The sequence below is a fragment of the Apteryx mantelli genome, chromosome 24 (assembly GCF_036417845.1).
Source record: "Apteryx mantelli isolate bAptMan1 chromosome 24, bAptMan1.hap1, whole genome shotgun sequence".
NCBI lineage: Eukaryota > Metazoa > Chordata > Aves > Apterygiformes > Apterygidae > Apteryx > Apteryx mantelli.
In genome coordinates this window covers 2,494,119-2,565,031 of record NC_090001.1, presented here as the reverse complement: position 1 = coordinate 2,565,031, position 70,913 = coordinate 2,494,119, and the positions used below count along the sequence as shown (strand labels likewise).

The window sequence follows — 70,913 nt, the reverse complement described above, 5'->3', positions numbered from 1 at the left end:
CTGCTGGGTCCCCACTGCTTCTCCTGAGATTTCTGAGCTCTCATTCAGTGCATTCTTCCGTTTAGCCCTTTACCTTTGGGGGACTCCACTTGGTTTTGGGAGTCTCCACTCACTGCCCATCCCAGGCACATGCTGTCCCAGGAGATCCCCTGTGCTCTCGGGGTGGCTCCATATTCCCTTCCAGAAGCATGGACATCTCTCACCAGCCCTGTAATATGGCAGACAGTCCCCAGCAGACACCACTTGACCACTCACCTGCTCCAGGGACACTGGGCACCCACAAGTTACAGCTGACTCCAGCCCTCCTGCCCAAACACATCACCCTAGGAGCTCATGCCCCTTAGCCCATGGAAAACCCAAGCACAGCAAAGGGCCTTTTCGGGTGCAACTCCCTGAGCACATTCTTGGCTCCAGCTTGGGAAGAAGAGCCCAACCTTCAGGCACTGTCCTCAGGAAATCCCCGTTTATTACAGACATGCTGGCAGGGAGGCCTGCCCGGACACAGTGCTGTGCAGATTTATGGAAGGCTTCCAGGCCAGACTGATGGGCTCTGTGCTGCTGGAGAAGTGGGATGAATTTGAGTATTTGTGTACAAATGACTATCACAGGCAGAATGCCCAAAGCACAAGAGTTGCCCAAGGTAAGTTGGAAATCCCTTGTGAGGAGAGATGGGCAGCTTATTGCTGCTGAAGTAGTAGCAGTTGAACCAGTTTCTTCAGTGCGTCCTTGAGCTCCTTGTTCCCCATGCTGCAGATGAGAGGGTTCACTGCTGGAGGAACCACTGCATAGAGAAAAGCCATCACCAGATCCAGAAGTGGGGAGGAGAGGGAGGGGGGCTTCAGGTAGGCAAAAAAGCCAGTGCTGATAAACAGCGAGACCACAGCCAGGTGAGGGAGGCACATGGAGAAGGCTTTGTGCCGGCCCTGCTCAGAGGGGATCCTCAGCACAGCAGTGAAGATCTGCACATAGGACAGCACAATGAAAACAAAACATCCAAAAGCTAAACAAATAGTAACCACAACAAGCCCAAGTTCCCTGAGGTAGGTGTCTGAGCAGGAGAGCTTGAGGATGTGGGGAATTTCACAGAAGAACTGCTCCACAACATTGCCTTGGCACAGTGGTATGGAAAATGTGTTCCCAGTGTGCAGAGAAGCATAGATTAAACCACTGGCCCATGCAGCTGCTGCCATGTTGACACAAGCTCTGCTGCTCATGATGGTGCCGTAGTGCAGGGGTCTGCAGATGGCCACGTAGCGGTCATAGGCCATGACAGTGAGAACAGAATACTCAGCTGCGATGAGAAAGTAAAAATGAAAAACCTGTGCAGCACATCCCCGGTAGGAAATGGCCCTGGTGTTGCTCAGGGAATTGGCCATGGATTTGGGGACAGTGGTGGAGATGGTGCCAAGGTCGAGGAGGGAGAGGTTGAGGAGGAAGAAGTACATGGGGGTGTGGAGGCGGTGGTCGCAGGCTATGGCTGTGATGATGAGGCCGTTGCCCAGGAGGGCAGCCAGGTAGATGCCCAGGAAGAGCCAGAAGTGCAAGAGCTGCAGCTGCCGCGTATCTGCAAAGGCCTGGAGGAGGAACTCATTGAAGGAGCTGCTGTTGGACATTTGCTGATGCTGGTCATGGGGGCCTGTCCAAGGAGGAAAAGACAGGGACAAATTAGAGCAGTCTTCTGCGAGACAAACCCTTTGCCTTTCTCATTGAACCTCCCACTTTGCCTCTCTCCTTTGCCTTCGCTCAGCTCCCTGGCTGAAGCTCCGGTTTGTGCTGGCTGAGTGTGCCGTGCAGAGCAGGGGCCTCTGCTAACGATTTCCAGAGGAGTCAGTGCTGCTCTGCTGGGGGGTGTAAATGGAGGAAGGTGACAACCATTTCCAGTTCTTTGGTGGGGATAGGAGGGGGTTTGGGCTCCATGAGCTGAGCTAAGGAGACTCAGTCCGGTGACCCAGTGTGAACAGTCTCTGTTTACCAGAAGGAGAGAGGAATATAGCACTTGGACCAACCAATAAACCCCTACAATGGAAGAAGGCTCAGGGGAGATGTGCAAGGGGCATGTGCCCATGAAGCTCAGGGGATAAGGTAGGGTGTGACTGACCACAGCTGTTGCACAGGAAGCTGACTTTATCTCAACACAAAGGGGACCATGACTGGAGGGTAACCTTGGTTTTAGATAAACAGCTATGTCAGTTGAGTGGATCAAGTGACTGCAGCCCAACTGAGTGGATCAGCTGGTGTCAATGTTTTCCCCTGAGTTCATCAAAAGAGTGTGAATGTCTCCCTCAGTTAGCCAGACCAGCATGGGGGGGAGTGTATTCGTGGCTCAGCCCAACACGGAGTATAAAAACTGAACAACTAGCAAAAGAACCTGGAAGAGAGCAATGGGATTGAGCCGGTTTCATCCCATGTATTACTTTCCGTTGACTGGGGATGCCCAGAGTTGTGCCAGTGATCACAGTATAGAGACCAGTAATGGGGATCACACTGGTATTGTGATTGAAATGATACTGCAATTGCTCTATTTTGCTATGTGTAACTCACACTTGTATTGTGATTTCAGTCTATTGCTGTGTCACTCTGCCAAATCAAAAATCCTGTGTAATGTCCAATATCCTCAAAGAAGTAAATGTTGATATTCAACATTACACCGTCCATGTGTGGAATAGCTAAAAGAACCAGGTCAGAGAGGATTGGACTCTGAGAAGCTCTCCTGCCAGCTGTCTTGGAAAGGGAAGATCCATGTGAGGCATTCATCTCCCCCAGCCTTGCCCTCCTGAACACAGGTGTTTGTATCTGAAGCAGCCACACCAGCTCCCATTCTAGCAAGGCAGGGAAACTCTCATGTGAAGGCAGCAGGTGCTCAACCCTTTCTGGATATCTCCGTTCCAATGTGATAGACCCTCTCCTCACACCAATTTACCATCTGCTCTTCCTCTGTAGTGCGAGTGGGGAGTGACTAGCTGATGTACGCATCCTGCAGCAGATTATATCTACCCCTTATGTGGAAAGACTGTCCAATATTTTGGCACCTATTTTCTCCGGAATATAATCTTCAGCAGAGGTGTCTCATTAGATATTGATTTAGCTTTTAGATACCTCCATCTCACCGTGGGAGCATTCTTTGACAGGGCAGAAATCTTTGGCATTTCAGCTGCTCTGAGGATGAGCATTTGTGCATCCCAAGAGTAAAAAAGGGCTCACCGTGACTTTCTACAGAGTCACGGGATGTGGTCTGTCCATGAGTCTTGCCCCTCATGGCCTTGCACTTGCACCTCACTCAGCTAAGGGTCACTCACAGTCACAAGTTTCTCTCAGAAAGAAACATGACTTAGCTGAGAGCCGAGGACTTCAGGTTTTATGGGAAGATCTCCACATTCTTTTCTCTCAGGTCAGATAGGGAGAGAGTGATGAAGAGCATGACAAGGTCAACTAATTCGCCAACTCCTTGCATTGCATCTCCTGGAGCCGCACAGGGTTCAGGGGTCTGGGGACAGCTTACTCCTACCTACACCCCTCTGTTGCACAACTTGCAGGGCAGCTGTCTAAACTGCAGCTGAAACTCCCCAACCCCAGGCAGCCCAAGAGAAGGCCAGGAGCAGCAAGGCCAGGAGGGCAAAGAAGGAGCAACACAGTGATGCTGCTGCAAAGGGAGGCAAAGAGAGAGAGACAGATGCGCATGCAGGAAAGCTTTCATCTTCCCCAGCTGGACATGCCACCTCAAAGACAGGAACACTGCAGGGCAGTCACTCTCAGCCACTTTGTCGGGCAGCACGAAATGGGCCCGTGGCAGTGGAGATGTCTCTCTCCTCTGCTGCAGGTCTGGCTGCAGAAGAGGAGGCTCATGGCTTGCACTGAATGGCTGTCAGGGCAGAGGATCTGCTGGGTGGGACCAGCGACACAGGGGACTGGCTCGGAAGAAGGTGTCTGCATCAGAGGGACTGACCATGACTTGCCCAAATCCTTCCTCCCATGCTGATTCCATTGGCAGTTCCCTCTCATTCCCTGCCCATCTCGCTGCCTGGAGCTCTCCCTGCTGGCAGCTCCTTCTCTATCCCAATGTCTTTTCCCTGATGGTGCTCACAGACCCCATCCCACCCTCTGCACGCTCTGTTCTGCCCAACAGAAACCTACCAGGACAGGGCGCTGGGCAGAGGCATTGCTGTGCTCAAAGGTCCTGAGGAGCAGGTCAGAAAAACCCTGACAAGGCCATAAAGGTGATGCTGGTGCTGTCTGTGGGCTGAGGAGGGGTTGAAGGGGTTTGCTGAGCTTTCTCACAGACCTAGTGATCTCTGAGAGGGAAGGTTTGAGAGTCTCAGTTCCTTCCCAAAGAACAAAACTCTTTCCCCTTTCCCCCTCCCTAAATCAGGGAACTGAAAGCATACAGCTTAGAAGGAAAGCTCCTTCCCTTTCAAGTAGCCCCTGCCTTCACCTTCCTTCTGAAAAGTGCCCTCCAGAAATGTCTTCAGGGTGAGCTGGAGCTGTGAGCAGCCCTGACCCACGCACCACCCTCTCCACAGCACACTCAACCTGCCCTGTCCGGGTCTCTCCTCCCACCCAGAGCTTCTCCCCGCAGTACTGTGGGGAGTTTGCTGGGCAGGCTGAGTGCTGACCCTCGCAGGCAGCAGAGCCACTGCCCGGGGCACACAGCACCCTGGCGTGCAGGAACACTGCTCTGAATGACAGCCCTGGCTAGACCTGTGGCACACCCTGGCTTCACACCCATGCAGCTCTCCCTGGCAGAAGGCAGCAGGACCCCTGTCCCTGGGGTGCTGTGGCAGGGAATCCCCTCCTGCACTCTGGAGAAGCCAGGAGAGCAAGCCTTAAGAAAACTCTCCGTTATGGGCTGGGTTTAGAAGACCCCTCCAGCAACAGCAGCAGCATTGCCCTGCAGCCAGAGGCTTACCGTGCAAAGGGCTCTGAAGATTCCTCCCACAAGGAGCTCTCCTCTGGCCTCACACTCCACACTCCCTTTCACTTCTCTCTGCCTTCTCTCATGGATGTCAGCAAGAGCAGGCAGTGCCCAGAGCCGTGCTGCTCTTGACAGGGGAGCTGCTCCTGCAAAGAGTTGTCTCCCAGCAGTGCTGCCACGTTGCCAGGAGCTCCCTCCGTCCCAGGAGCCTGCCTCTGCTCAGCAACAGTGGTCCAGCTGAAGGCGTGAATTTCTCTGTCCCTTGTGCTTCCTCCTCCTGGGACACGATCACTGAAGTAGACAGAAATAATCACCTAGGGGCCTTTTCTAAAGAATGGAGAGAGTCCCATTGCAGCATTGCAATTTGTCTCATCACAGGATGATCATCTAGGACACATGCAAATGTCGCACTCTGGAAGACCCTTTTCCCATCTCTTAACTAGGCAGGACACCTGTGAAGATCTTTGCCAACATCGTGAGCCCTCTGTGAAAGCAGCTGCAAGTGGATAAGATGAGGCTTCATACAGATGCAAAGGCTTCCATACATGCACCTGGCTTCCATGGGTGACATGGGTTGTGGGTTCACCTCCTGGTACCTCTGCTGTGCTGAAAATTCCTCCTCCCACAACTGCTGTTCCTGCCAGCCCCCTCAGCAAATGCTACTATGCCCCCTCCTTTTCCTAGAAGGTTGCGGTGCCATAGAGGATGAGTGCAAGACCCTTATAATAAATGCCAGCATCTATTGGGTGCCTTTGTGTGAGTGCCCCAAAGCGTCCGTAGCTTGACCTGAGGAAGCCTCAGAGCTCTTGGGCTGCTGGCTCTGCGAGGGGTGAAGATGTGCTCAGGGCCAGGTTGCCCATGGCACCCAGGCCTCAGTGCTCTGTGGACCCAGCTGTGGAGCCCGGACTGCTGCTGCAGAGCCTGCGCAGCCAGGACAGCTGGCATTTGAGCAGACCTGCAGTCTGGGGCTGTCTCATTGCTTGGGCCTCATTTCAAAGACTCTGCACCCTTTGTCCCTTCAGCCGGGGCTCCTTGTCCAAGTAACTAAAGGGAAGGAAGGAGGTTCCTTTGGGCTCAGGAGGCCTTCAGGAATCTCAACTCTTTCTCCATTGTATCTGTAAATTTTCTATTACTAAACAAAAACCCCATCCCCCCATGCCTAGCTGGAGGTTCCTGAGGGGATGGGGGTGGAAAGCAGCAGCCTGCTGTGCCCAAAGAAAGCAAGATCCTTCCCTCTGAAAACAAAAGCATCACCCAAGGAGACAGCTCTGTGCCTGCCTCAGCTTGTGCTGCTCATTTGCACATGCCTTGTGAGCCTAGAGTGCCTTGGCCACCTTGTGGTGTTTCCATAAGAGCTTGCCTGTATGTCTGGGCTGAGGAGCCAAGGGAAGGCAGCGAGCAGAGCAGTGCCTGTGGAGTGTGCAAGTGGCGAGTGTCCTGCATCCATCTCTTCTTGCTGGCACCTGGTTGTATGTAGCAGACTGGCCAGCTCTGAGGGGCAGAGACAGTGTGTTTGTAGAGTAGGTGGCACAGCAGAGGTCTGGCGTCAGGTTGATGCCTGGTGCAGTGCTGAGTTGATCTGATGGTGTCAGAAACGCTTTGCAGTGCAGCTGCTCCCTCAGCTGATCTCTGTACCTCGGCACTAGGAGTGGAAGTGGCATCCTGCTCTCATTGTGTAGGTGCTCCATTGTAAAGGCTCCCAGCTTGGACTTGATGGTACTAAAGGAAAAGCAAGACCAATTGTTCCCCTTTGTGATTTGTGCCCAGGGTGACAGAGTGGAGCTGTCGCATGACCTGGAGAGAGTCTTGCCAGGAGATGAAAGCTGTTTGCAGAAGACTGTTCTGTACGGAGTGATAACAGTGTAATCAAGGGCCATGCGAGTGGCCCAGGTGAGCTTCTCCTCTGTGAAGGTTTGCATTTTTGAGATCCCTTGTGACTCGGTCCCAGATAGGGCAGCAGCAGGCACATCGATGCCATTTGTGCTTGTGAAGTCAGTTGTGCCTCTGAAGCTGGTAGGCCAACAGCATGCCCATAGCTTTGGTGATGATGGTGAGGTCCCTTGTGTCTCACTGTCCCATAAAGCGGGAGCAGGCCCTTTGCTGCTGTTTCTGCTTTTGCGGTCAGTTGTGCATCAGTATGTGACTGGCGATCAGCATGCACATTGCTGCTGTTTGTGCTTGTTTAGGTCAATCGTGCCTCATTCCCGAAGAGGCCAGGAGCAGATATATGGCTTCATGGCAGCCTGTGAGGTCACTTCAGCCTCAGCACCTGACAGTCCAGCTCGATGCAGATTGCTGATGTCTGTGTTTGTGGAGTCCTTCAGCCTCAGGATCTGCTCGGCCACCAGCAGCCCCATTGCTCCTTTTTGTACTTGTGAGGTGACTTTTGCTTCAGTGCCTGCTTAGACAGCATCCAGCACATTGGTGCTTTGGGGCTTGTGGGGTCACTTGTGCCTCAGCGCCTGACAGGCCAGTGCTGGTCATGTGGCTGCTGCTCGTGGTTGTGAGGTCACTTGTGCCTCAGTGCCTGGTTTGGGTTGTGAGGTCACTTGTGCCTACGTGGCTGATAGGCAGTGCTAGTTATGTGGTTGGTGTTTGTGGTGGTGAGGTCACTACTTCCTCACTGGTTGATAGGCCGTTGCTAGGCCCATGGCTCTCTTTGTGTTTGTGAGGTCACTTCTGACTCATTGCCTGATAGGCCAGTGCTGGTCATGTGGGTGCAGTTTGTGCTTGTGAGGTCACTTGTGCCTCAGGGCAAGATTGTTGCATATAACAGCATTTGCTTAGCACTTGGAGCTAAATCTACTGAAGCCTAAGGCCGCACATCGCTGAACTTTTCCCTAAATTGTTTGAGCCAGTTGACACAAGGAGGGAACAAGGAGATAAGTAACAAAAAAGCTTCAGCAATGCTTGGTGAGCACCATGACTCCGCCTGGAGACAACAGGGAAACCAACCAGGACTGAAGAAGCTACTACTTGTTGAGCAATCAATCAGTGGTGCAAGAAATTGGAGAATGGACAAAGAACTTAAGCCGTAGGGCTATAAATACCCAGGGAATTTTCCATTCGGGGTCCCTCGGAGGAGGCTCCCAGCTCGAGCTGTAATACTAAGAAAATCATCTTGTAAAGAATTCTTTTGTGTCTTTTGGATAAAGCAGAAACCTAGAATCAAACCCTGTTAGGGACACTGGATTGAGCAATTTCCCTAACAGTTCAGCACCCCAGATGGGACTCTAGGCAACCACCATTGGATCCTCTTATCTCCAAACTTGCAACTTCCACCACAAGACTCCGATACACATGGGAAACGTACGCGGCGTAGAGAAGGGGATGCCCTTAGCTGATATACTGGAAAACTGGAGAAAGATTGACAGTACCGTAGGGTTAGGAAAAAAGAAGCTAGTGACCTTGTGCCAGGAAGACTGGCCCTCCTTCCCCAGGAGGGCAGCCCAGCTGAACGGTGGCCACCGCAGGGGACTTTGGGCCAACAAGAACTGACCTTTTTACAACATCACCCAGAAGACAGATTCCTGGGACAAATGCATTATTGGTACATATGGGATAACTGGGCATTTGCTAGAGAAAAGGAGACGTCTAAAAACGAGAGAAAAGTTTCTTCCTAGAATACTGGAAGTAGTGCAGCTGCTAAAACACTTGTGGAAACCGCTCCACTCTATGTGCTACCCTCTGCTTCAACTTCTCTATACTGCCCCTTGCCTTCCACCTCTGCCTTTCAAGCCCCTTTGCAAGTCATTCCTGTGCCAGGAGCGGCACCGCCATGTCTGGACAAGGTACCTCGAGTAGCTACAATGCGAGTTTACGAACCCTGGGCGCCCCAAGATTTGATTGCATGGAGTCCGCAAACTGCCAGGCTTAGGGAGGATCTGGAAAAAGTTTTGCAAGTAGTAAGGGAAATATTTGGCACGTATGACTGCACTTGGGGGGATGGGCACATGCTTCTTGAAGCCCTGTTCACTCCCAACAAGAAACACGCGATTCTAGAAGCAAATCGTTGTTGGGCTGAACAGGGAGGAGTGGCAGCTGCCCGAACAGCATGGCCAGCTGCGGATCCCAGATGGGATCATAACATAGAAGCAGATTATCAGCAGTTACAATTAGCTGAACAGGTATAGAGGAAGTCATATGTGTGGCTGGACAGAGAACTGCAAATTGGTCTAAGATCTGGGAGTGTCAACAACAAATTGACGAACACCCCTCAGCATTTCTGTCCAGATTGTTTAAGTGAATTAGAATGTTCAGGGGAGGGATTGACCCAGAGGCAGAGGCTAACTGACTCCTAGTGGTTTCTACTTACGTAGACAAAACATCTCGAGATAGAAAAAAAATATTTCTCTTTGCATGTTCCCAATTGGCCAGGAAAATCCATGGACAAAATATTGTGCTTGGCTACCTTTGTATATAATGGAAGGGAGGAGAAAAAAGCTAAGGAGAAGCAGCGACAGAGAAAACAGGAGGTCAGTATTCTGGTGGCAGTACTGAGAGTTGGAATTGCAGGGAACTGGGGTAGAGGCCAAGGAAGACTTGGGGGAGAATGGTGGCGTCAGAATGTACGAGACAGGCAAGCAGGATTGAGAGGACCCTGCCATTAGTGTGGGGAGCAAGGTTAGCATTAGGTTAGGTCCTGTTATTCCACAGGAGGCGGAAAGGAGTATCCCGAGACAGAGAGACTATTATCTAAAATCAGGTATTCTACGAACCTGTGAATCTCCGTATAGTACCCCCATTTTAGCAGTTAAAAAGAATAGGTGAGATTCCGATGGTGACCCGGACTATCGATTTGTACAAGACTTGAGAGCTATTAATCAATATGTAATTGCTCCTCACCCAGTGGTTCCTGACCCTTTGACTGTTTTGTTGCAAATACCCCACTGGGCAGCGTGTTTCACTGTGATTGACCTAACGGCAGCCTTTTTCAGTATACCGATAGCTGAAGATAGTGCAGAACTCTTTGCCTTTACCTGGAAAGGACAGCAGTTAACTTGGACTCGATTGCCACAGGGATTTTCTGGGTCTCCAACTACATTTTCGTGAATACTTAAAAACGATTTGGAAGACATGGAGCTTCCAAAAGAATCAGTGCTAATACAATATGCAGATGATTTATTGTTAAGCAGTAGAAATTATGAAACGTGTTTGAGGGACACTGTTTCCTTATGTACTGCCTTAGCAGAAAAAGGGCACCGCGCATCCCTATCCAAGCTCCAGCTGTGTCAACAGGAAGTAAACTATTTAGGTTTTATTTTGAAAAAAGGACACAGACTAATTGATCCAGATCGAGTAACAGCAATTCTCGAGTTAGCATGCCCAGTAACTAAGAGACAGTTCAGGGGATTTTTAGGGGCTGTGGGATTCTGCAGACTGTGGATTCCTGGACTAGGAGAAATTATTGACCCCCTAGTCTAGGCAAGAAAGAGAGAAGAGGTGGAACCACTGGCCTGGGGTTCAGAATGAGAAAAAGCTTTTATGTCTGTGAAAAAGGCCTTGACTTTGGCTCCAGCATTAGGGTTACCAGATTATAGAAAAAACTTTGAACTGTTTGCCCATGAATGAGAAGGAGTAGCAAGCGGAGTGCTCACTCAAAGGTTCGGCCCTCATCGCACACCGGTAGCCTATTACTCAACCCAGTTAGATCCGGTAGCTAAAGGTAGTCCGGGGTGTATTAGAGCGATAGCTGCAACTGCAGCCATTATCAAAAAGGCACGGCCCGTAATTTGGGGCCGTCCAATGACTGTGTAGGTACCTCATGAGGCAGAGTTATTGCTAAAGCAATGTGCTACCCAGGCACTGTCACCACAGAGAGCCCACCGATATGAACTTATGATTCTACCTGCAGGTAATGTAACTTGAAAAAGGTGCAACGTTTTAAATCCAGCTACACTATTGCCTCTACCTGAAGACAGGGAACGACACCACTCCTGTGAACAGGTGATTATCAGCTCCAGTAAACCCCGAGAGGACCTTAAAGATGCACCCCTCGAAAATCTGGATCTAATTCTCTTCACTGATGGTTCATCTTGCTACCTGAATGGAAAATGACGTTCAGGCTATGCTGTTACCAGCCTCTTGAAATACTCGAAGGTGGCCCTTTGCCCCCACCCATCAGTGCTCAAGGGGCAGAACTAATAGCTCTTGCACAAGCCATGAAGTTGGGAGAAAACCTGTGGATCAACGTGTATACTGACTCTAAATATGCTTTTGGGGTATGTCATGCCAGAGGAATGCTGTGGAAGGACAGAGGATTCTTTACATTGGCTGGGAAGATGATTGCTAATGGACAACAAGTGCAAGGGTTGTTCAAGGCAATTGAACTCCCTAAAAAAATTGCCGTTATATATTGCCCGGCCCATACAAGAGAAGTGTCTGATGTGGTACAAGGGAATAATCTAGCAGACAGAGCAGCTAAAGCAGCCACCCGACAACCCTTTTCTGTATCTAATGCAGAACTCGCACAAGAATGGCCAAACATATTAAGCGCAGCAAAAATCTATGAAGACATACCAAAGGAGGAAAAAGAAGGCTGGAGATAATGGGAAGCAATTCAAAACGATGAAGGAATTTGGACCATAGGGAATAAACGCATCCTTCCAGTGAGGTATGTACTCATAGCTAGGTGGTACCATGATCGTGGACACGGAGGACCGTCAGCTATTGCCTTACAAATCTGACAAAACCAGGCAGCTCCAGGAGTTTATGCTGTTGCAAAATGCATAACCACCACCTGCTTGAGGTGCCAGAAGTGTAATGCTACTCAACCGAAAACTGAGCAAGGAAGTTGCCTGTGGGCATATTTCCCTTTCCAACGGCTACAAATCGATTCTGCTGATCTCTCACCTGCTGAAGGCTACAAACACCTTCTCGTCATCGTCTACCAGCTAAGTGGTTGGGTAAAAGTCTTTCCAACTCACAGGTCAGATACAGCCACAGTAATTAAGGCTCTATTAAGGGAAATAGTTCCTCGATATGGAGTACTGGAAACTATAAATTTGGACAGGGGTTCTCATTTTTCAGCTGTAATCTTAGAAAAGCTATATCAAACGATAGGAATCCATAGAGAATTACATACACCCTACCACCCTCAGTCCTCGGGGCAGGCAGAAAGGATGAATAGAACCATTAAGGCTAAATTAGCATGAGTAAGTACACAAACCAATCTTAAATTGGTTTTCCTTACAGGAAAATCTCACAAGTTCCCTGCTCTTTTGACAGGGGCAATTTCTAAAGCACACACACCCTGGCAATAAGAGATTACTAACACCACTGCTCACACCAGCACTAGATTCATTTAGCAGCCTCAAAAGTCTAGCTGGACTCCCTAGCTGACCAGGAGGAGGCTGCAAGCTTCTGCTTCACAAGAAGTGGAGAGTCAAACTCCATCTCCCTGTTCCCCCCAAACATCATCTGCATTTGAAATGTAGCAGTACTAACGCATGACGACAGAGTGGAATAAAATATGTGCCAGATGATGTGGAACATCTACTTCTGCATTTCTGTATTGCTGTAGAGCTCTGCAGGAGTCAATCCTTCCTCTGAGCACACGCAACAAACCCAGAAGTGACCTCACCACCAACATCCAAGCCATGTGTCTTCTCCTCACCTATCAGCTGCTCAGAGAGAGGTGACCTCACAGGCGCATACCCCCACCACAGGCCTGCTGCTGGCCTATGGGCTTCAGAGACACAAGTTCCCTCCAGATAACTTCCCCAGCCATGACCTACTGCTGGCCTAGCAGGTACTCTGACAAAAGTGACCTCACAATCAACGCCCTTGCCTAACTGCCTGCTGCTGGCCTAGCAGGCACTCAGAAAAACATGACCTCACAGTCACCTTCACAGCCATGGCTCTGTCACTGGCCTAGAAGCCTCTAAGACAGAAATTACCTCACTACAAGTTCCCCAGCCATGAGCCAGATCCTGCCTTATCAGCTGCACAGGCAGAAATGATCTCAAAAACACAGACACCAGCCATGGACCTGCTGCTGCCCTATCAACTGCTCAGGTAGAAATGACCTCACAATCACCTCTCCAGCCACATGGCTCCTGCTATCCAATCAGGTCAGCAGTCAGAAGGGACCTCACAAGCAACAGCCAAGCCTTCTTCCTCCACCTGCACTATCAGGTACTCAGGCAGAAGTGACCTCATCATCAACAGCTGAGCCATGTGCCTCCTGCTGGCCTATCAGCTCCTTGTAAAGAACTGATTTGACACTGGTGATTTTCTGGCATAGCTCTCACAGACAGTGGTGACCTCACTGCCCACACCCTGACCATGGGGCTGTTGCCTCCTGCAGCTCCCCCTGCTCTTCCCCAAGGCTGAGCCAGCTCCTGGACGGCCTCCCTCATTCACCTTGTGGCTTCACAATGAAGCTTCAGAGTGAGCAAAACACCCCTCAGGTACCAGCTACGACCCCAAAACAAGATTACCTTTTGCCTAGGTAGTCTCTACACATAGCCCATAAAACTTAGGAATTGGGAAAAGGCCTGCAAGTAATACTTGGCAACATTTTGTAACAGGAGGGTTGCATGGGAGCAGCGATTATGAACCTGAAGACAGCAGGGCCTCAAGTCCCAGGCACAGGGAGAAGCCTTCCCGCAACTCAGAAGTCGAGTACCTTCCCCAAAGCTGAACAAACTCAGCAAATCCTCTACACATCCAGGACAACAAGCATTCTCCTATTTTAGGCCCTGACAATTGGAGACATGAGGAAAGACTCAGGCCAGGGCATCTCAGCTGGTGAAACCAGCAGAGCCACAATTCAGCAACTCTTCACCCTGACCTAGGAGCATGGAAAGAACAACAGCAAGTGCGAGGACTGGCCCTTCATCAACTTTCAAGGCCCTTGACAAGCAAAACAGCTCACACTTACAGAGCTGCTCTGGAAACACCCTTCACACTGCTGCCAGGCTTACAGGTCTCAGGGAGAAGCAAGAGGCCTGGAGCAAACACACCAGCTAAGGAACGGCATGCGGGGACAGCCTCTCTCAGAGACATTCGGAAATGCCGTTTTCAGAACAGAAAAGACCTTTGGGAAGGGCACCTCGCGAGGACACCAGCAGCCTGCTCATACTCTGCCCAGCAGCTCCCAAACGCAGCTCCGAGCAGCACCTGGGGCTGCGCTGGCAACAGCAGCTCAGGGAAACACTTGAAAATGGGTCTCTGACCCCCACCACGGGTCAAAGGTTCCTGCCCCCAAACCCCACCCAGCCGCCCCGGCCCAGCTGCTTGGGGCAGGCCGCCACGTCTGGCTGCAGGGCAGCTCCCCGCTCTGACCCCTGCTGCAGCTCCTGCAGGAAAGCAGCCCTGTTGCCAGCACTGCTGCCCCGCCCCAGTGGGATGGCACCATCACGATGGACTGCAATTGGCTGACAGAGCCATCAGTGAAATCGATGCCTGCCCTCCTCCTCCTGCCAGCCAATAGGAGGTCTGCACTGGGGCGATGCCATGGCAACGTTGGGTCCTCCTGCCCTGGCGGCCTGCTCTGCCCCCTCCCTTCGCTATTGGGCGCCATGTTGTGAGCGGCAGTGCAGGGCTGGGTCGCGGCGGGGCCTGGGGCAGCGTGGCACCCCTCCTGCCCCAGCCCCCTCCCCACCGCAGCCCTGGGACTTGATAGCCCTCACACTGCGCCTGGCTGCGCTGGGCCACGGCCAGGTGGGCATCCCCCACCTGTTTCCAAGCTGCTCTCCCAAACAAGCTATCTTCTGTGTTTAGAGGTTTGAGCCCAAATTGGAGGAGGACAGGGGCTCTGGCAATCTCAAGATGGTATCTCTGAGCCCAAAGCATGCTGTGCCAAGCTGGAAGTATAAAAGGATCCACAGGGAAGGATCAGAAGTTTTATCAAACATGCGGAGGATTTGGGGTTATTACAAGGTGAAGGTTTCATTATTGTATATGGACATTTCCAGCAGTCTCTTGAGGACCACATGGGAGCTGCAGGCCACCCCAGCCTCTGGGATGCAGGACCCCTTTCCTCTCAGAGCCAGACCCCAAAGGGGGACCCACTCCCAGGGAAACCTGGCCATGGATTGCCCACCCCACCCTGAGGGCATGGAGCTGGTCCCACAGAAGCCTTGTGGCTCAGGGCAGCCCCATCCCCAGGACCCAGGAGTCCTGGCTGCCACATTGTCTACTGGAGGCAGAGGGGACCCTCAGGCAGGACTCTTGTGGCAGCCCCCAGCCCTGTCCAGCCACCTCCACAGCCCAGGATCCACAGCAGTTTTTGCAGTTAGTCTCTGTGCGACACCTCGGGAAGGAGCTCCCAAAGCCCTAACCCACAGTGGAGAGCCGCAGGAGCATTGGGAAGAAGGAACTGTGGTGTGGGCTGATGGTGTCCATCCAGCAGTCCTCCATCTTGCTTCTTCTCTTGCCCTCGATTTGCCTCTCCAGCCATGGAGGAAGGATGCTCTTCCTGTTTCATCACCCCAAACCCCTTCCCAATGTGCTCCTGCTCCTCTGCCTGCTGGTGAGGGGCCCCCAACACAGCCCCACTGCCTCCTGTCCCCTCTCCTTGCCATGGACCCACTACGAAGGGCAGCTGTGGGTATCGCATGAGCAGTGCCCAGCTGCGCCTGGGCCTCACAAGGAAGTGAGGGCCCCCACCCATGGCACCGAGAAGACCTGCCTGTGACGCAGCACATCCCACTGTGACCTCAGCTCGTGTCATCTGGGGGCTCGGTAGGTCAGTGCCATGGAGATGGCAGAGCCAGGAGAGAGCAGAGAGATGTCCCCTCATGTCCTGGAAAGCAGTCACCTCCCTCCACCCCAGGTATTTTCCTATATATTTTTCTGATAACTGCTTGAGGAACATCTGCAGATGTTGCCAAAGGCAGTGAAATTCCTAAAATGGGGAACTAGAGAAGTCACTTCTGTGCCCCTGCACTGGCAGATGGCTGCACTAGGCAGATCTATGCAGGAATCGGGAGTTTGGGGATTGGTTTGGGGCTTGGCATTTTTACAACATCAAAGTCAATTGGGTTGAAACAGCACAAAGCGTGGCCATGCGCTGAGATGCTTTGGTGAGCCTCAAGACTGGTTTCTCCTGTGGGTCCCTCTTTTTGGAGAAGCAGGATGTAGGAGAACATGGGAGAGGAGAGAGCCTTCCTCCTTTGGGCACCAAAGCAGGCTCTTTGCTTTTCAAAGTCCTCAGCAATGTTTCTCAGTCTGCGGTGCTTAAGATAGACATGATGTGCCATAAAAGAGCAAACGTGCTGTGACGGTGTGCTCCTTTCCCCCCCAAACACTGATGTGCTCTCTCCCCCTTAAGCTGACCTCCCTGTAAACAGCATGTATGCAGGGGCTAATTGAGCATGCACCAACTAAGACCCGTCTAACATGCAAATATGACTATGAGTCAATCATCTCCCCCCGACCCCCATAACTAGGGGGCAGCCCACAGCCCATTGAGCTCTCCTGCATGGCAGCGGGCTACACTGCAGAACCTCCTCTTGAGCAGGGATGCCTCTCAAGGCTCCTCCTCGAGGTTGAGAGATTCCTTACACGCGACAGATCCTTGGTAAGTGATTAGTAGCATGTTGAAACAGTGCAAAACTTCACGAAACTTTGCTGAGTTATATCTCTGATTAATTGTGCACATAATCCCTTAGACATAAACCGTTGACCAAGTCTGAGACTAGGATTGGATCCAGCCGCACGTAGGCTCCTCTGTGAGGGAGTTTGGAAGGCAAGGGGGTCCTTTCTGAACCTCGTGACTCAACGGGAGGGTCTCCATTGCATGTGCATCTGACCCTGTCCTTCATGCAATAAATAACTGAGTGAACCTTGCCAATCGAACCTCATTAAATCATTTATTTACGATTGAACTTTGTTAAGTCACTACTTACTGCAATAAACATAGTGCTGCTTCCCTCTTGCGAGTGAAGTGCATCACTCCTTTGCGACACCTTGACGTCCCCTGCAAGTGTCTATCCTAGAGGAGCTTTGGCCTCCCAAACAGCAACCCTACTTTGCTTGACAACAATACACTGTTTAGTCCAGCTGTTGTGCTGAGATGTCTACTGGTTTTACTGAGTATGGGTATGGACCATCTTTGCGCTTGGTGGGTGCTGTTCACAGAATCACAGAATCACCGAATGGTTGAGGTTGGAAGGGACCTCTGGAGATCATTTAAGTCCAACTGCCCTGCTCAAGCATGGTCACCTAGAGCATGTTGCACAGCATTGCGTCCAGGCGTGTTTTGAATATCTCCAGAGAAGGAGACTCCACAGCCTCTCGGGGCAACCTGTTCCAGTGCTCTGTCACCCTCACAGTGAAAAAGTTTTTCCTCATGTTAAGATGGAAGTGTCTGTGTTTCAGTTTGTGCCCATTGCCTCGCGTCCTGTCGCTCGTCACCACTGAAAAGAGTCTGGCCCCATCCTCTCGACACCCTCCCTTCAGATACTTGTACACATTGATAAGATCTCCTCTCAGCCTTCTCTTCTCCAGGCTGAACAGGCCCAGCTCTCTCAGCCTTTCCTCATAAGAGAGATGCTCCAGTCCCCTAATCATCTTTGTAGCCCTCTGCTGGACTCTTTCCAGTAGTGCCATGTCTCTCTTGTACTGGGGAGCCCAGAACTGGACACAGTACTGCAGCTGTGGCCTCAGCAGGGCTGAGGAGAGGGGGAGAATCCCCTCCCTTGATCTGCTGGCAACACTCATCCTGATGCACCCCAGGATATGGTTCTTAATGACCAGCTGTCTTTCCTGAGCTCCTGTACCCTTCAGAGCTCACACCCATGGGATCCCCCAGCAGTCCTCAAAGAGGCCAAAGTCTGCTCCTCTGAAGTCCCGAGTCTGTACTCTGCTGCTGTCCTTCCTCCCTGCCTTCAGGATGTGGCACTCCACTATTTCATGGTCCCTGCAGCCAGCGTTTCCACTGATGGTCACCTCCCTCATCAGTTCTTCCTTGTTTGCGAGTACCAGCTGCAGGAGAGCGTCGCCCTTCTTAGCCCATCTGGCAGCTGTGCTAAGAAGGTGTCCCTGACACCCTGCAGAAACCTCCTGGACTGCTTTCACCCTGCGCTTTGCCCTTCCACTGCATGCCAGGGGGATTAAAGTCCCTCCATAAGCAGCAGGCCCTGTGTGCCACACACTTCCTCAGCTTGCTTAAAGGAGCCTGCGTCCACTTCCTCGCCCTGATCGGGTGAACTGTAACTCCCATCGTAAGGTCTCCCTTACTCCCATGCTCACTCACCTTTTCCCATCCAGCACCTTGTCCTTCCCTTGGAAGAGCTCTACAAATCCCAGGTGCCCCTTTACACAGAGGCCATCCCCCCCATCATCCATCTGCCCTAAGAATCAATCCTGAAGAGCTTGTAGCATGTCATCAGAGCACTCTGGTCTGGTGAAACATATGTAATGGTGAAAGGGGGTTCCCGCTAAGAGACCAAGGCCTGCAGTGCACAAGGCCAGGGAGAAACAGAGCTGGGCTGTGCAGGAATGGCAGGAGAGGGGTTTGCTGCCTGAGCTGCCTCTGCAGCACCTTGGAGCCTTTGATGGAGGTGAATCGATGTCCAGGAAGGACAAGGTGCCCCTGAGAAAGTTCTTGGGCCTGCACAGCCTGCCATGCAGCCATGCTGTGGACATCATTAGCACAGTCGCTGTTCATATCATGTGGGAGTGGTAAGAGACTCAGGGAGAGGAGAGCTAGAAGGTGTAAAACATGCAGGGACATGAGTAGAGCCCTTGGTGTGATGTGCAGCTCTATGCTGCACACTTGGATGTAGAGGGCATGGACTTCACCTAAAGACGGAAGTGGGATTCAGTTGTTTGGACACAGGCAGGTCCCATGCAGTGTCTGCTGGAGACATATGGTTGTGCTTGACGCCCCAGGCATCACGGAATCTAGTGCCTGCACTGAATGACATGAACTGCTTGCAGTGTAGGGATCTGCTTGTGCCTCAGCCTCCTACTGTGTGGAGCTCTGGCAGTATTAGGCATCTCGTGTCATTTCAGGTGGCCAAGGAGATTCTCCACCTGGCCACCACCTAATGCTCTAGAAGGATGTGGGTCTCATGGTTGCTGCATCAGAGCCAGCAGACACTGGCATATGCCTTGGACCACCTCTCTCGCTTCAGATGTCACCACGTGTTTGTGTGTGGGCAGCTGGCTACTCCCCGCCCTCTCCTGTGATTATCATGGGAGGTTAGAGAGGGAGCTCGCATGCCAGCATCTTTGTTGTGCACAGTCCAGGTTGTGAAAGGGGAATCCCACCTCCTGTGTGTTTGTGGAGTGCACAGAAGGGCTCTGAATCCCACTCCATCCCAGGGGCTTTTAACCAGCAGGAGAAGCACAGATTGACGCGTCTGAATCAATACCCGAGTCATGGATCATTGAAATCCCTTCTTGGCCCTTTTCTAGGTGTCCTGCCTAGTTAAGAGATGGGAATAGGGTCTTCCAGAGTGGGACATTTCCATGTGTCCTAGATGACCATCCTCTGATGAGACAAATTGCAATGCTGGAATGGGTCTCTCTCCACTCTTTAGAAAAGGCCCCTAGGTGATTATTTCTGTCTACTTCAGTGATCGTGTCCCAGGAGGAGGAAGCACAAGGGACAGAGAAATTCACGCCTTCAGCTGGACCACTGTTGCTGAGCAGAGGCAGGCTCCTGGGACAGAGGGAGCTCCTGGCAACGTGGCAGCACTGCTGGGAGACAACTCTTTGCAGGAGCAGCTCCCCTGTCAAGAGCAGCACGGCTCTGGGCACTGCCTGCTCTTGCTGACATCCATGAGAGAAGGCAGAGAGAAGTGAAAGGGAGTGTGGAGTGTGAGGCCAGAGGAGAGCTCCTTGTGGGAGGAATCTTCCCAGCCCTTTGCACAGTAAGCCTCTGGCTGCAGGGCAATGCTACTGCTGTTGCTGGAGGGGTCTTCTAAACCCAGCCCATAATGGAGGGTTTTCTTAAGGCGTGCTCTCCTGGCTTCTCCAGAGTGCAGGAGGGGATTCCCTGCCACAGCACCCCAGGGACAGGGTGTCCTGCTGCCTTCTGCCAGGGAGAGCTGCATGGGTGTGAAGCCAGGGTGTGCCACAGGTCTAGCCAGGGCTGTCATTCAGAGCAGTGTTCCTGCACCCCAGGGTGCTGTGTGCCCCGGGCAGTGGCTCTGCTGCCTGTGAGGGTCAGCACTCAGCCTGCCCAGCAAACTCCCCACAGTGCTGTGGGGAGAAGCTCTGGGTGGGAGGAGAGACCCGGACAGGGCAGGTTGAGTGTGCTGTGGAGAGGGTGGTGCGTGGGTCAGGGCTACTCACAGCTCCAGGTCACCCTGAGGACATTTCTGGAGGGCACTTTTCAGAAGGAAGGTGAAGGCAGGGGCTACTTGAAGGGGAAGGAGCTTTCCTTCTAGGCTGTGTGCTTTGAGTTCCCTAATCTGGGGAGTGGGAAAACAGGAAAAAATTTTCTGCTTTGTCAAGGAACTGGGACTCTCAAACCTTCCCTCTCAGAGATCACACGGTCTGTCAGAAAGCTCAGCAAACCCCTTCAACTCCACCTCAGCCTACAGACAGCACCAGCAACACCTCTGTTCAGGAGGGCAAGGCTGGGGGAGGTGAATGCCTCACAAGGATCTTCCCTTTCCAAGACAGCTGGCAGGAGAGCTTGTCAGAGTCCAATCCTCTCTGACCAGGTTCTTCTAGCTATTCCACACATGGACGGTGTAATGTTGAATATCAACATTCACTTCTTTGAGGATATTGGACGTTACACAGGATTTTTGATTTAGCAGAGTGACACAGCAATATCCTGAAATCACAATACAAGTGTGAGTTACACTTAGCAAAATAGAGCAATTGCAGTATCAGTTCAATCACAATACCAGTGTGATCCCCATTACTGGTCTCTATACTGTGATCACCGGCACAACGATGAGCATCCCCAGTCGCCGGGAAGGAAGACACGGGATGAAACCGGCTCAGTCACATTGCTCTCTTCCAGGTTCTTTTGTTAGTCGTTCAGTTTTTATACTCCGTGGTGGGCTGAGCCACGAATACACTCCCCCCCCATGCTGGTCTGGCTAACTGAGGGAGACATTCACTCTCTTTTGATGAACTCAGGGGAAAACACTGACACCAGCTGATCCACACAGTTGGGGTGTAGTCACTTGATCCACTCAACTGACATAGCTGTTTATCTAAAACCAAGTTTACCCTCCAGTCATGGTCCCCTTTGCGTTGAGATAAAGTCAGCTTCCTGTGCAACAGCTGTGGTCAGTCACACCCTACCTTATCCCCTGAGCTCCATGGGCACATGCCCCTTGCCCACCTCCTCTGAGCCTTCTTCCATTGTGGGGGTTTATTGGTTGGTCCAAGTGCTATATTCCTCTCTCCTTCTGGTAAACAGAGAATATTCCCACTGGGTCACCGGCGCGAGTGTCCTTAGCTCAGCTCCTGGAGCCCAACCCCTCCTATCCCCACCAAAGAACTGGAAATGTTTGTCACCTTCCTCCATTTACACCCCCCAGCAGAGCAGCACTGACTCCTCTGGAAATCGTTAGCAGAGGCCCCTGCTCTGCATGGCACACTCAGCCAGCACAAAGCGGAGCTCGAGCTGGGGAGCTGAACGAAGGTAAAGGAGAGAGGAAAAGTGGGAGGTTCTGTGAGGAAGGCAAAGAGTTTGTCTCCCAGAAGACTGCTCTAATTTGTCCCTGTCTTTTCCTCCTTGCACAGGCCCCCATGCCCAGCATCAGCAAATGTCCAACAGCAGCTCCTTCAGCGAGTTCCTGCTCCAGGCATTGGCAGATACGTGGCAGCTGCAGCTCTTGCACTTCTGGCTCTTCCTGGGCATCTACCTGGCTGCCCTCCTGGGCAATGGCCTCATCATCACAGCCGTAGCCTGCGACCACTGCCTCCACACCCCCATGTACTTCTTCCTCTTCAACCTCTCCCTCCTCGACCTTGGCACCATCTCCACCACTGTCCCCAAATCCATGGCCAATTCCCTGAGCAACACCAGGGCCATTTCCTACTGGGGATGTGCTGCACAGGTTTTTCATTTTTACTTTCTCATCACAGCTGAGTATTCTGTTCTCACTGTCATGGCCTATGACCGCTATGTGGCCATCTGCAAACCCCTGCACTATGGGACCATCATGAGCAGCAGAGCTTGTGTCAAAATGGCAGCAGCTGCCTGGAGCAGTGGTTTTCTCAATGCTCTCCTGCACACTGCTAACACATTTTCCATACCACTGTGCCAAGGCAATGTTGTGGAGCAGTTCTTCTGTGAAATTCCCCAGATCCTCAAGCTCTCCTGCTCAGACACCTACCTCAGGGAACTTGGGCTTGTTGTGGTTAGTCTTTGTTTAGGCTTTGGGTGTTTTGTTTTCATTGTGCTGTCCTATGTGCAGATCTTCACAGTTGTGCTGAGGATCCCCTCTGAGCAGGGCCAGCACAAAGCCTTTTCCATGTGCCTCCCTCACCTGGCCGTGGTCTCCCTGTGTATCAGCACTGCAATGTTTGCCTACCTGAAGCCCCCTTCCATCTCCTCCCCAGCTTTGGATCTGGTGGTGTCTGTTCTGTACGCAGTGGTGCCTCCAGCAGTGAACCCTCTCATCTACAGCATGAGGAACAAGGAGCTCAAGGATGCACTGAAGAAACTGGTTCAACTGCTACTACTTCAGCAGCAATAAGCTGCCCATCTCTCCTCACAAGGGATTTCCAATTTACCTGGGCAACTCTTGTGCTTTGGGCATTCTGCCTGTGATCGTCATTTGTACACAAATTCTTGAATTCATCCCACTTCTCCAGAGGCACAAACTCTGTCTGCCAAGTTGATTAGTCAATGGGGATTGGATTTGGAGACTGACTCATTGTAATAAAAATGTCCTTGTTTTCCCGTGATGAAATAATGGAAATTGTCAGGAGGGTTGTGAATCTCAGGAGAAGAAATTTTCATCTACCCCTCAGGCTGGTGTACAACCGCTTTGTCTGTTATGCTAAGGACTTAATCTCAGTAAGCTTTCACATATTTCCCCACCTCCTGATTAAATTGATCATTTCTAAAGTCATCTTTGCAGCAGACTATCTGGACATAGGCACTTTCCCTTGTTTTCCACTTTTCCTTCTCTCCTTTCTCTTTATTCATTCAGACACCTCTGCTGTCTCTAGGCGCTGCTCTGATGTTCGGGGAGTGTAAAGCTTGCCTCATCTTTCAGGAGGCTAATTGTCTCTTTAGACAATGCCTTAACTGGGTTTTTCCTCTCTCCTTTCCTATCAACCTGTCTAAAACATTTCTACTGAGGCTATCCCTTGTGGAACGTGCACCTCCCTGGAGGCAGCCTGGACTTGAAACACAGTTTAGGCCTTTATTTTGTTTTTCATTCAACTCCATCATGTTTTACTTTTGCTGGATCCCAATAAAGAAAAAGCCTTCTGTGTCTATTTGCAGCTAGTTCTCAAAGGAAAGCAGGTGGGAATTGGTGCATAGAGGCTGTAACATTCAGCTACAGACGTGAGTGGAAGAAAGCTTTGATTTTAACAAGAGTGAGGTAGGTCCCCAGTGGCTGATGAGAGAAATGGCAGGGCTGGGGAGGTGAGGAGCAAGGCTGTTCGTACATGTCTCCTGTCAAAAATGCTGCTTTTCTCACACATCACGATTCCTTAGGAGACCCTCTGAGTCACTATGAGTTGGAAAATGTGGATATCACTTATTCTATAGGTTAAGAATAATAAAAAACTTTAAAATCCTTTCTTTTTCAGGTGCTCATTGAAATCTTCCTCTTGTAAAGACTCCTGAAACCTCTCCAATTAGCCACATGAGAACTGAAGGACTGAAGGAAATTATGGGGTTAGACAGGGCTTGTTAGGGCTTTTTGAATTTTAATGACCCCTCGGGTGTATTTGGTGCTGAGTCCATGAATGTTGGATTCTGCGAGGAGACTGAACAAACCTCTCAAGAAGTTGAATTCAGAAGCCAGTCCCAAAGCTTTCAGGAGCATTAATGGGTCCCCCTGAGGGCCATTACTCACAGAGCCTCCCCAGGGGCTGATTAGAGCAGAAAGTTGGAGGCCCTGATTGCAGGTAGGCAAAGGAAATGTGCAGGTGACTCTGATGCCAAGTCACCCTTGATGTGTTTTATCATACAACATGGCCAGGCACTGACACCCAGTCCCTGGGTGGGGTGATCCCTTGCCTCACACTTTGCTCAGGCCTCTTTGTGGGGGCAGTGTGAGGGTGGGGGTGTGCAACACTGAGGTAGGGACAACAAGATGGAACCTCCCAGGCCTGCCCTCGGAGGCAGGAGGAGGAAAGAAGGCCTCTACTGCCCTTAGCCTCCACTGCACCAGGATAATGTAGCCCACGTCCCTCAGTCTCCCTCTACAGGTCATGTGATGCAGGCAACAAGCACCATCTTGGCAGACCTCCTCTGGACCCTCTCCACGTCCTCCCCATTCCTCCAGCACTGGGCATCCCACACTGGCACACATGATTCCAGATGTGGCCATGCCAGTGCTGAGTTGACGGGGGATAGTGACTGTCCTTGTCTGCGAGGCCAGACACTTCCTAATGCAGCCCCGTATGCAGCTGGCCTCATCTGTGGTGAGCACGCACCACAGGCTCATATGGCATCCCTCGTCATGTCCAGGCCCTTCTCCTCAGGGTCACTCCCCCAAGGCAGCACCTGCCACTTCCCCTTCCACAACTTCAGGAGCCTTCTGTTGGCCTCATCTCCAAGCTTCTGCAGCTCCCTCTCCACTCAAGCTCCTTTCTGTCAGCTCTGAATGTGTGCGTGCAGATGCCTCATGCCATCTTGCCAGGCCTCTCACAGGAGAACAGCATGACGAACTGCAGGACACCACAGATAATAAAGGGGGTAGTATTGTAAAGGAAGTGCTGGCAATGGTGGAAATGAGCAGGGCAACCATCTCGGAGAAGGCAAAGGAAGGTACAAAGGCAGCAAAAGCAGGGTCAGTGGGGACAGGGTAAAGAGAGGTGGTCTGACTGCATGGGAGGAGATCAGGGTGGTAAAGGAGAAGAGCTTGTAAGGTGGAAAAGAGGGGGAAATGCAATGAAAGGTGAAGCAAATGAAAACTCGGGGCTATGTGGGGGTACCTGCCAAGCAGCCCTGAATCTGAACTACTCTGACCAGAGCAGCACAAGACACATGCAGCTGATCTGCTCATCCTTTTGTCTGATATTTTTTTGTACTTCCATGGCCATTGGGAACCTGAATGTTTTGCCTAAGGTCAACAAGAGAAGACCCAAGGTGGAAGGAAATGCAAATGCTTCAGGCTGGAAGGGAGCTCAGGTTGTCTCTAGCCCAACCTCCTTCTCACAGCAGGCTCAGCTATCAGCTCTAACCAGGGTGATGAGGCCTTCAGTCATTTAGGTCTTGAAAACCTCTGAGGATGGAGATGGCACAAACCCTCTGCGCAACCTGCCCCAGTGCTTCACTCTTTGGATGGGTAAAACGTTGGCCCTTATCCCCAGCCTGAACCTCTCTTCTTTCATGCCCACTGGGCCTCATCCTGCCATGGTGCACAACGGTGAAGAGCCTGGCTCCATCTGCTTGATGATCTCCTGGTAGGGATGGGCAGGCTTTATTTGGTCTGCCCAAATCCTCCTCTTCTCCACGCTGAACCAACCCAGCTCCCTCAGCCTCCCACAGTGACAAAGCTGACCTTACAAATGTGTGCCTAGGATGTTTAAGGCCCTCCCAATCCTTCTGGATTTTGCTTGATCTGCAGAAGACCTTAGGCCTGTTAGAGTGCAATCACCCTCATGCCATGACTTTCTGCATGCATCACACTCATTGGGAGTCGTGTTGTAGTGAACTGGTGTTGTAGACGGTGAGGAGGGCCCATTCTGGACAAGCAGTCCTTCATCATTAAACCTTGATTCATTCTCTTATTCTCCTGCCATGAATCCCTGTAAAAGCCTGGTTCACTATGGGTGGCAACCTTGAGTTGGGAAGCTGCTACGAGTCGCTCCAAAAGCCTTCCCTTCTCTAGGCTGAACAAACTCGTTCCCTCAGCTTCTCCTCACAGGACAAGTGCTCTAGCCCCTGATCACCTTGGGGGCCTGCAACTTAAATTACTCAGAGTGATCTGTAGTGCTCTTCTACAGGGCCCCCAATGGATGCAGTATGTGACGTGCCTGAACTCAGGCCTTTCTTCAAATGTGAAGCCAAAAATACACCCAAGGAACTGCACCACAAAAGGGCCTCTGCTCTGCTTGTGAACTCTGTGGGCTCCATAGGACGAGCTCAGAGTGCCAGAGAGATCTCTTAGGGAGCAAGGGCTGGATCTAGGGCTCATCTCTTGGTGAGCAGTGCCAGTGGAGATGGGGAATGGTCTCTGAATTGCCTGCTCAGGGCTGTGCCACAGGTGACAGTGCTGATGAGAGATGCCCATGCTTCTGGAGGGGAATCTTAGGTACCAGGAGAGCTCAGGGGATACAGGGATTTCATGTGCCTTGGGGTGGGCAGTGAGTGGAGCCTCACAAAATGAGGGACAGTCCGTGGTGGAGTAAGCAGAAGGTGAAGCAGTAAACCCAGGTATGGATAGGGAAAGGAGGGCTCTGCAATCCCGGAGAGGCAGTGGGGACCCAAGAGGCCCAGGGAAGGGGCACTGGAGAGTGATTCCTGCACCCTCAGTGAAACACCACGGGCTGGAGCTCATGCACACCCAAACACATCTCCTGCCATTGCAAACACCCTGGGCTCACTCTGAGCACAGGCCATGAGCTCAGATGGGTGGCAGCAGTATCAGTGGTGGTGAGCCCTGTCCAGCTGGTTTTGCTTCCCACCCTGACCAGCACGGCCAGCACAGAGTCAGGAGTCACCCTGTGTCCTCAGGGCCCCACAGCCCACTCGCTCTGCAAAGAAACACCACCAGCCCAGGGCCCTGTGTGGAGCACAGGGGAGGAAGCACGAAGGGCCGGCCAGGCCATCATGGACAAATTCCTCTGGGGAAAGGCTCTCTGGGAAGCAGGGACATCCCAGGAAAAGAGCAGGGCAGCATTCACAGAGAGAAAATGAGAACAAGAAACAGGTTTCTCTCTGCATGAGCTCAGGGCAGGCAGCTCTGTTGCTGGGGCAGCAGGAGCTGCCAGAGGGGCTGCAGAGCCAGGGCTCTCGTGCTGTCCTGGACAGCAGGATGGGCATGGAGGGTCTGCAGGCAGAGAGGGAGGGGGATCTGCTGGACACAAGAGCAGCGGAGACAGAGAGTGACCAGCCTCATTGCGGGGCCTCCTGCCCTTTGCTGGAGAGCTGCTCCCCTTGTCCCAGGGCCTGGCCTGAGTTACACTGTGGACATGCCTGTGCCTGGCCCTGCACCTCTCAGGTGCTGACCTCACCATGTCCCCGTCCTGCTGACATGACTCCCCATCTCTATCTCAGACCTGCCCCCTCACTACAGCAAAGTAGGCCTCATGAAGGAGGCAGAGATGGTGCTGGTGCAGCGCAACAGCTGTCACCTTTGCCTCCCTCGCAAAAGATCCCGCACGGCCCCCGGGCAGGAACAGGCTGTTCCCCCGTCCCTGTGCTGCCCTCCCAGCAGCATGGGACATGTGAGGAGGGGCTTGGCCTACAGCATGATCAGAGTCAGCTCCCCAGGGCTGGCACAGCTTGGCCTGAGGCACCTCCAGCTCCTCAGCCTCTGCTCCAGCATGGCTGGCACAGGGATGAGAGTTCCTCGGGCAGGGCAGAGCAAACCTGGCTGGGGCAGCATCAGGGGTGAGATGCAAAGGTCCTTGGCTCAGTGCTGGCATTTGGAAAACTCCCTCTGGCATCCCGAGAGGCTCCATCTGCGTCTTCCACCCTGCCCTGTGTTCCCCTCCTGCTGGACAAAGTGGAGCTCAGCATTGCCTGGGGACTCTCCTCTCCATGGGGAGCAGAGGGAGGACCTTCACCAGCCCCACACTGCCTTTTCCACCCTCAGCCTTTGCACTAGCACTTTTGCCCACTTCCCTTCACCACTGGAAGCCCATGAAAATCCCTTGCCCTCGTTCCTGCCCTCCAGCTGGCATCCAGCCTGAACCTGGAGCCTGGCTGCCCACAAAGGCATCACCTGTGCAGTGCACTGCCAGGGTGGCTTGGGAGAGGGCAGCTCCCCTCTGCCTCGCTGGGGCTGGGCATGAGGTCGGGACTGGGCACAGCTTTTCCCCAGGGATCTCCCTGAGGAGCCATTACGGGTGATCTTCCACCTCTGCCCTGGCAGCAGCACCAGCACTCACGGTGCCGGGGGAAAGAACACAGAGGGTGGAAGGGGGACAGACTGCCCAGGGGAAGCATTGAGACCTTGTCTGTGCACACAGGGATGGAGTGAGGAAAGCCAGAACTCAGCTGGAGCTGGAACCAGAGACCTCGCACATGGAAAGGGCTGGAGTATTATTCAGTGACCATGAAACGATCCCCCAGAATCTGGGGGATCTAAGCACCCGGCCCCTGACCAGTCCAGGCTCGCTCCCCACGGCTGTTAGCAGACAGCCGTGCTCCCAGATCTGCTGGGATCTGGTGCAGAAGAGTGACCATGCAAGGCTGGCCATTTCCCCTCCATCAGGATATGGAGAGCTGCAGGAGGACGGAGCTGGCCATGCACCACCCCACAGCTGGGGTGAGCAGCCAGCAGTGGGAAGGGGCCATGTGAGGGGCTGGTCCAGGACGATGGTCGTGGGGCAGCTTCCCCAGTGCGTCCATGCAACACAGGGAACACCCTGGGCTCTTCTCTTCTGCACCCTCCATGTCCTGGTGCCTTTCCCAGGAGACCTGCATTTGCCTGCAAGCACACTGCTGGGTGCTCCCACACTGCTGTTCACACACAGGAGCTGCCTGCTGGCATTTTGCCTCTCCAAGGCCCTTTCCAGCCCATCGCAGCCCCTCCCCAGCTCTCCCCACCTCCCCTGCCCTCTCCCCAGCCCAACCAGCAGAGCAGCCCAGGCTGAGGGTGGTGAGGGACACTCCCTTCCCTGTGCCTGCTGGGTCCCCACTGCTTCTCCTGAGATTTCTGAGCTCTCATTCAGTGCATTCTTCGGTTTAGCCCTTTACCTTTGGGCGACTCCACTTGGTTTTGGGAGTCTCCACTCACTGCCCATCCCAGGCACATGCTGTCCCAGGAGATCCCCTGTGCTCTCGGGGTGGCTCCATATTCCCTTCCAGAAGCATGGACATCTCTCACCAGCCCTGTAATATGGCAGACAGTCCCCAGCAGACACCACTTGACCACTCACCTGCTCCAGGGACACTGGGCACCCACAAGTTACAGCTGACTCCAGCCCTCCTGCCCAAACACATCACCCTATGAGCTCATGCCCCTTAGCCCATGGAAAACCCAAGCACAGGAAAGGGCCTTTTCGGGTGCAACTCCCTGAGCACACTCTTGGCTCCAGCTTGGGAAGAAGAGCCCAACCTTCAGGCACTATCCTCAGGAAATCCCCGTTTATTACAGACATGCTGGCAGGGAGGCCAGCCCTGACACAGTGCTGTGCAGATTTACGGTAGACTTCTAGCTCAGACAGATGGGCTCTGTGCTGCTGGAGAAGTGGGATGAATTCAGCCATTTGCAAACATAGTTATCACAGACAGAATGCCCAAAGCACAAGAGTTGCCCAGGTAAATTGGAAATCCCTTGTGAGCAGAGATGGGCAGCTTATTGCTGCTGAAGTAGTAGCAGTTGAACCAGTTTCTTCAGTGCATCCTTGAGCTCCTTGTTCCTCATGCTGTAGATGAGAGGGTTCACTGTTGGAGGCACCACTGCGTACAGAACAGTCACCACCAGATCCAGCAGTGGGGAGGAGAGGGAAGAGGGCTCCAGGTAGGCAAAAACTGCAGTGCTGACACACAGGGAGACCACGGTCAGGTGAGGGAGGCACATGGAAAAGGCTTTGTGCCGGCCCTGCTCAGAGGGGATCCTCAGCACAGCAGTGAAGATCCACACGTAGGACAGCACAATGAAAACAAAACAACCAAAGGCTAAACAAAGACTAACCACAACAAGCCCAAGCTCCCTGAGGTAGGCATCTGAGCAGGAGAGCTTGAGGATCTGGGGAATTTCACAGAAGAACTGCTCCACAACATTGCCTTGGCAGAGAGGTATGGAAAATGTGTTAGCAAGTGTGCAGGAGAGCATTGAGAAAACCACTGCTCCAGGCAGCTGCTGCCATTTTGACACAAGCTCTGCTGCCCATGATGGTGCCATAGTGCAGGGGTCTGCAGATGGCCACATAGCGGTCATAGGCCATGACAGTGAGAACAGAATACTCAGTTGCTAAGAGAAAGTAAAAATGAAAAACCTGTGCAGCACATCCCCAGTAGGAAATGGCCCTGGTGTTGCTCAGGGAATTGGCCATGGATTTGGGGACAGTGGTGGAGATGGTGCCAAGGTCGAGGAGGGAGAGGTTGAAGAGGAAGAAGTACATGGGGGTGTGGAGGCAGTGGTCGCAGGCTACGGCTGTGATGATGAGGCCATTGCCCAGGAGGGCAGCCAGGTAGATGCCCAGGAAGAGCCAGAAGTGCAAGAGCTGCAGCTGCCACGTATCTGCAAATGCCTGGAGCAGGAACTCGCTGAAGGAGCTGCTGTTGGACATTTGCTGATGCTGGGCATGGGGGCCTGTGCAAGGAGGAAAAGACAGGGACAAATTAGAGCAGTCTTCTGGGAGACAAACTCTTTGCCTTCCTCACAGAACCTCCCACTTTTCCTCTCTCCTTTACCTTCGTTCAGCTCCCCGGCTCGAGCTCCGCTTTGTGCTGCCTGAGTGTGCCATGCAGAGCAGGGGCCTCTGCTAACGATTTCCAGAGGATTCAGTGCTGCTCTGCTGGGGGGTGTAAATGGAGGAAGGTGACAAACATTTCCAGTTCTTTGGTGGGGATAGGAGGGGTTGGGCTCCATGAGCTGAGCTAAGGAGACTCAGTCCGGTGACCCAGTGGGAATATTTTCTGTTTACCAGAAGGAGAGAGGAATATAGCACTTGGACCTACCAATAAACCCCTACAATGGAAGAAGGCTCAGGGGAGATGGGCAAGGGGCATGTGCCCATGAAGCTCAGGGGATAAGGTAGGGTGTGACTGACCACAGCTGTTGCACAGAAAGCTGACTTTATCTCATTGCAGAGGGGACCATGACTGGAGGGTAACCTTGGTTTTAGATAAACAGCTATGTCAGCTGAGTGGATCAAGTGACTACACCCCAACTGAGTGGATCAGCTGGTGTCAATGTTTTCCCCTGAGTTCATCAAAAGAGTGTGAATGTCTCCCTCAGTTAGCCAGACCAGCATGGGTGGGAGTGTATTCGTGGCTCAGCCCACCACATAGTATAAAAACTGAACAACTAACAAAAGAACCTGGAAGAGAGCAATGGGATCAAGCTGGTTTCATCCCATGTCTTCCTTCCTGGCGACTGGGGATGCCCAGCGTTGTGATGGTGAGCACAGGATAGAGACCAGTAATGGGGATCACACTGGTATTGTGATTGAACTGATACTGCAATTGCTCTATTTTGCTAAGTGTAACTCACACTTGTATTGTGATTTCAGCATATTGCTGTGTCACTCTGCTAAATCAAAAATCCTGTGTAATGTCCAATATCTTCAAAGAAGTAAATGTTGATATTAAACATTACACCGTCCATGTGTGGAATAGCTAAAAGGACCTGGTCAGGGAGAATTGGACTCTGACAAGCTCTCCTGCCAGCTGTCTTGGAAAGGGAAGATCCTTGTGAGGGATTCACCTCCCCCAGCCTTGCCCTCCTGAACACAGGTGTTTGTACCTGAAGCAGCCACACCAGCTCCCATTCTAGCAAGGCAGGGAAACTGTCACGTGAAGGCAGCGGGTGCCCGACCCATTCTAAATGTCTCTGCTCTAATGTGATAGACCCTCTCCTCACACCAATTTACCATCTGCTCATCAGCAGAGACACAGGGGACTGCCAAAGAGGAAGGTGTCTGTATTGGAGGGACTGACCATGACTTGCCCAAATCCTTCCTCTCATGGCGACTCTCTTTGCAGTTCCTTCTCATTCCCTGCCCATCTTGCTGCCTGGAGCTCTTCCTGCTGGCAGCTCCTTCTGTATCCCAATGTCATTTCCCTGACGGTGCTCACAGACCCCATCCCACCCTCTGCATGCTCAGTTCTGCCTGACAGAAACCTACCGGGACAGGGCGCTGGGCAGAGGCATTGCTGTGCTCAAAGGTCCTGAGGAGCAGGTCAGAAAAACCCTGACAAGGCCATAAAGGTGATGCTGGTGCTGTCTGTAGGCTGAGGAGGGGTTGAAGGGGTTTGCTGAGCTTTCTCACAGACCATGTGATCTCTGAGAGGGAAGGGTTGAGAGTCTCAGTTCCTTCCCAAACCACAAAACTCTTTCCTGCTTTTCCCTCTCCCCACATTACTGAACTCAAAGCACACAGCCTAGAAGGAAAGCTCCTTCCCTTTCAAGTAGCCCCTGCCTTGACCTTCCTTTTGAAAAGTGCCCTCCAGAAATGTCCTCACGGTGAGCTGGAGCTGTGAGCAGCCTTGACCCATGCAGCACCCTCTCCGCAGCACACTCAACCTGCCCTGACGGGCTCTCTCCTCCCACCCAGAGCTTCTCCCCACAGCGCTGTGGGGAGTTTGCTGGGCAGGCTGAGTGCTGACCCTCGCAGGCAGCAGACTCACTGCCCGGGGCACACAGCACCCTGGGGTGCAGGAACACTGCTCTGAATGACAGCCCTGCATAGACCTCTGGCACACCCTGGCTTCACACCCATGCAGCTCTCCCTGGCAGAAGGCAGCAGGACACCGTGTCCCTGGCATGCTGTGGCAGGGAATCCCCTCCGGCACTTTGGAGAAGCCAGGAGAGCAAGCCTCAAGAAAACTCTCCGTTATGGGCTGGGTTTAGAAGACCCCTGCAGCAACAGCAGTAGCATTGCCCTGCAGCCAGAGGCTTACCGTGCAAAGGGCTCTGAAGATTCCTCCCACAAGGAGCTCTCCTCTGGCCTCACACTCCACACTCCCTTTCACTTCTCTCTGCCTTCTCTCATGGATGTCAGCAAGAGCAGGCAGTGCCCGGAGCCCTGCTGCTCTTGACAGGGGAGCTGCTCCTGCAAAGAGTTGTCTCCCAGCAGTGCTGCCACGTTGCCAGGAGCTCTCTCTGTCCCAGGAGCCTGCCTCTGCTCAGCAACAGTGGTCCAGCTGAAGGCGTGAATTTCTCTGTCCCTTGTGCTTCCTCCTCCTGGGACACGTTCACTGAAGTAGACTGAAATAATCACCTATGGGCCTTTTCTAAAGAGTGGAGAGAGACCCATTGCAGCATTGAAATTTGTCTCATCAGAGGATGGTCATCTAGGACACATGGAAATGTCCCACTCCGGAAGACCCTATTCCCACCTCTTAACTAGGCAGGACACCTGTGAAGATCTTTGCCAACATTGTGAGCCCTCTGTGAAAGCAGCTGCAAGTGGATGAGATGAGGCTGTGTACAGATGTGAAGGCTTCCATAAATGCGCCTGTCTTCCCTGGGTGACTTGGGGTGTGGGTTCACCTCCTGGTACCTCTGCTGTGCTGCAAATTCCTCCTCCCACAACTGCTGTTACTGCCAGTCCCCTCAGCAAATGCTATTGTGCCCCCTCCTTTTCCTAGAAGGTTGCGGTGCCATATAGGATGAGTGCAAGACCCTTATAATAAATGCCAGCATCTCTTGGGTGCCTTTGTGTGAGTGCCCCAAAGCGTCCGTAGCTTGACCTGAGGAAGTCTCAGAGCTCTTGGGCTGCTGGCTCTGCGAGGGGTGAAGATGTGCCCAGGGCCAGGTTGCCCGTGGCACCCAGCCCTCAGTGCTCTGTGGACCCAGCTGTGGAGCCCGGACTGCTCTTGCAGAGCCTGCGCAGCCAGGACAGCTGGCATTTGAGCAGACCTGCAGTCTGGGGCTGTCTCATTGCTTGGGCCTCTTTTCAAAGCCCCTGCACCCTTTGTCCCTTCACTCGGGGCTCCTTGTGCAAGTAAGTAAAGGGAAGGAAGGAGGTTCCTTTGGGCTCAGGAGGCCTTCCGGACTCTCAACTGTTTCTCCATTGTATCTGTAACTTCTGTATACCTAAAGAAAATCCCCATCCATCCATGCCTATCTGGAGGTTCCTGAGGGGATGGGGGTGGAGAGCAGCAGCCTGCTGTGCCCAAAGAAAGCAGGATCCTTCCCCCTGAAAAGAGCAGCACTGCCCAAGGAGCCACCTCTGTCGCTGCCTGATCTCGTGCTGCTCATTTGCACAGGCCTTGTGAGCCTAGAGTGCCTTGGCCACCTTGTGGTGTTTCCACAAGAGCTTCGCTGTGTGTCTGGGCTGAGCAGCCAAGGGAAGGCAGCGAGCAGAGCAGTGGCTGGGGAGTGTGCAAGTGGCGAGTGTCCTGCATCCACCTCTTCTTGCTGGCACCTGGTTGTATGTAGCAGACCCACCAGCTCTGTGGGGCAGAGACAGTGTGTTTGTAGACTAGGTGGCAGAGCAGAGGTCTGGCGTCAGGTTGATGCCTGCTGCAGTGCTGAGTTGATCTGACAGTGTCAGAAACGCTTTCCAGTGCAGCTGCTCCCTCAGCTGATCTCTGCACCTGGGCACTAGGAGTGGAAGTGGCATCCTGCTGCCATTGTGTAGGTGCTGCAGTGCAAAGGCTCCCAGCTCGGGCTTGATGGTCCTAAAGGAAAAGCAAGACCAATTGTTCCCTTTTGGGATTTGTGCCCAGGGTGACAGAGTGGAGCTGTCGTATGACCTGCAGAGAGTCTTGCCAGGAGATGAAAAGTGTTTGCAGAAGACTGTTCTGTACGGAGTGATAACAGCGTAATCAAGGGCCATGCGAGTGGCCCAGGTGAGCTTGTCCTCTGTGAAGGTTTGCACTTTTCAGGTCACTTGTGACTCGGTCCCAGATAGGGCAGCAGCAGGCACATCGATGCCATTTGCGCTTGTGAGGTCAGTTGTGCCTCTGAAGCTGGTAGGCCAACAGCATGCCCATAGCTTTGGTGATGATGGTCATGTGCCTTGTGTCTCAGTGCCTCAGAAACGGGGAGCAGGCCCATTGCTGCTGTTTGTGCTTGTTTAGGTCAATTGTGCCTCAGTCGCTAAGAGGCCAGGAGCAGATATACGGCTTCATGGTGGCCTGTGAGGTCACTTCAGCCTCAGCACCTGACAGTCCAGCTTGATGCATTTTGCTGATGTTTGTGCTTGTGGAGTTCCTTCGGCCTCAGGATCTGCTCGTCCACCAGCAGCCCCATTGCTCCTTTTTGTACTTGTGAGGTGACTTTTGCTTCAGTGCCTGGTTGGACAGCATCAAGCACATTGCTGCTTTGGGGCTTGTAAGGTCACTTGTGTCTCAGGGCCTGATAGGCCAGTGCTGGTCATGTGGCTGCTGTTTGTGGTTGTGAGGTCACTTGTGCCTCAGTCACAGAATCAGAGAATCACAGAGTGGTTGAGTTTGGAAGGGACCTCTGGAGATCATCTAGTCCAACCCTCCTCCTCAAGCAGGGTCACCTAGAGCACCTTGCACAGGATCACGTTCAGGTGGGTTTTGAATATCTCCAGAGAGGAGACTCCACAACCTCTCTGGGCAACCTGTTCCAGTGCTCTGTCACCCTCACAGTGAAGAAGTTTTTCCTCATGTTCAGGTGGAACTGTCTGTGTTTCATTTTGTGCCCGTTGCCTCGCGTCCTATCTCTGGACACCACTGAAAAGAGTCTGGTCCCATCCTGTTTACACCCTCCCTTCAGATACTTGTACACATTGATAAGATCTCCTCTCAGCCTTATCCTCTCCAGGCTAAGGAGGCCGATCTCTCTCAGTCTTTCTTCATAGGAGAGATGCTCCAGTCCCCTCATCATCTTTGTAGCCCTCCGCTGGACTTGCTCCAGTAGTGCCACATCCCTCTTGTACTGGGGAGCCCAGAACTGGACACAGTACTCCAGGGGTGGCCTCAGCAGGGCTGAGGAGAGGGGGAGGATTCCCCTTCCTCGACCTGCTGGCAACACTCTTCCTCATGCACCCCAGGATACCATTGGCCTTCTTGGCCACAAGAGCACATTGCTGCCTCATGCTTAACTTGGTGTCCACCAGCACTCCCAGGTCCTTCTCCACAGAGCTGCTTTCCAGCAGGTCAGCCCCAACCTGTACTGCTGCATGGGGTTATTCTTCCCCAGGTGCACCACCCTGCACTTGCCTTTGTTGAACTTCATGAGGTTCCTCTCCACCCACCTCTCCAGCCTGTCCAGGTCTCTCTGAATGGCAGCACAGCCCTCTGGTGTATCAGCCACTCCTCCCAGGTTTGTATCATCAGCAAATGGTCAGACACAAGCCCTCACTCTGCACCACAAACCCACCAGTGTATGTCCTCACCCTGCCTGTTCATACAGCTGAGCTAACATTGGCATTTCCTTCTCTTGGGCCCTTACCAGCCCAGCCCAGCCCAGTCCTCCCCGGCTCTCCCCACCTCCCCTGCCCTCTCCCCAGACCACCCAGCAGAGCAGCCCAGGCTGGTGGTGGCCCCGCAGCAGTGCCCACAACAGGGTGCTGCAGAGCTCTGGGCACTCACACCACAGCCACGGCCCCCCCGTGCAGGCACAACAGCTCGGGGCGGGGGGGGGAGAGGTGCAGGGGTGTGTGTGTGTGTCAGCTGCCCTATCATCCTCCAAGCTGGAATGGACCCCAAACCCCTGCTGAGGCCTCTGTGGGCCTGGACGATGCTCTGAGCAATTGCAGGGCATGTCAAATGGCTCAGGCCGTGTTCAGGTCTGTCACTACATAAAGCCCATGGCTTTTCGTTGAAGGTGACATGGACCACTCTGCAGGCTCCCTTCCCTGGGCCTCCTCGGTCCCCAACGCCTCTCGTGGGATTGCAGAGCTCTCACTAGCCTGGACATTCATGCGTTTAGCCCTTTATCTTTGGATGAATCCACTGGATTTTGTGAAGCTCCATTCGCTGCCCACCCCGAGGCACATGGTGCCCTTGGAGATGCCCTATGCTCTCCTGATGGATCCATACACCCTTCGAGAAGGACAGGCATCAGTGTCCAGCCTTGCCATATGGCACATACCGCTTGACCATTTACCATCTCCAGGAGCACTGGGCACCGACAAGTGAGAGCTGAATGCAGATCCCCAGAAAAGCAACAGGCCCTTTCAGGGAGAAAGTCCTTGAGCACCTTCTTGGCTCCAGCTTTCGAAGGAGAGCCCAACCTTCAAGCAGTGCCCTGAGGAAATCCCCTTTTATTAGAGAGAGGCCAGCTCTGGCACAGTGATAGACACATTGACAGAAGACTTCTGGGTCAGACAGACTGGGTTTGTGCCTGTAAGCAAGTGGGATGAATTCCAACACTTCTGCACAAACGTGATGATCACAGCGAGAACGCCCAAAGCACAAGAGTTGTGTGAGGTACTTAGAAACCACTTGTGAAGAGGGATGGGCAGCTCATTGCTGCTGCACTAATACCAGTTGAAGCAGTTTCTTCAGTGCATCCCTGAGCTCCCTGTTCCTCATGCTGTAGATGAGGGGGTTCACTGTTGGAGGCACCACCGAGTACAAAATGGCCAGCAGCAGATCCAGAGCTGGGGACGAGATGGAAGGGGGCTTCAGGTAGGCAAACACTGCAGTGCTGATAAACATGGAGACCACGGTCAGGTGAGGGAAGCACATGGACAAAGCTTTGTGCCGGCCCTGCTCGGAGGGGATCTTCAGCACAACTGTGAAGATCTGCACGTAGGACAGCACAATGAAGATGAAACATCCAAAAGATAAACAAACACTAACAAACAAACACTAGAACCCTCCACATTTCCTCTCTTCTCTAGCTTGGTTCAGTCCCTTTTTCTTATCTCTGGTTTGTGCTGGCTGAGTGTGCTGTGCAGAGCAGGGGCCTCTGGGTGTGGCTTCCAGAGGAGTCAATCCTGCTCTGCTGCGGTTGTAAATGGAGGCGTCATATTGCCCCAAGTATTTGGTGGAGATTCCTGGAGACGGGTACCGTGAGCAGAGTGAAGGGCATTCGGTCCAATGACCCAGTGGGAACACTCTCTACGTATCATTGTGAGAGCTGAATACAGCACTCCTGCCAGTTGTGTCTGGAAGAGAAGACCCTTGTGAGGAATTCATCTCCCCCAACCTTGCCCTCCTGAACAGAGGTGTCTGTATCTGAGTCAGCCACACCAGTTCCCTCTCCGGCAGGCAAAAGAAACACTGAGGTGAAGGCAGGGGATGACCCCACCCTTTCTAAACATCTCTGTTCCAAAGAGATGGACCCTTTCCTCACATCGATTTGCCATCTGCACTCTTTCTCCAGGCGCTGTAATGGGAGTGGGACGTGACTAGCTCTGATGGACACATCCTACATCCGCCCATTTTGTGGAAAGGCCGTTCAACATCTTAACACTCATTTTCTCCAGAAAAATGGGCTGCAGTGAAGGGGTCTGATTCTATATTTCTTGAGCTTCTAGATGCCTCCGTCACACTGTGGGAGCATCCTTTGATGGAGTAGAAATCTTTGGCATTTCAGTTATGCTCAGCATTAGAACTTGTGTGTCCAAGAGGAAAAGGGCTCACGGTGACTGTACAGAGTCAGGGGATCCGGACTGTGCATGAGTCTTGCTCCCTGCTGCCCTGTGCTAGCACCCCTCCCGGCTAAAGGACAATCACACTCACAAGTTACTCTAAGAAAGAAACTGGACTGAGCTGAGAGTGGAGGAATGTAGTTCCTGAGTGAAGATTTCCACGCTCTTCTCTCTCAGAGTAGATATGGAGAGCGTGCTATGGAGAGCTCTTCAGAGCACGTGATGAGGTTTCTGACTTGCATGAGCAGCACAAAGACTCTCAGCTACCACAAATATGCTGTGGCAGAGCTGGGGTCTTGTGGAGGGCAGCTTGCAGCCTGGCAGGACACCCCAGAGAGACAGTCAAGAGTTCTAAAGATGGGTGGGCAGCCTTAAGAGAGAGTCAGATCATTGCCTAACCGGATGAAATACATTGCCTAGAAGGTTGGAAGGGACCTTGGGCATGTTGCTGCCATGAAGACAGCTCCACGCAGGACCCATGGGGTCCATGCCTTAACTGCAGCTGAACCCCTCTCCTTAACCCCAGAGAGCAGGAGAGCAAGAACCAGAGCAGCCCCAAGAGGAGAGGAAACCAGGAGCAATACCATGACCCTGCTAGCAAAGGGAAAGCAAGGAGGGAGAGCCGGACGGGCAGTTAGGAAAGCCGCCACCTCACCCAGCTGTGCACACCACCTCTCAGACAGTGACATCGCAGGACAGTCACTCTCAGCCCCTTCGTCATGCGCTGCTGGGAAATGGGCACGTCACAGGAGAGATGCCCCCCTCCTCTGCTGGAGCTCAGGCTGCTGAGGAGGGGGAGCATGCCCTGGACCCCGTACGGGGCCTTGAGGGCAGAAGCTCTGCTGGGCACGAGAGGAGACACAGAGGGGCTTCCTTAGAGGAAGATGTCTGCATTGCAGGCACTGACCGGGAGTTTTCCAAATCCTCCTTCCCACAGCATTTATGTTTCTGCTTTCCTCTCTTTCTCTGATCATATCTCCACTGCCCAGAGCTTTTTCTCCTGGGAGCTGTTTCTCTGTCCCATCTCTTTTCCCTGTCAGTGCTCACAGACCCCATCCCACCCTCTGCGCACTCACTTCTGCCCTGCAGAAACCTCCCAGCAGCAGGGCACTGTCCAGGGGCATCTCTGTGTCTGCAGGTGCTAGGGAGCAGGTCACACAAACGCCGCTGAGGCCAGAGAAGGTGCTGGTGGTGCTTTCTGTAGGCAGAGCACTGCCTGAAAGGACTTTATGAGGTCCCTCACAGAACGACTCATCTCTCACTGTAATGGTCTGGGAGTATCAGTCTCTTGTCCAAAGCCCACAGCTCCTTCCCCCTCCCCTTCCACCTCCCATGCACAAACAGTAGGAAACTGAAAGCAGAGACTCAGGAAAAGTCCTTATCTTTGAGGGAAGCCCTGCCATGGCTGTCGTCTTGAAAAGGCCCCTTGGAAATATCCTGAGGGGGAGCGAGATCTGAGAGCAGCCCTCACCCCCACAGCACCCTCTCAACAGGGGGATGAACCTGCCCTTCTCGGGGTCGCTCCTTCCACCCAGGGCTTCTCCCTGAAGAGCCCTGGGCAGTCCCCTGGGCAGGCTGAGTGCTGACCCTTGCAGGCAGCAGAGTCACTGTCCTGGGCACACAGCACCCTGCGGCAAAGGGACACTGCTCTGAATTACAGCCCATGCACACCAGGGTACACTCCCTGGCTTCACACCCCAGCACCGTCCCTGGCAGAAGGTAGCTGTGATGTCCTGTCCCTGTGACGGTGTGGCTGGGAATCCCTGCTCTAAAGCACCACCTGCTCCAAACAGGACAAGCTGGCAGAGCTGCCCTGACAGACCCTACCAGCTGTGCAAGGCGGCAGCTTTCGAAGAACCCACCGACAACCACAGCAGCAATGTTGCCCTGCAGCCAGAGACTTACTGTGTTATGGGCTATGAAGATTTCTGCCTGCAGTGAGCTCTCCGGCATCCTCTGATTCCCGACTCTCTTCAACTTCTGAGTCGTTCATCTCATTCTGGCCCCCGCAGGCGGTGTCCTGAGTCCCGCTTCTCCATTAAGAGGAGCTGCACTTGGACAGAGCTGTCTCTCTGCAGCACCTGCCAGGTTGCCATGGGCTCTGGCAACCCCAGGAGTCAAGGCCAGCTCAGGAGCAGAGGCCCAGCTGAAGACTTTGTGACTTTGTCTGTCCACTGTGCACCCTCGAGATGTTCTCGGGACTCCAGGGCTGACAGCTCCTGAAAGGCAGCAGGGTCACCCCTGGGAATTATCCACTGAAGTAGATTAAAATAATCACCAATCGTCCCTCTCTAGCAGTGGAGAGACTGAGTCTAGCATTGCAGTTGCTCTCATCAGAGCATGGCTATCTAAGAGGGGTGGAAACATCCCACTCTGGAAAGCCCTGCTCCCATCTCCTAAGAGCACAGGGACAAGAAGGGCATTCATTTGCTCATGCTTCAGGGACTGATTGAGAGGAGTTAATCAACACAGCTAACGGCCGTTGAGAAGCCCCTGGGATGGAGTGGGATACACTTCCCTCCCGTGCTCTCCACAAACTCACAGGAGGTGGGATTCCCCTTGCCCAAGTTTTAGCGTGCACAAAATGCCTGTCTGCGTGGCAGCTCCTTCTTTAAGCTCCCACTGTAATCAATGGAGATGGAGGGAGAGAGTCGGCTGTACACACACACACCCCTTTGGGCATTTGAAGGGCCAGAGGTGGTCCAAGACATGGCCCAGTTTCTTCTTGCTCTCATGTAACAATTAGGAGACCCATATCCTTCCAGAGCATTAGCTGAGGGCCAGCTGGAGAATCTCCTTGGCCATCTGAAATGACACTAGCTGCCGACTACTGCAAGAGCTCCGCTCATTAAGAAGCCGAGACATATGCAGATCCTGACATTGCAAACAGCTCATGTAATTCAGTGCACACACTTGATTTAAGGCCATGACAATAGGCTGGCAGGGCCATGTCAGATGCATGGGGTGTCCAGCACAAGCACCATTTTTCTAGCAGGTACAGCACAGGACCTACAGGAAAAGCATGCCCTTTTGGAGTGGTTGCTGGACAAACACCCCAGGGCACCTGGCATTTCCTGCCTGTTTCCAAACAATGGATTCCCACCACTGCCTTTAGGCAAACTCCATCCCGTCTACGTCCGAGCATGCTGCAAAGATGGAAAGCACATCACACCAGGGTCTCCACACATATGCCTACATTCTCAAACCCTGCGAGCTCTCCTCTCCCTAAACCTTTTCTCACCCCAATGATATGAACAGGGACTGTGTTAATGATGCAGCCGCAGTGTGCCCGGATTGCAGGCTGTTCAGGCCCGGGGACTTTCTCAGTGGCACCTTGTCTTTCCTGGAGATCTGGTCACCTCCGTCACAGGCCCCAAGGTGCTGCAGAGTCAGCTCAGGAGCCAAGCACCTCTCCTGCCACGGCTGCATGGCCCAGCTCTGTTTCTCTCAGGCCTTGTATACTGCAGGGTTTGCTCTCTCAGTGGGCACCTCACATCATCACTGCATTTGCTGTCTACACCAGCAGGTCTCTGCTCTGAACTTAGGCCTCTGTATACACAGTGTCCTTGGCTCTTGGGAACAGGTTTCACCGTGACAAGGCTGCACTCAGCCTTGGTGCCACAGCTGAGGTTCTGCAGCCCAAATATACACAAAAGCCCAAAGCCTGGGCCACAAGGAAGAGGAAATGGAGATGCACAAGCTGTTGCAGAACTGCAAAAGCTTTAAGCAGCCCGAGGAAGTCTGTGGATCACAGACCCCAGTTCTTACGGGGGGACTTTAATCTCCCTGACATTCTGTGGCAGGGCAATGCAGCAGGCTGCAAAGAGTCCAGGAGGATTCTGGAGGGTGTGGAGGACAACTTCTTAGCACCGCTAAGCCTGCTAGGTCAACAAGGGTGACACTTTCCTGCTCCTGGAACCTGCCAACAAGGAAGAACTCATGAGGGCTGTGGTAATCAGGGTCAGCCTTGCCTGCAGTGGCCATGAGATGGTGGAGTTCCAGATCCTGAGGGGTGTGAGGAGGAAGAGGAGGAAGAGGAGCAGAGTCCAGACTCTGGACGTCAGAGAAGCAGACTTGGGCCCACTGGTAGAGGGATCCCATGGCAGGCAGCTCTGAAGGGCAGAGGAGCTCAAGAAAGTTGGCAGGTCTTTAAGGACAGCATCCTCCAAGCTCAACAATGGCCCATACTGATACCCAGGAGAACAAGTGGCCATCTCAGGAGACAGGGTGGCTGAACAGGCAACTCGCAACTGAACAACAGTACAAAAAGGCAGCACACGGGAACAGAAAGCAGGGAGAGGCTGCAAAGGAGGAATTCAAAAATGTTGTCCAGTGAAGCAGGGAAGCAGTTAGGAAAGCCAAAGCTTCTTTAGGACTGATGCTTGCAAGGTTTTCTAGGGCACAGAGATGATCTGCTGTTGCTTCAGTAACAGGAAAAGCATAAACAAGGAAGATGTGGGCCCATGGCTGACTGGGGCAGGGAATCTGGTAACAGCAGAGGTAGATAGGTCTGGGGAACTCAATCCCTTGCCTTCAGCCCCCACCAACAAGGTCTCCCAGGCCACTGTGCCTAGAGTCAGGATGCCTGAGGAGAAAAACAACGAGCGGTGCCTGAGGCTTGAGTCAAGAATTATTTGTAACTCTATGGGATTGGATGGGCTGCAGCTGAGGATGCTGAGAGAGCTGGTTGCTGTTTAGCAAGGCCACTCTCTGGCATCTTTGAAAGCTGTGGAGACTCGGGGAGGTCCCAATGCCTGGAGAAGGGCAAATGTTACATCCCTCTTCCAAAAAGGCCACAAGGACAACCTCCTTTGATGAGGAGAGTGTCATGGAGCAAGCCCATTCAGATCACATTTCTGGGTAAATGAAGGAGAAGAAGGTGTGTGGGAACAGTCAGCATAGATTTACTGAGGGGAAATCATGCCTCACCAATGTGATGACTTTCTGTGTTAAAGGAACTGTATTCATGGACATACAGAGAACAGTGAATGTCAGTCACCTCAAATTTCGGAAGGCTTTTGACACTTTCTCCTGAAGTATACTTGCACACAAACTAGCCCTTTATGGTCTGAATGGAGACAACCAAATGGCCAAAGAAGTGGTTGGATGGTGGGGCTCAGAGTGTAGCGGTGAATGGGTAGTATTGTTCCTGGAGATTTGAATCACAGAATCACAGAATGGTTGAAGTTGGAAGGGACCTCTGGAGATCATCTAGTCCAACCCCCCCTGCTCAAGCAGGGTCACCTAGAGCACCTTGCACAGGATCACATCCAGGCGGGTTTTCAATATCTCCAGAGAAGGAGACTCCACAACCTCTCTGGGCAACCTCTTCCAGTGCTCGGTCACCCTCACAGTCAAGAAGTTTTTCCTCATGTTCAGATGGAACTGTCTGTGTTTCAGTTTGTGCCCATTGCCTCGCGTCCTGTCGCTGGGCACCACTGAAAAGAGTCTGGTCCCATCCCCTTGACACCCTCCCTTCAGATACTTGTACACATTGATAAGATCTCCTCTCAGCCTTCTCTTCTCCAGGCTGAACAGGCCCAGCTCTCTCAGCCTTTCCTCATAAGAGAGATGCTCCAGTCCCCTAATCATCTTTGTAGCCCTTCGCTGGACTTGCTCCAGTAGTGCCACATCCCTCTTGTACTGGGGAGCCCAGAACTGGACACAGTACTGCAGCTGTGGCCTCAGCAGGGCTGAGGAGAAGGGGAGAATCACCTCCCACCACCTGCTGGCAACACTCTTCCTGATGCACCCCAGGATACTATTGGCCTTCTTGGCCACAAGGGCACATTGCTGCCTCACGCTTAACTTGGTGTCCACCAGCACTCCCAGGTCCTTCTCCACAGATCTGCTTTCCAGCAGGTCAGCCCCAGCCTGTACTGGGGCATGGGGTTATTCCTCCCCAGGTGCACCACCCTGCACTTGCCTTTGTTGAACTTCATGAGGTTCCTCTCCACCCACCTCTCCAGCCTCTCCAGGTCTCTCTGAATGGCAGCACAGCCCTCTGGTGTATCGGCCACTCCTCCCAGTTCTGTATCATCAGCAAACTTGCTGAGGGTGCACTCTGTGCCTTCATGCAGGTCATTGATGAAGAAGTTGAACAAGACTGGACCCAGGACTGACCCCTGGGGGACACCGCTAGCTCCAGGCCTCCAACTAGGCTCTGCGCTGCTGATCACAACTCTCTGAGCTCTGCCATTCAGCCAGTTCTCAATCCACCTCACTGTCCACTCATCTAGCACACACTTCCTGAGCTTCCCTATGAGGATGTTATGGGAGACAGTGTTGAAAGCCTTGTGGAGTCATTATTAAACTCCATCATGTTTTATTTTTGTTTGATCCCAATTATGAAAAACCCTTCTGTGTCTATTTGCAGCTAGTTCTCGAAGAAAAGCAGGTGGGAATTGGTGCACAGGAGCTGTAACATGCAGCTACAGACTCGAGTGGAAAAAGGTCCGATTTTAACAAGAGTGATGTAGGTTCTCAGTAGCTGATGAGCAAAATGGCAGGGTTCAGACAATGGGGAGGAAGGATGATCATTCATGCCTCCTATGAAAAATACTGCTTTTCTTAGGCATCAAGATTCATTAGGAGACCCTCTGAATCAATATGAATTACAGAATGTGCCTCTCTCTTATTCTGGAAGCTGAAAACTAAAACATAAAAGGCAGAAATCCTATCTTTGTTTTAGGTGCTCATTGAAATCTTCTTCTTTTAAATACACTCCCAAGACCCCTCCAGTTAGCCACACAAGAATTGAAGAATTGAAAAAAGCCATGTGGAGTGACATTGGCTTCTTAGGGCTTTTTGCATTTTAATAGCCGCTTGGGAATATTTGGTGCTTAGTCCATGAACCTCAGATACTGAGAGTAGGCTGAACAAACGTCTCAAGAAGATGAATTCAGAAGCAAACCCCAAAGCTACTTGGAGCATTAAGGGGTCCCCCTGAGGGCCATTACTCACAGAGCCTCCCCAGGGGCTAATGAGAGCAGAAAGTTGTAGGCCCTGATTGCAGGTAGGCAAAGGAAATGTGCAGGTGGCTCTGATGCCAAGTCACCCTTGATGTGTTTCATCATACAACATGGCCAAGCAGTGACACCCAGCCCTGCATAGGGTGATCCCTTCCCTCACACTTTGCTCAGGCCTCTTCATGGGAACAGCGTGTGTGTGTGTGTGGGGGGGGGGGTTGGCAACACTGAGTTAGGGACAACAAGATGGCACCTCCTAGGCTGGCCCTGGAAGGCAGGAGGAGGAAACAAGGCCCTGGTGCTGCAAGGAAATGGTGTCTTCTGGTAGGCCTCAGTGGCAGATACTGCAGCCCTAGCCAAGAGGACAAAGACCTCAGTTCTGTCAGAAGCTTTCGGCCTTGGCAGTGCCCCTGGCCATCTGCACCCCAGGCTGTCCTACACTCTCCCATGTCTGCGCCTCTTCCACTGCAGCCTGTGGACACCCAACCTGCTTCCCCACCTTGCTATCACCCAGGGATCTGCCCACCTTTACTGATGGCTCTCCACCCTCCCTTGCTTTTCCTTGAAATACGAAGCCAGGAGAACACCACAAACTCCCTCTGGCTGACCTGCTGCACCACAGCACCACCCTTCAAGGGACATTTCTTCTTTGAATGTCCATTCTGAACCTCTCAAGCTGAAGACTGTGGCTCTTTCCCCTTCTCATGCTGATGCCCCCTACCAAGAAAAGCACCAGCATCTCTGAAACCACCCTTCAAGCACTCACAGGCTGCTCCTGTGCTGCCCTTAGCCTCCACTTCACCAGGATAATGTAGCCCAGGTGCCTCAGCCTCCCTCTACAGGTCATGTGCTGCAGGCAACAAGCCCCATCTTGGCAGACCTCCTCTGGACCCTCTCCACGTCCTCCCCATTCCTCCAGCACTGGGAATCCCACACTGGCACACATGATTCCAGACGTGGCCACGCCAGTGCTGAGTCAACAGGGGATAGTAACTGTCCTTGTCTGGGTGGCCAGATGTTTCCTGATGCAGCCCCGTATGCAGCTGGCCTCATCTGTGGTGAGCACGCACCACAGGCTCATATGGCATCCCTCGTCATGTCCAGGCCCTTCTCCTCAGGGTCACTCCCCCAAGGCAGCACCTGCCACTTCCCCTTCCACAACTTCAGGAGCCTTCTGTTGGCCTCATCTCCAAGCTTCTCCAGCTCCCTCTCCACTCAAGCTCCTTTCTGTCAGCTCTGAATGTGTGCGTGCAGATGCCTCATGCCATCTTGCCAGGCCTCTCACAGGATAACAGCATGACGACCTGCAGGACACTACAGATAATAAAGGGGGTAGTATTTTAAAGGAAGTGCTGGCAATGGTGGAAATGAGCATGGCAACCATCTCGGAGAAGGCAAAGGAAGATACAAAGGCAGCAAAAGCAGGGTCAATGGGGACGGGGTAAAGAGAGGTGGTCTGATTGCATGGGAGGAGATCAGGGTGGTAAAGGAGAAGAGCTTGTAAGATGGAAAAGAAGGGAAAATGCAATAAAAGGTGAAGGAAATGAAAGCCCAGGGCTATGTGGGGGTACCTGCCAAGCAGCCCTGAATCTGAACTCCTCTGACCAGAGCAGGACAAGACAGTAAGTGGAATGTTTTGCCTAAGGTCAACAAGAGAAGACCCGGGGTGGAAGGAAATGCCAAATGCTTCAGGCTGGAAGGGACATCAGGTTGTCTCTAGCCCAACCTCCTTCTCACAGCAGGCTCGGCTATCAGCTCCAACCAGGGTGATGAGGCCTTCAGTCATTCAGGTCTTGAAAACCTCTGAGGATGGCGATGGCACAAACCCTCTGGGCAACTTGCCCCAGTGCTTCACTGTTTGGATGGGTAAAACATTTGCCCTTATCCCCAGCCTGAACCTCTCTTCTTTCACCTCATGCCCATTGGGCCTCATCTTCCCATAGTGCATAACAGTGAAGAGCCTGGCTTCATCTTCTTGATGACCTCCTGGTAGGGATGGGCAGGCTGTTATTCAGTCTGCCCAAAGCCTCCTCTTCTCCACACTGAACAAACCCAGCTCCCTCAGCCTCCCACAGTGACAAAGCTGACCTTACAAATGTGTGCCTAGGATGTTAAAGGCCCTCCCAATCCTTCTGGGTTTTACTGGATCTGCAAAGGACCTGAGGCCTGTTAGAGTGCAATCACCCTCATGCCATGACTTCCCGCATGCATCACACTCATTGGGAGTTGTGTTGTAGTGAACTGGTGTTGTAGACGGTGAGGAAGGCCCATTCTGGACAAGCAGTCCTTCATCATTAAGTCTTGATTCATTCTCTCATTCTCCTGCCATGAATCCCTGTAAAAACTGGTTCACTATGGGTGGCAGCCTTGAGTTGGGAACCTGCTCCGAGTCACTCCAAAAGCCTTCCCTTCTCCAGGCTGAACAAACTCGTTCCCTCAGCCTCTCCTCACAGGACAAGTGCTCCAGACCCCAATCACCTTGGGAGCCTGCCGCTGAAATCACTCAGAGTGATCTGTAGTGCTCTTCTACAGGGCCCCCAAATGGATGCAGCATCTAGATGTGCTCTAATGAGGCAGAGTAGAAGGGGATAATCACCTTCCTACATCTCCTGGCTTTGTTCTGGTTCATGCAGGCCAGGATGCTGTGGCCTCCGTGTTTGCCAAGGAACGCTGCTGAATCACATTCAGCTCCCTGCCCACAAAGTCTCCCAGGTGCTTTCTGCTGAGCTGCTGCCCAGCCAGGGACTCCCCAGCCTGTATCGCTTCAGGGTGTTGGTCTATGCCAGGTGCAGGACCTGGCATTTGTCCTGCTTGAATTTCACAAAGATCCTGATAGACACTTCCTCCTCCCTGCTGAGGTCCCTCCCAATGGCAGCCCTCAAGCATGTGACTACTCTGCCTGATGAGGTGTCATCTCAAATGTGACGAGAGTTGCCTCCTCCAGGTCACTGATGAACCTGTTAGACAGGTCAGGTGGCAGTAGAGACCCCTGCATACTCCACTTGTCAGCAGCTTCCAGGGAAAGAACGACCCCTTCCTGAAAACCCTCTGAGCTCGATCATCCAACCAGCTTGTTAGCCATCTGGCTGACTACCCAGCCTATCACGACGCCTTTCTTGTATACAAGAATATTGTGGGAGACAGTGTCAAACACCTTGCTTAAAATCATGGTAAGGGACCTCCACTACTCTCCGCTCCTCCACAAGACAGCTCTTTTATCACAGAAGGCAATCAGGTTGGTCAGGAATGATTTCCCTTCACTTAATCTATGTGGACTGTTCCAAGTCACCTTCTTCTCCTTCATGTGCCCAGAAAGGTGATCCAAGATGAATCGCTCCATGACACACTCCACACTCAAGTGAGGCAGAATGGCCTGCAGCTCCCCGCGTTGTCCTTGTGGCCTTTTAGGCAGATGGGCACAACATCTTCCTTTGTCTTGTCATTGGCACCTCCCCCGATCTCCACAACCTTTCAAAGAAGAGCCTTGTTGTCATAGTGGTCAGCCCTCTCAATGTCCTGACACCCTCCAGAAACCTCCTCCACTGCTTGCACTCTGCTGTGACAAGCGGATGAAATTCCCTGCATAAGAAGCAGGCGCTGTGATCCACAGGCTTCCTCACATTGATTCAAGGAGATGCCTCCACCTCCTCAGCCTAAATGAGTGGTCTGAAACTCATGCTCACCCACAAGCTCTCACCCTGCACCTGCTCCATCCCAGGGAAGACCTCCATACATCTGAGCTGCCCCTTCACACTAAGGGCATCCTCCTGCCTCATCATCCACGACAATCTCTCCTGAAGAGCTTGTAGCCTGCCATCACAGCCCTCCAGTGGTGTGAGGGATTCCAACACATTTCAGTTATTCCAGCCATGTGGCAGCATTGTGAAAGCTTGTGCATCTCCACCTGCTCCTGCCTGTGCCCCAGGCTGAAGACATTTGCAGATATTTGGGCTGCAGAGCCTCAGCTATGGCACAGCTCCCTCTGCTTCCCTCCCTCAGCAGAAATATCATGGTATTGCTCTCCATTACCCACCTGTCCATGCTGCCCTTGTCCTTGCCCTTGGACTCTCTGGGCAGGGGTGGTTTCCAATGCAGTTCAGACACTCACCCTATGGGTCCTGCCATGCAGACACGTCCTTGACACTGAGGTGCCCAAGCCCCCCGCTAACGTGTGGGGCTTTGGGCAATGCAGTGTTGGGGGCTGGGAATGAGCCAGCTCTCTCTTCAGGACACCCCATCTTAGGACATTCCACTGTTTCCTTGGGGTGTCCAGCTGGGCTGCACTCTGCCCTCCAGAAGGGCACAGATCCCCCATTGCATCCTGGAGTTATCTGGGTGCCCCATGGAGAAACCGCCTAGATATTGAGGCCATGGAAATGCTGCTGGCAGGCTGCATGTGGGCAACTGGAATGATTCCGATGTGTTCCTGGTTAGAAGGGGAGTGCTGAGATGTCCCTCAGATGCTCAGGGAAAGGGTGCTGAGTTTGTTGATCTGCACATTGAGACTGGCTTCCTCTGCCCTCACTGGTGTCATTTCTTTTTAGGGTAACATGAGTGCAATTGTCCTCCACCTCTGAGGTGCGAGCACAGGGCAGCTGGGAACAAGACACATGGTCAGACCAGCTCTCCTCACTCTGCGCTAAAGCTATAGAGAATCCTTTTGCCTCTCAGGAACCACAGCTGGTCACTCTGAGTGCAGTAGCAGTGCTGAGGATTTCTGTCTCCAAGAATCCTCTTCCTTTGGTGTGATGGGGAAAAAAAGAGAAAAGAGAGAAGAGAAAAGAGAAGAGAAGAGAAGAGAAGAGAAAAGAAGTAAAGAAAAGAGAAAAGAAAATCCTTAAAATTCTTAATGAACTCCCTTTGTTTAGAACTGGGAGTGAAGATGCTGAAAGCCCTTCTACATGAGCAGTGGATTAAATCTGATTCAAAAGGTGAATATAGAAGTTGAGTCACCCCTGCTCCCATGTCGGCAGTGCTGTAGGTCAGGGCTGACTCCTCTGGAGCCCACGGGCAGAGGCCCCTGCTCCTCACAGCAACCTCAGCCAGCACAGACCAGAGCTCCAGCCATGGAGCTCAATGACAGTGGTGCTGAGATGGCGAGAGGTAATGTGTGTGTGTTTGGGGGAGGTTATGAGAAAATTTTCCACAGAGAAGTCTGTCCTAACTTGTCAATGACTCTTCTTTCTCAGACAGTTCCCTCAGCCGGGAGGGAGCAAATGTCCAATAGCAGCTCCCTCAGTGAGTTCCTCCTCCTGGCATTCACAGGCACATGGGAGCTGCAGCTCTTGCACTTCTCACTGTTCCAGAGCATCTACCTGGCTGCTCTCCTGGGCAACAGCCTCATCATCACAGCTGTAGCCTGCGACCACCACCTCCACACCCCCATGTACTTCTTCCTCTTCAACATCTCCCTCTTTGACCTTGGCTCCATCTCTGTCACTGTCCCCAAATCCATGGCTAATTCCCTGTGCAACACCAGGGCCATTTCCTACTGGGGATGTGCTGCCCAGGTCTTTCTGCTTCTCTTCTTTTTCCCCCAGTGCAATTAGCAGAGTTTCCCTTTCCAGTGTCTTTCTTGGCACTGACACCAAGGGAGCTCTGGTGAGTACAGTCAGGGTGAGACGATGGGTCCTGTGTCCATTAGGAGATCTCAGCTTCCCTGGCCACAGTCAGGGTGTGATCTCACACCCCTCTTCTGCAAGGGTGGCAGCCAGGTGTCACTGTGGGCTGGTCCCTTCCCATACTATGCTCCATCGTTCACAGTGGAGTGGGAGTGGAAGGTCTGGATGCAGCAGGGCAGTCTGGATGCAGCCTGTGGGGACAGACCCTCTGCTCCTCAGGACCATCCCCCCCACCACCACAGCCCACATTTCCTCACTGCAGCCTTTGCATGGGGGCTGCAGCCCTCCTGGAGACACCTCTGCCAATGGTAGCAGGACTTCCTTCAGGGCTTCTTTTCCTCACTTCCACACTGGCCTGCTGTGCTCTCAAGCGTGTATAGAGCAGGGGAGACAGAGAGTGACCGGCCTCATTGTGGGGCCTCCTCCCCTTTGCTGGAGAGCTGCTCCCCGTGTCCTGGGACCTCGCCTGAGTTACGCTGTGGACATGCCTGTGCCTGGCCCTGCACCTCTTGAGTGCTGACCTGACCCTGTCCCCATCCTGCTGACCTGACTCGCCATCTCTGCCTCAGACCTGCCCCCTCACTACAGGCAAGAAAGCCTTGGCAAGGGAAGCTGGGATCTGAGCAGATCCCAGAGAAGGTTGTAGGTGCAAAAGGTGACCGTATATCCCCACAGCAACTCTTGCCTGAAAGCCAATTCAAAGGTGTAAGGAGGGCTTCTGATTTCAGCCCCTACCCGTGAAACACTGCCCACAGACTCTTAGCTGAAGGAAAAAGTGAGGGCAGCCACTTGGGGTCTGATTTGATGATGCATAGTTACGAGAGCAAGTGTTTCTGTATCCCAGCTCAAGTGTTTAAGCACCATTTGCCTCTGGGTTCCTGCTACAAAGAGGATGTTGTAGGGAGCAGCAAGAGCCCTTGTCCAGCCCCACGCTCATTCATTTCCTCGGCCTCTGAGCTGGTGTCCTGCTGCCTGGCTGGGGCTGGATCCCCGCCATGAGGAGAGGTGGGGATGGCCAGGGAGCTCCTGCCTGCAGAACTGGTCCGCACAGTGCCAGGAGAGGGGCCAGGGGCTGGGAGTGAGGGGGCAGCAGGCCAGGCAGGGGCAGGGGTGGGCAGGGAAGCAGCAGGGGCCTCATGGAGGTGGCGCAGCCAGTGCTGCTGCAGCGCAGCAGCTGTCACCTTTACCTCTCTCCCAAAAGCTCCCGCACGGTCCCTGGGCAGGAACAGGCTGTTTCCCCGTTCCCATGCTGCCCTCCCAGCAGGATGGGGCACATGAGGAAGGACTTGGCCTGCCCTGTGCTCAGGGCCAGCTTCCCATGGCTGGCACAGCTTGGCATGGGGCACTTCCAGCTCCTCAGCCTCTGCTCCAGCATGGCTGGCACAGGGATGAGAGCTCCTCAGGCAGGGCACAGCAAGCCTGGCTGGGGCAGCATCAGGAGTAAGATGCAAAGGTCCTTCGCTCAGTGCTGGGCTTTGGAAAACTCCCTCTGGCATCACAAGAGGTTCCATCTGCCTCTTCCACCCTGCTCTGTGCTCCCCTCCCGCTGGACAAAGTGGAGCTCAGCATTGCCTGGGGACTCTCCTCCCCATGGGGAGCAGAGGGAGGGCCTTCACCAGCCCCACACTGCCTTTTCCACCACCAGCCTTTGCACTTGCATGTGCCCACTTGCCTTCACCACTGGAAGCCCATGAAAATCCCGGCACTCCTGCCCTCGAGCTGGCATCCAGCCTGAACCTGGAGCCTGGCTGCCCACAAAGGCATCACCTGTGCAGTGCACTGCCAGGGTGGCTTGGGAGAGGGCAGCTCCCCTCTGCCTCACTGGGGCTGGGCATGAGGCAGGGGCTGGGCACAGCTTTTTCCCGAGGAGCTCCCTGAAGAGATGCTCCAGGTGATCTTTCACCTCTGCCCTGGCAGCAGCACCCATGCTCCGGGTGCCGGGGGGAAGTGGACAGAGGGTGGAAGGGGGACAGGCTGCCCAGGGGGAGCGTTGAGACCTTGTCCATTCACATAGGGATGGAGTTAGGAAAGCCAGAACTCAGCTGGAGATGGAACCAGAGACCTCGCACACGGAAAGGGCTGGAGTATTATTCAATGATTATGAAATGATCCCCCAGAGTCTGCGGGATCCAAGCACCTGGCCCCTGACCAGTCCGGGTGGACACCGCAGAGGTATTAGCAGACAGCCATGCTCCCAGATCTGCAGGGGTCTGGTGCAGAAGAGTGACCATGCAAGGCTGGCCTTTTCCCCTCCATCGGGATATGGAGACCTGCAGGAGGACGGAGCTGGCCATGCACCACCCCACAGCTGGGGTGAGCAGCCAGTGGCAGAAAGGGGCCATGTGAGGGGCTGGTCCAGGACGATGGCCATGGGGCAGCTTCCCCAGTGTGTCCATGCAACACAGGGATCACCCTGGGCTCTTCTCTTCTGCACCCTCCATGTCCTGGTGCCTTTCCCAGGAGACCTGCATTTGCCTGCAAGCACACTGGTGGGTGCTCCCACACTGCTGTTCACACACAGGAGCTGCCTGCTGGTGTTTTGCCTCTCCCAGGCCCTTTCCTGCCCATCTCAGCAACTCCCCAGCTCTCCCCACCTCCCCTGCCCTCTCCCCAGACCACCCAGCAGAACAGCCCAGGCTGTGGGTGGCCCCACAGCAGTGCCCACCTCAGGGGGCTGCAGAGCTCTGGACACTTGCGCTACAGCTTCAGCCCCTGTCCTGGACAGCACCAGAGTCCTGGTCCCTGGGCTGCTCAGGCAGATCCTGCTGCCCCAGCGACAGAGATGCCTGCCCCGAGCTGGTGCACACAGGAAAGGGTTTCTCTTGTTGTTCCTCCCCTATGCACACATGCCCTGGATGTCCCTGCTCCCCACAGAGCCTTTCCCCAGGGGAGTGTGTCCGTGCTGGGCTGGCCAGTCATTCCTGCACCCCTTCCCTGTACTCCCCACAGGGCCCCAGGCTGGTGGTGCTGCTCTGCAGAGCGAGTGGGCTGTGGGGCCACAGGCTGACTCTGCACTGGCTGTGCTGCTCAGGGCAGACACAGCTGGACCAGCACCATTGCGCCTGACCACCCCCTCCCAGGCTCTGTGGCTGTGCACGATGCTTGAAGCAAGCACAGGGCATTTCAAATGGCTCAGGAGTGTTCACATGTGTCATTTGGCAGAATGAATGTGGGCTTTTTTTCCTTTTAGATGACATGAACCACTCTTGAGGCTCCCTTCCCTGTGCCTGCTGGGTCCCCACTGCTTCTCCTGAGATTTCTGAGCTCTCATTCAGTGCATCCTTCGGTTTAGCCCTTTACCTTTGGGGGACTCCACTTGGTTTTGGGAGTCTCCACTCACTGCCCATCCCAGGCACATGCTGTCCCAGGAGATCCCCTGTGCTCTCGCGGTGGCTCCATATTCCCTTCCAGAAGCGTGGACATCTCTCACCAGCCCTCTAATATGGCAGACAGTCCCCAGCAGACACCACTTGACCACTCACCTGCTCCAGGGACACTGGGCACCCACAAGTTACAGCTGACTCCAGCCCTCCTGCCCAAACACATCACCCTAGGAGCTCATGCCCCTTAGCCCATGGAAAAGCCAAGCACAGCAAAGGGCCTTTTCGGGTGCAACTCCCTGAGCACATTCTTGGCTCCAGCTTGGGATGAAGAGCCCAACCCTCAGACACTGTCCACAGGAAATCCCCTTTTATTACAGACATGCTGACTGGGAGGGCAGCCCTGACACAGTGCTACGCAGATTTATGGAAGGCTTCTAGGCCAGACAGATGGACTTTGTGCTGCTGGAGAAGTGGGATGATTTCAACCATTTACAAAAAGAATTATCACAGATAGAATGCCCAAAGCACAAGAATTGCCCAGGTAAATTGGAAATCCCTTGTGAGGAGAGATGGGCAGCTTATTGCTGCTGAAGTAGTAGCAGTTGAACCAGTTTCTTCAGTGCGTCCTTGAGCTCCTTGTTCCTCATGCTGTAGATGAGGGGGTTCACTGTTGGAGGCACCACTGCATAGAGAACAGCCACCACCAGATCCAAAGCTGGGGAGGAGAGGGAGGGGGGCTTCAGGTAGGCAAACAAGCCAGTGCTGATAAACAGGGAGACCACGGCCAGGTGAGGCAGGCACATGGAGAAGGCTTTGTGCCGGCCCTGCTCAGAGGGGATCCTCAGCACAACTGTGAAGATCTGCACATAGGACAGCACAATGAAAACAAAACATCCCAAAGATAAACAATCACTAACCACAAGCACCCCAAGTTCCCTGAGGTAGGTGTCTGAGCAGGAGAGCTTGAGGAGCTGGGGAAGTTCACAGAAGAACTGCTCCACAACATTGCCTTGGCAGAGTGGTATGGAAAATGTGTTAGCAGTGTGCAGGAGACCATAGAGAAAACCACTGCTCCAGGCAGCTGCTGCCATTTTGACACAAGCTCTGCTGCCCATGATGGTCCCATAGTGCAGAGGTCTGCAGATGGCAACAAAGCGGTCATAGGCCATGACAGTGAGAAGAAAATATTCTGCTGAGAGCAAGAAGAGAAGCAGAAAGACCTGGGCAGCACATCCAGAGTAGGAAATGGCCCTGGTGTTCCAGAGAGAATTGGACATGGATTTGGGGACAGTGACAGAGATGGAGCCAAGGTCGAGGAGGGAGAGGTTGAGGAGGAAGAAGTACATGGGGGTGTGGAGGCGGTGGTCGCAGGCTACGGCTGTGATGATGAGGCCATTGCCCAGGAGGGCAGCCACGTAGATGCTCAGAAACAGCGGGAAGTGCAAGAGCTGCAGCTCCTGTGTGTCTGTGAGCGCCAGGAGAAGGAACCCATTGAAGGAGCTGCTGTTGGACATTTGCTGACCCTCGACATGCAGGACTGTCCAAGGAGGAAAAGACATTGAGAAGTTAGGAGACACTTTTCAAACAAAAAAAACCCCCCAGATCTTCCAGTTCTCATACAACACCCCATATTGCATCTCTCTGCTGAGAGGAGCTCTGTGCAGCTCCCTTGCTTGAGCTCCACTTTGCACTGCCTGAGTGTGCTGTGAGGACTAGGGACCTCTGCCCATGGGCTCCAGAGGAGTCCATCCTGCTGTACAGTGGTGGGAAGGAGGGAATGGAGTTGACTAGCTCTGACATACAGAACTTCTGCCAGGTGAAGTCCACTCCTCATGTGGAAGGCCTTTTTGGCATCTGCACCACCAGTTCTAAAGAAGTAGGTTTTGAGGAACAGAGTTTTAGGGATTTTTTAATATTGCTTTTTTTTCTTTTTGATGTCCTTGTTACCCCTGGGGAATGTTCCTCAAAGGTAGAAATCTTTGGCATTTCTCCTGAGTCCTGAGAGGAAAGGATTCACTCTCACTTGGTGCAGAGTGAGGACAGCTAGTCTGTTAGCCTTGATCCCAGCTGTCCTGTGTTCCCACCTCTTTGAGCTGGAGGATGGTCACACTCATATGCTGCCTTACAAAGAAACAAGCCTCTGCTGAGAGCAGAGGAGTCCAGTTTCAAGGTGCAGATGTCCAACGTTCTCTCCCTTTCTCAGAGCACCAGAGGGAGGTCTCCACACTCCCCTTCTAGCCAAGGACACACAGGGCTCTTTTCAGCTGCCCCTGTACATCTGCCCACCACCATTTCCATACTCTTCGCATCTCTGCAGATTCTTCACAGGTCTCTCGAACATCACAGAGATGCTATGAGACAGCTGTGCCCTTCTGGAGGGCAGCTCTCAGCCTGGCAAGACACTACAGGGAAACAGTCAAATGTCCTAAAGATGGTCTGTCCTTAAGGGAGAGTCTGCTCTTTTCCCAGCCCCACAGACTGCATTTCCTGGAGCCCCACGAGTTAGAAGGGGGCTGGGGCAACCTCACTCCCATGCAGACCCCGCTGTTGCACAACTTGCAGGGCAGGTGTCTGAACTGCAGCTGAACCCCCCCAACCCCAGGGAGCCCAAGAGAAGAGCAGGAGCAGCACGGACAGGAGGGCAAAAAAGGAGCAACACCATGATCCTGCTGCCAAGGGAGGCAAGGAGACAGAGACAGATGGGCACTCAGGAAAGGCTTCACCTTACCCAGCTGGTCATGCCACCTCAAAGACAGCAACATTGCAGGGCAGTCGCTCTCAGCCCCTTTGCTGGGCAGCACGAAATGGGCCCGTGGCAGGAGACATGTCCCTCTCCTCTGCCGCAAGTCTGGCTGCAGAAGAAGTGGCTTATGCCCCAGACTCCACTGCTGTCAGGGCAGAGGCTCTGCTGGATGGGAGAGGAGATGTGGGGGGCTTGCTCAGAGGAAGAAGTTGTCTGCGTCAGAGGGACTGACTATGACTCGCCCAAATCCATCCTCCCATGATGATTCTCTTTGTTGCTCTCATTCCCTGTCCATCTCTGCTGCCTGGAGCTGCCCCTGCTTGGAGCTGATTCTCTTCCCCAATGACTTTTCCCAGTCAGTGTGCACAGACCCCATCCCACCCTGTGGGTGTTCAGTTCTGCCCGACAGAAACCTCCTGGCTCAGGGCACTGGGCAGGGGCATCTCTGTGCATGCAGGTCCTAAAGAGGAGGTCAGATAAAGCCCGAGGAGGCCATAAAGGTGATGCTGGTGCTGTCTGTAGGCTGAGGTGGGGCTGAAGGGGTTTGCTGAGGTTTCTCACAAACCTACTGACTCTGAGAGTGAAGGCTGAGGAGTCGCAGTCCCTTGCCAAACCAGAAAGCTCTTTCCTTTTTTCTCCCTGCCAAAATAAGGAAACTGAAAGTGCAGACGCCAGAAGGAAAGCTCCTTCCCTTTCAAATAGTCGTTTTTTCACCTTGCTCTTGAAAAGACCCCTCAAATATGCCCTGTGCAGGAGCTAGAGCTGTGAGCAGCCCTGACCCATGCAGCACCCTCTCAACAAGAGAATGAACCTGCCCTGCTGGGGGTCGATCCTCCTACCCAGACCTTCTCCCTGCTGCACCGTGAGGAATCCCCCAGGCAGGCTGAGTGCTGACCCTTGCAGGCAGCAGAGTCACTGCCCTGGGCACATGGCACCCTGGGGCAGAGGGACCCTGCTCTGAATTGTGGTGCCGGTGCAGTCCTGGGTGCACTCCCTGGCTTCACACCCCTGCAGTGTCCCTGGGAGAAGGTAGCAGCATGTCCTGTCCCTCCGACAGATAGAAAAACTATCAGTCATGAGATGAGATGGGTTTAGAAGACCTCTCCAAGAACCCCAGTAGTATTGCTCTACAGGCAGAGACTCACCGTGTCAAGGGCTGTGAAGATTTCTCCCACAAGAGCTCTCCTCTCCTCTGTCCTCCCACTCCACACTGCCTTCCACGTCTCTCTGTCTTGTCTCATCTTATGTTAGCAGCAGCAGGCAGTGATGGAGCCCTGCTGCTCTTTGCAGAGGAGCTATTCCTGGACAGAGCTGTCTCTCAGCAGTGCTGCCAGGTTGCCATGAGCTCCCTCCATCCCAGGAGCCTGGCCCCACTTGGGAACAGGGGCCCAGCTGAAAGTAGGACTTCATTTCTCCTTCGTACTCCCTCCTCCTGGGAGATGTTCACTGAGGCAGACTAAAGTAATCATGCAGATCTCTACATTGCAAACAGCTAATGTAATTCAGCGCACTCACTTGAGTCAGTGACAGAAAGATAGCCCAGCAGCATCATGTCCGATGCTTGGGGTGTCCAGCACAACCACACGTCTCTAGCAGGTACAGCGTGGGACCTACAGGAGAACCATGCCCTTTTGGAGTGGTTGCTGGGCAAGTGCCCGAGGGCACCTCAGGTTTCCTGCCTGTGCCCAAATAAATGAATCCCACCACTACCTTTAGGCAAAGTCCATCACGTCTACATCCAACTGTCCTGCATAGATGGGAGGCCCATCACACCAAGGTCTCCACTCTTCAGTGGCACCTTGTCCTTCCTTGAGACTGGTTCACCTTTGTCACAGGCGCCATAGTGCTACAAGTCAGCTCAGGCAGCAAACTCCTCTCCTGCCATTTCTGCACAGCCCAGCTCTGTTGGAACCTCATTTCACCATTCCATTGCCTCCTGCTAGCTATGCCAGCTTGCCTCTGCTCGGAAGTGGAGCCATTGCACACATGGTGTCCTTTGCTCTTGGCAACAGGTTTCACCACAACCAGTCTGTGCTCCGTGTCTCAGCTGAGGCTCTGCAGCCCAAGTATGCACAAGTGCATGCAGCCTGGGGCACAGACAGGAGCAGATGGAGATGCACAAGCTGTCACAGCACTACAGCATTGCTGGGATTGCTGAGATGTGGTGGGATCTCTCACGCGACTGGAGGGCTGTAAAAGCAGGCTACAAGATCTTCAGGAAAGAGTGTGAGGGAAGATGAGGAGGGAGGATGGCCTTTGTGTGAAGGGCCAGCTCAGATGTATGGAGCTCTTGCATGGGATGGTCAGGGGCTGAGTGAGAGCTTGTGGGTGAGCATGAGAGGAAGGGTGACACTGTGAGCACCTGATCAGGGTGAGGAAGTGGACACAGGCTCCCTTAAGCAACTTGAGGAAGTCTGTGCATCACAGGCTCTGGTTCTTATCAGGAGACCTTTTTCTCCCTGACATTCACTGGACGGCCAAACAGCAGAGTGCTTAAAGAGTCCAGGAGGTTTCTGGAGGGTGTCAGGGACAACTTCTTAGCACAGCTGCATGATGGGCCCAGAAGGGTGATGCTTTCCTGGATGTGGACATTACAAGCAAGGAGGAACTGATCAGGCATGGGATAGTCAGTGTCCGCCTTGCCTAAGGTGACCATGAAAAAGTGGAGTGCCAGATCCTGAAGGGAGTGAGGAAGAACTGTAGCAGAGTACAGACCGTGGACTTCAGAGGAGCAGACTTGGGCCTCTCCAAGGGACTGGTGGGGAGTGCCATGGGAGACATCTCTAAAGGGCCCAGGAGCTCCGGAAAAGCAGGAGGCCTTCAAGGACAGCACCCGCCAAGCACAGGAATGGTTCATAGCACTACTCAGTAAAACTAGGAGGCATGTCAGAGGACTACCTTGACTAAACAGGGAACTCGTGCCTGAGCTCCAGGGCAATAAGGCAGCGTATAGGAAGGGGAAGGAGGGAGAAGCTGCAAAGGAGGAATTTAGAAATATTGTCCAGTGACATAGGCATGGTGTTAGGGAAGCCAAAGCACCCCTAGCATTAGCACTTGTGGTGGATGTCAAGGGCATGAAGATGAGCTACTACTGCTGCCGTAAGAATAAAAAGGAGAAGGTGGGCTGACTGCTGAATGGGGCAGGGACTCTAGTAACAGCAGATGCAGAGAGGTCTGAAGAAATCAATGCGCGGTTAGCTTCATTTTTCACAAACAAGGTCTCCCTGCTGTTGTGCCTTGAGTCACGACTCTTGAGGAGAAAAGCAAGCAAGAGTGGATGAGGGTTAGTGAGGCATTACTTGTGAGAACTCAAACTATACAAGTCAGTGGGGTTGGATGGGCTGCTTACGAGGATGCTGTGAGAGCTCACTGCTGTCACTACAAGGCCGCTCGCTATCATCTTTGAAAGGTTGTGGAGATGGGGAGAGGTCCCAAAGACTGGAGAAGGGCAAATGTTCTATCCATCTTCAAAAAAGGCCAACAGGACAACCTGGGAGCTGCAGGCAGTTCGGCCTCACTTTGGTGAGGAGTGTGTCATGGAGTGAATCCTCTTGCATCACATTTCTGGGCACATGAGGGAGACGAAGGTAGATTGATAGGGAATGGTCAGCATGGATTTACCCAGGGTAAATTGTGCCTCACCATCCTGATTGCCTTCTATGATTAAAGAACTTTGTTTGTGGATGGAGAAGAGTAAATGCTTTTGCCTAGACTTTAGCAAGGTGTTTGATGCTGTCTCCCACAATATTCTTGTATGCAAGTTAGAACATTGCAGTCTAGAGGGGTAGACAACCAGATAGGTAGAAAGCTGCTTGGATGAGGCTCAGAGGGCAGCGGTGAACGGGTAGTGCTCTTGCTAGAGGCCAGAGAGAAGTGGAGCACCACTGACCTCTCCAGGAGCCTGTCCTGTTTACCATCTTGCTTAGTGACGTGGAGGAGGTAAAGCTCATCATGCTTGTAGATGACCCCAGACTGGAGGTGGAGGGGAGCAGCCATATGCTCGAGAGCTGCTATTCAGAGGGACATGGGCAGGCAGGAGGAATGGGCTTGGAAGTAGGTCAGCTTACTTGTCCTGCTCCACGCAGAATTATTCAGGTGCAGGGCTTCATGGCAGGAATGCCCAGCACAGCCCTGATCAATCCTTTGCTTCACTTTAAGTTTCCTTTCTTTTTTCTTTGCCCCCCTTTTCTCTTTTACCATCCTGCTCCCTTCCAGTGCAATCAGCCCACCCCTTCATACCCCTTCCCCATTGGCACTGCTTTCCTCTTTTTGAAAGAGAAGAGCTTCAGTCCAGAAGGCCCTTGAGAAACTTCGGTGATTCAGGCAACAGATACCTCCTGAAGTTTTACAAGAGGAGTGTCTAGTCCTGCACCTGGTGGGGAATAACCACGTCCATGAGGAGAGGTTGAGGGACCTGGGCTTCTTTGTCCTGCTGAAGTGGAGACAAAGGGCAGTACAGCAGGAGCCTGTGACTGCTTGAAAGGTGGTTTCAGAGATGGCAGAGCCTTTCTTGGTAGTGGGAAACAGCATGAGAAGGGGAAAGAGGCACAAAGAGCAGCTAGAGAGGTTCAGGCTGGACTTCAGGAAAAGGGAATGTCATTTGAAGGGGAGTGCTGTGGTGCTACAGGTCACCCAGAGGGAGTCTGTGATCAGCCCTTGGCTTTGTGTTTCAAGGTAAAAGCAAGTGAGGACAGAGAGACATCAGTGGAGGTGGGGAGATCCTGGGGAAAGAGCAAGGTGGGGAAGCAGGTTGGGTGTCTACAGGCTGCAGGGAAATAGGCGCAGGCATGGGACAGTGTAGGACAGCCTGGGGTGGAGATGGCCGAAGGCACTGCCAAGGCTGAAAGGACCCAACAGAACTGAGGTCTTTGTCCTCTTAGCTATGGCTGTTGTCTCTGCCACCAAGGCCTAGGAGAAGACGCTGTTTCATTGAAGCAAACAGTGGCCTTGCTGCCTCCTTGTCCCTGCGGAGCCCAAGAGGTGCCATATTGTTGTCCTGCACCCGGCGCTGCACACCTGACACCCTCACACTGCCCCAGAAAGAGCCCTGAGCAAAGTGTGAGGGAAAGGTTCACCCTACCCGGGGGCTGCCTGTGGGGCTTGGCTGAGCTGCTTGATCAAACACATCGAGGGTGACTTGGCATCAGAGCCACCTGCACATTGCCTTTGCCTACCTGCAATCAGGGCCTCCAACTTTCTGCTCTAATCAGCCCCTGGGGAGGCTCTGTGAGTAATGGCCCTCAGGGGGACCCATTAACACTCTCAGAAAACCTGGTGTTTGCATCTGGCTTTAACTTCTTGAGAGCTTTGTTCAATCTCCTCTCAGAATCTGAGGTTCATGGACTCAGCACCAAATACACCTGAGGGGTCATTAAAATGCCCAAAGCCCTAAGGAGCCATGTCACCCCCCCCTAATTTTCTTCAGTTCTTCGGTTCTTGTGTGGCTAACTGGAGAGGTTTCAGGAGTGTCTTTACAAGAGGAAGATTTCAATGAGCATCTGAAGAAGAAAGGATTTTAAAATTTTTTATTATTCTTAACCTATAGAATAAGTGATATCCACATTCTCCAATTCATACTGATCCAGAGGGTCTCCTAATGAAGTCTGGAGATGTGGGAAAAGCAATATTTCTGATATAAGTCATGTATAGACAACATTGCTCCTCACCTCCCCAGCCCTGCTATTTCCCTCATCAGCCACTGGGGACCTACCTCACTCCTGTTAAAACCTAACCTTTTTCCACTGGAGTCTGTAGCTGGATGTTACAGCTCCTATGCACCAATTCCCATCTGCTTGCCTTCGAGAACACCTTGCACACACAGGAGGATTTTTCTTAATTGCAAACAAACAAAAGATGATACGGATTAATAAAAAGTCAAATACACTCCTCTACTGTATGTTAAGTGCAAGCTGCCTCCAGTGAGGGTCACTTTCCACAAGGAATAACCTTCCTTGAAACCTTTTTGACCAATAGATAGGGACAGATAGATAGAAACACAACTAAGGAGTTGTCTAAGGAGACAATCAGACTCCACAAAAGATGAGGCAAGTTTCAGACTGCCTGAGGCTCAGAGCAGCAACTGGAGAGTTGAGAGGTGTCTGATGGATAAAGAGCAAGGGGAGGAGGAAGACTATGGAGAGTGCCTATGTCCAGAGAGTCTGATGCAAAGGGGACTTTAGAAATGATCGCTTCAGTCAGGACAGGTGAAAATATGTGAAAGATTAGTGAGATTACGTCCACAGCATAATAGGCAGAGCAGTGGTAATGCAAGGCCAGGGGCAGATCAATATTTCTTCTCCTGAGATTCATTCCTGAAATTTTCCATTATTTTTTCATGGGAGACTGTTGACATGGTTGGGGCATGTGCATGTGAGGTCACTCCTGCCCGAGCACCTGATAGACCGGCAGCAGGCCCATGGCTTGGATGCTGATGGTGAGGTTGCTTGTATGTGATCAGCTGAACCTGGGGGTCCTGGCTGGAGATGCTAGCAAGAATTTCAGGAACTGCAGGCCTCAGCCAACCTAGTGACACATTGCAAAATGTGCTCAGCTGAGATGGACACCTGAACTGCCAGGTTAGAAAGGACTCCCTTAGGGAAGAGAGGAGCCTGTGGAAAGGTGAGGACCATCATACCGAGGGGGCTTGCAGAGTTATTTGCAGAAAACAACTCCAACTTTGCAAGCTGATTCTGAACTATGACCCCTAAGTATTTCTCGCCGACTTACAGGAAAGTGCTTGAGCATCAGGCAATGATTCTCAGGGTCCAAAAGCAATGTTGTGACTTGCTTCATTTTCAGCACAAAAAATAAGCTCTGAGCCCTTGAAGCGTCACTCACTGTAGTATGTGCCTCTGGGAGAAGTTGTTTCAAGGAGCCAATCATTTTCTGAAGAAATACTTTGTCTTTAGAATTCCTCCTTATTTGCCCATTTCAAAAGGTAACGACTGAGGCACTGCCACTTGCAAGAGCATCTTCAAGTGCTCCGTCAGGAGAAGACCATTTCCTTGCTATGTCAGAGAAAAAAGTCCCACCTTATCAAAACTCTTCTCTGTGGCCTCCTCCTGGATGTCAGCCCCTGGATGTCTCCTTTCAGGGCCCAGGGCAGTGTGCGGTGTGTGGGTTGCAGCGGAGATGCCCAAGGAGAGAGCCCTTTGGCAGGCAGAGCTCAGGTCCCCGCTCCACCCTTATTTCACTGGATTGGGGAGTTATGTGGATGGCAGAGAAGCTGGAGTGCCATGGTCAGGAGGTCTGGTGCCACGGTAGGTGCCTTGGTCCCCTCTGCCCAGCCTCCCTCTGCAGCTCTGGGGGCCTCCGGTCTCCCACAGGTCCTCTGTGAGAGCTCCAGGCCCAAGCAGGTGCCTTGGAGACACTGAGGCCTCTCCAAGTGCCACTGCATGCTTATGGTTAGGTGCCTGAGCTCTGCCTCAATACGTGAAGAACTATTTTCAACATTTAAAAAACAAATATGAGCGCCTTTTCATCAACTGAGATGATTGAAGAATTTTAATAAAATGTCATTTTTTTCCCATGATGACATAATGGAAATTTCCAGGAAGGGTACGAATCTCAGGAGAAGAGCTACTGGTCTCCCCCTGAACTTGCATTACCACTGTTCTGTCTGGTATGCTGTGTATATAATCTCACGCATCTTTCACATGTCTCCACATGTCCTCTTTGCATCGGACTACGTGGACACAGGCACTTCCCCTTGTGTTCCAGTTTCCCTCCTCCCCTTTCTCTTTGTTCCTTTAGAGACCTCTCCTCTCTCTAGGTGCTGCTCTCAGCTTCAGGGAGTGTAAAGCTTGCCTCGTCCTTCCGGAGACCTATTGTCTCTTTAGCCAGCTCCTTCATGGTGTTTCTTTCTATCCTTTCCTATCTCTTTGTCAAGAGCTTTTCAAGGCAGGTTATTCCTTGTAGACTGTGGCCCTCACTGGAGGCAGCTTGGATTTAACACCCAGTTAAAGAAGGTATTTCATCTTTTATTAAACTGTGCCATGTTTTGTTTTTGTTTGATCACATTGGAGACAAACCCTTCTGTGTCTATTTGCAGCTAGCTCTCGAAGGAAAGCAGGTGGGAATTGGTGCATAGGAGCTGTAAAATTCACCTGTAGATGTCTGTGGAGAAAGGTTAGATGTCTGCCCCAGGTGGCTGAGGAAAGAAATGAGAGGGTTGGGGAGATGGGGAGGATTGCTGTCTGACCTCAAGGGAGCTGTTTTTCCTGCATGTCTGGACTTCATTAGAAGACCCTCACTATGAGTTGGCGAATGTGGATATCATTTATTCTGTAAATGAAAAATAAGGAAAACTTTAAAAGCAGAAATACTTCCTGTTTTTTTTCTTTTTTTTTTTTTTTTTGAGGTGCTCATTGAAGTCTTCCTCTTGTAAAGACACTCCTGAAACCTCTCCAATTAGCCCACACGAGAACTGAAGGAAATTATGGGGATGGACATGGCTTGTTAGGGCTTTTTGCACTGTAATGACCCCTCGGGTCTATTTGGTACTGAGTTCCTGAACCTCAGATTCTGAGAGGAGATTGAACAAACCTCTCAAGAAGTTGAATTCAGAAGCAAATCCCAAAGTATCCTGAAGCTTTGATGGGTCCCCCCGAGGGCCATTACTGACAAACCCTGCCCAGGGGCTGATGAGAGCAGAAAGTTGGAGGCCCTGATTGCAGGTAGGCAAAGGGAATGTGCAGGTGGCTCTGATGCCAGGAAAACCTGGATGTGTTTTATTAAGCAGAATGGCCAAGCCCCCACAAGTGCCTGGGCAGGATGATGCTTTGCTCAGGGCTCTTTGTGGGGGCAGTGTGAGGGTGGGGGTGTGCAAGGCCGAGGGCAGGACAATGATACAACACCTCCTGGGTCCGCAGAGATGAGGAGGCAACTAGGCCCCAGTGCCCTAAGGAAACGGCATCTTCCTGTAGGCCTTGGTGGCAGAGGCACTAGCCATAGGCAAGAGGATAAAGGCCTCAGTTCTGGTGGAGGCGTTCAGCCTTGGCAGTGCCCTCAGATGTCTCCACCACAGGCTGTCCTATGCTGTCCAACTCCTGCATCTGTTCCCCCAAAGCCTGTAGACATCTGCTCTGCTTCCCCACCTTGATCTCACCCTGGGATCTTCCCACTCTTTCCCCTCACTCGCTTTTCGTTCAAACACAAAGCCAGGGGCTCACCACAGACTCTCTTTGGGTGTCCTGTTGACCCACAGCACAAGTGACATTTCGTTTTCCAGAAGTTCGGTGTGAACCAATCAAGCTGCATTTTTTGGCTCTTTCCCCTTCTCATGCTATTTCCTACACCCCAGAAAAGCTCCATCACCTCTGAAACCACCCTTAAAGCAGTCACAGGCTGCTGCTGTATTGCCCTTAGCCTCCACTTCACCAGGCTAAAGAAGGCCAGGTCCCTCAGCCTCTCTGTAAAGGCCTTGTGCTTCAGGACGCTAACCCCATCTTGGCAGACCTCCTCTGGACCCTCTCCAGGTCCTTCCTATTCCTCCAGCACTGGGCAACCCACACTGGGACACACTATTCCACATGTGGCTACCCCAGTGCTGAGTCAAGAGGGATAATAGCTGTCCTTTCCTGGGTGGCCAGGTTCTTCCTAATGCAGCCCTACATGAAGCTGGCCTGATTTTGGTGAACATGCACCACTGGCTCATATGGCATCCTTCATAATGTCCAGGCCTTTCTCTTCAGGGTCACTCCTCTGATGGTCTGGAAAAGCCAAATGAAGGTAAAAAGTAAGCAGAACTGGAGCCGGGGGGACAGGGTAAGCGGAGGTGAGCTATTTGTATGGGAGGGCATGTGTATGATAAAAGCAAAGGACTTGGAAGGGGGAAAGAGGAAAACAGAAAAGGTGAAATGAAGACTATGAAGAGAGCTGTTTGTGGGTACCTGCCACACAGTCCTACATCTGAGCAACGGTGACTGGAAAAGAACAAGACAGCAGCGTGTGCTTTGACCATATTGTTTCTGACTTACTTCCATGGTCACGCGGAACCTGACGGCTTTCCCTACCGTCAAGAAGGGAAGATGCGAGGTGGAAGGAAATGTAAAACCATCCAGGCAGGAAGGGACATGGGGAAGTGTCTAGGCCAACCTCCTGCTCACACCAGGGTCAGCTGTCAGGTCTGACCAGCCGGCTCATGGCTTTATTGAGTTTGGGATGAAAACCTGCAAGAGAGGAGATGGCACAGCACCTCTGGGCAACCTGCCTGTGACTGCAAGGCGGGAAAGGGAGGGTCAGATACCGGTATAGAGAGACACTCAAGGTTCGTGAGGGGTTAAACAAAGTAGGTTTAATGAAGGACTTACACTCTAAACTGTGTGGGGAGGCCAGGACACTGCTCGGAGGGGTCACTGATGGGCGGATGCTGGACACAGGGCTGGACACCCAGCTGGGGCTTACTTTGTGATATCCTAAGTACCCCTTAGAGCTAGTTCCTTATCTCCACTATGCAAAGCTCGAGTCAATACTGGCTGTGAAGCAGCTGGACATTGTTGACAAAAGGGAATAGGCATGTCCAGCCCTGAGCGGCTTTGGTCAGTGTGTACAGAGCACACTCCAGGGCTGTGATAGCGTACTCTGCTGCTCCCCTGACTCCTCAACAGATCTCCTGCAGTGGTTCTCATTTCACTGCCCCAGGTTTTGCCTGTCTGGAGGGAAAAAAAATTTCCTTATACCCAGCCTGAACCTCTCTTGTTTCAACTAATGCTCATTGGCCCTCATCCTTCCATCGATCACAACAGTGAGGAGCATCACGCTGTAAGGCACAGGTATTGCAGGCTGTGAGGAGGGCCCATTCTGGAGAGGTAGCCATTCATAATTAAGCTTTGAACTGAAAACCTTTCAGGCCCAAGAGGCAACCTCCCACCACTGGGAGGGGCTGGCTCTGGGGATGCCATGTGTGGTGCTAACCCACACGCGGAAAAGGAATTCAGGAGTGCAAGAATCACAGTAGCTGTCACCAGAGAGGACAGAATCACCAAACCATTCCAGTTGGAAGGGACCTTGGGAGGTCTGTAGTCCAGCCTCCTGCTCTACTCAGGATCAACACTGAATTCACACTAAGTTCCTCCGGGCTTTGTCCAACAGCATGCTGAAAGCCTCCAAGAGCAGGGAGTCCAAAAGCTCTCTGGACCCCACTTCAAATACTTTGTTATCCTCATTGAAGTTTCTCCCTTAAATCCAATTCTAGCTGCACTGGTGTCAGCTTATAACCATTCTAGCTGCACTTGTGTCAGCTTCTAACCTCTCATTCTCCTGCCCTGAATCTCTGTAAAGAGCCTGGTTCTTTCTTGGTGGTAACCTTGAGTTGGGAAGCTGCTAGGAGTACCCCAAGAGCCTTTCCTTCTGCAGGCTGAACAAGGACTGTTCCCTCAGTCTTTCCTCACAGGGCAAGTTCTCCAGCCCTGACCCCCTTGGGGGCCTGCCACTGAACTCACTCTGAGTGTTCAACGTCATTCTTCTGCAGGGGGCCCCGAAATGGGGGCCATCTCTAGATGTGCTCTGACGAGTGCTGAGTAGAAGGGGATAATCACTTGCCTTGATCTCCTGACTCTGCTACTGTTCATGCAACCCAGGATGCTGTGGCCTCCTTTGCTGCTAGGACACACTGCTGGCTCTTGTTCAGCAGCTCCCCGAGTTGTTCTTGTGGCCTTCTTTGAAGATGGGCACAACATATTCCTTTTTCTGGTCATTGGCACCTCCCTGATCTCCAAAACCTTTCATGATAGTGAGTTGCTTTGCTGTGGCAGCAGGCAGCTCTCTCAATGTCTGAGCATGCCACACATCCAATCCCATAGACTGTATTGGTAGAGTTCTTGCAAGTCATCCCTCTCTCAACCCTCATGCACTGCAGGCTGGTTTTCTCATCTGCAGTCCTGCCTCTAGGCACAACAGCCCAGGAGACCTTGTTGGTGCAGCCTGCAGCCAAGAAGGCACTGAGCTCCTCAGACCTGTCTACATCTGCTCTTGCTACATTCCCTGCCCCATGCAGCACTGAGCCCCCACTTTCCTTCTTTACTCTTTTACTGTTACTGAAGCAGCAGCAGCTCTTCTTTGTGCTCGTGATGTCCCCTGCGAGTGTGTATGCTAGGGGAGCTTTGACTTCCCTACTTCGCTGGACAACAGTGTATTTCTGAATTCCTCCTTTTCAGCCTCTCCTTTCTTCCCCTTCCCTTATGCTGTGTTACTGCACCGGAGCTCAGGCATGAGTCCCCTGTTTAGCCAAGACAGGGTCTGGAGATGCCTACAAATTTGACAAGCTGTCAGTATGGAGCACTGATGTGCTTTGTGGGTGCTCTTCTTAAGGACCTGCTGGCTTTCCTTAGCTCCTCTGCCCTTCAGGGCTGCCTCCCTTTGTCTGTCCCATGGAGGAGCTCCATGCATCTGAGTGTTGCCTTCACACAAAGGGCATCCCCCCTCCTCATCTCCCCTTCCAGGGTCTCCTGAAGGACTTGTACCCTACCATCGCAGCACTCGAGTCATGGGACTGATCCCACCACATCTCAGTTATGGCAATCCTGTCTGTGCCCCAGGCTGCTTTTGTTTGCATCTCTTTTGGCTTCATCACCTCAGCTGTCACACCAACTGAAGATCTGTCACAGGGAAACCTGTTACCAAGGACCTGGTGCATGCAGAGGATTTGATTCCGAGTAGTGACAGGCTGACATAGAGAGCAGGTGGCAATGTAATGGTGAAACAAGGTTCCCACTAAAAGAGCAAACCCTGCAGTGGCCAAGGCCAGGGAGAAAGAGAGCTGGACCATGCAGGAACAGAAGGAGAGGGGTTTGCTGCCTGAGCTGACCCTGCAGCACCTTGGGGCCTGTGACAGAGGTGAACTGATCTCCAGAAGGGACAAGGTGCCACTGAAAAAGTCCTTGGGCCTGGAGAGTCAGCAATCCAGCCACCTTGTGGACATCATTAACACAGTCCCCGTTCATTTGGGGTGAGAAGAGGTTCAGAGCAAGGAGATCTAGAAGGATTTAAGAGTGCAGGGACATGAGTAGAGACCTTGGTGTGATGTGCTTCCCATTTATGAAGCACACTTGGCTCTAGATGGGATGGACTTTGCATGAAGGCAGTGGTGGGATTCCAGTGTTTGGGCAGAGGCAGGAAGCCCGAAATGCCCTGGAGCACTTGCCCAGCAACCACTCCAAAAGGGCATGGTTTTCCTGTAGGTCCCATGCGGTATCTGCTAGAAACACGCAATTGGGCTAGAAACCCCAGGAATCTGACATATCCCTGCCAGCCTATTTCTGTCATTAAATCAAGTGTCTGCACTGAATTACATCAACCGTTTACAGTGTAGGGGTCTGCTTGTGCCTCAGCTTCATGAGTGGAGCTCTAGCAGTATTAGGCATCTCGTGTCATTTCAGATGACCAAGGAAATTCCCTACATGGCCCCCAGCTGAGGCTCTAGAAGGACGTGGGTCTCACACTTGCTCCATCACAGCAAGCAAACACATGCTTTGGACCACCTCTGTCTCTTCAAATGTCACCAGGTTTTTGTGTGCCAACAACTGACTCCCACCCTCCATCTCTTTTGGTTACAGTGGGAGCTTAGACAAGGAGCTGGCACGATGTCTATGTTGTGCTCACTACAGGTTGAGAAAGGGGAATCCCACCTCCTGTGTGTTTGTGGAGTTCGTGGGAGAGAGCTGAATCCCACTCCATCCCAGGGACTTCTACACAGGCATGAGATGCCCAGATGGACTCACCTGAATCAATACCTGAACCAATACCTGAACCATGGGAAAATGAACTCTCTTCTTGTCCCTGTCTAGGTGTGCTGTGCAGTTAAGAGATGGGCATAGGGTCTTCCAGAGTGGGACGTTTCCATGTGTCCTAGATGACCATCCTCTGATGCAACAAATAGTC

The 70,913-nt window shown here is 52.7% G+C and overlaps 1 protein-coding gene across 1 annotated transcript; it reads right to left on the bottom strand.

The window, feature by feature from the left end:
* Nucleotides 1–54,906: 54,906 nt before the first annotated feature.
* On the bottom strand, nucleotides 54,907–58,587 carry LOC136994103 (olfactory receptor 14A16-like; the record flags this gene model as incomplete). The annotated part of the gene is made up of 2 exons (XM_067310356.1): nucleotides 58,551–58,587; nucleotides 54,907–55,829 (listed from the first exon to the last, which is right to left on the bottom strand). Coding segments are annotated over exons 1-2 (960 nt in total), but the record flags the coding sequence as incomplete, so codon positions are not given.
* Between the last annotated feature and the right edge of the window lie 12,326 nt (nucleotides 58,588–70,913).